Source organism: Zingiber officinale, chromosome 6B (genome assembly GCF_018446385.1).
Source record: "Zingiber officinale cultivar Zhangliang chromosome 6B, Zo_v1.1, whole genome shotgun sequence".
In the NCBI taxonomy this organism is placed as follows: domain Eukaryota; kingdom Viridiplantae; phylum Streptophyta; class Magnoliopsida; order Zingiberales; family Zingiberaceae; genus Zingiber; species Zingiber officinale.
In genome coordinates, this window is record NC_055996.1 from 8,300,990 (window position 1) to 8,372,412 (window position 71,423).

Below are 71,423 nucleotides of genomic sequence, written 5' to 3' on the forward strand. Positions count from 1 at the left end.
AACTTTACCTCCTTGTATGTTTTCCAACTGCATTTGATTATTTGTAAGAGCTCGTGGCCTCGTTCATGATTATTCTATTAGTTAATCGACCCCTCTAGTATTTAGAGTCCATGATTCTGTGATCTCTCGCTCGACCCTGGGAGTATTTTAAAGGATAGCGCCGAACGGTCGCTATATTCTGAAGACTTTGAGCTTTTGAGTAGCCCAAGTTCACGGTCGGCTATTCATCGACGCTCGCCCGCTCACTGAGCTTTCGAAGACTGCTCAACCCCAAACGGGGGAGACAAGGAATCTCGTACTGGTTCGAGACCAGGGAAGACCACTCGACCCCGAACGGAGGAAATAGATGCTCTGATAAGCTGGTCTGTGGCCAGTGAAGATCGCTCGACCTCAACCGGTCAGCACAAGAGTTTCTAATGCTGAGCCCGTGGCCCAAATACAACTCAAACCCGGTCAATCAGTACGGAAGTCTCTGACTCAAGGGTTTATAGTTGTCGCTCGACTTCTAGAGCCCGTGGCTCTAATATAACTCAAACCCAACTGATCGACACAGGAGTCTCTAACTCAAGGTTTTATAGTCGCCACTCAACTTCTAGTGCCCATAACTCTAATATAACTCAAACTCAGCCGATCGGCACGGGAGTCTCTAACTCAAGGGTTTATAGTCGTCGCTCGACTGTTGATGAAGACCTGGGTTTTAGGTCGCCGCTCGACCGTTGTTGAAGAATATGCAAAGACTCGAGTTTAAGGTCGCCGCTCGATCGTTGATGAAGACACGCATTTAACGCCGCTGCTCGATGATTTGATGTAGACCCGCATTTAACGTCGCCGCTCGATGATTTAATATAGACATCAACCATTGTAGACACGCGTTTAAGGTCGTCGCTCGATCGTCGATGGAGACAAGGGTTTAAGGTCGCCGCTCGACCATTGATGGAGACACACGTTTAAGGTCGTCGTTCGACCGTCGATGGAGACAAAGGTTTAAGGTCGTTGCTCGACCGTTAATGGAGACACGCGTTTAAGGTCGTCACTTGACCATCGATGGAGACAAGGGTTTAAGGTCGCCGCTCGACTATTGATGGAGACACGCTTTTAAGGTTGCCGCTCGACCGTTGATGGAGACACGTGTTTAATGTCCTCGCTCGAACGTCGATGGAGACAAGAGTTTAACGTCGTCACTCAACGATTTGAGAAAGATGTATTTCAAGAGGCCTTTGCTTTTTTATTCAACTTTTGCCCTGCGCTCGAGAGACATACAAGAAATACAATACATAGTATTCACTCGTGCACCTCTCATCCGACCCTGTAGGTTTGAAGATGGTTCGCGCTCCATGACCTCTCGAGCTGCCTTCCCTTTTCGTCCTCCAGATAGTAGGCGCCCGAACGAAGCTTCTGCACGACCTTGAACGGTCCTTCCCATGGTGCCTCGAGCTTGGTGATGTCGTCGACTGGCTTTACTTTCTTCCAGACGAGATCCCCGACCTGGAAGGACCTCGGGATCACTTACCGGTTGTAGTTCTGTTTCATTCGTTGTCGGTACGCCAGTTAGCTGCACTGCTGCTTTTGCCCATGTTTCGTCCACCAAGTCGAGCTCCATTAACCTCCGTTCGACGTTCCCTTCGTCGTAGAGATGCACCCGATCTGATTCTACTCCGACTTCCACGAGGATAACTGTCTCGCCGCCGTACACCAAATGGAATAGGGTTACGTCGGTTGTCTCCTTTGGAGTCGTGCGAAGAGCCCACAACACACTAGGGAGCTCGTCGACCCAGCTGCCTCGAATGTGGTCGAGCCGATCATGTAAGACTCTGAGGATCTCCCAATTGGCGACTTCAGCTTGTCCGTTGCCCTGAGAGTAGGCCACCGAGGTGAATGTTTGTTGGACGTCATAGCCTTCACACAATTCTCTAAGCTCCTGACCGGTGAACTGTCTTCTATTGTCGGATACGAGTCGGCGTGGGATGCCGAACCAGAAAATAATATTTTGTCAAATAAATTTGATGAACATCTGCTCGGTGATTCTTGCAAGCGGCTCGGCTCTACCCACTTCAAGAAGTAGTCCACCGCAATGAGTAGAAACTTTCACTGACCGGTCGCCATGGGGAAAGGCCCAACCACGTCCATGCCTCATTGGTCGAACGGGCATGATACCGTGGACGCTTTCATTTCCTCGGTCGGTTGGTGCGTTATGTTATGATACTTTTAGCAGAACAGGCAGGTGGTCACCGTCCGAACGGCATCCTCTTGGAGGGTCGGCAAAAAATATCCGGCCAGGACTATCTTTCAGACTAATGCGCGGTCTCTTGGATAACCGCCACAAGAGCCTTGGTGCACCTCCTTCAGGATGTACTCGACATCTTCCACTCGGACACACTTAAGAAGGGGTCTAGAGAAGAGTCTCTTGTAAAGTTGGTCCCCGATCAAGGTGAACCGCCCGACCCTCTTCTTCAATAAACGGACTTCCTTCGGATCGGTTGGTGCAGCTCTCGACCGCAAGAACTCTGTTAGGACCGTCCTCCAGTCGTTCGGGAAGGTTATTCCCTCCATCCGGTTGTTGTGCGCCATGAGTAAGATTTGCTCGATCGGATGATCTATGACGATCGACAACAATGAATTGGCTAGTTTCACTAACTCGTCCGCTGCCTAATTATCTGATCGGGGGATCTTCTGTATAATGACCTCCTGGAAGTTGGTCTTCAGCTTCTCGAAAACCTCTACAAAGAGCCTCAGTCGTGTGTTGCTTATCTCGAATGCCCCAGATAGCTATTGGGCGGCAAGCTGGTAGTCCGAGTGGATGAGGACTTTAACTGCTCCCACGTGCCAAGCTACCTGTAGGCCGGCTATTAACGCCTCATACTCTGCTTCATTATTAGTGGCTCGGTAGTCCAGTCGAACGGACAACTGCATCCGGTCCTCCCACGGTGAGATAAGTAATATGTAGATCCCACTACCCTGCCTAGTGGATGAGCCATCCACATATATCTTCCATGTTGCTGTCGGCTCGTCACTCTGGACTTCTATGATGAAATCTGCCAAGCCTTAAGCCTTGAGCCTTGATCGCCGCTCGGGGTTGATACTGAATGTCGAACTCGCTCAGCTCGGTTGTCCATTTGATTAGCCTTCCCGATGCCTCTGGGTTGAGAAGGACTTGTCCCAGGGCGCTGTTAGTCAGCACGATGATCGTGTGCACTAGGAAGTACAGACGAAGCCTCCAAGCGGCTATAATCAAAGTGTATGCTAGTTTTTCGAGACTGATGTAGCGAGATTCAGCATCCTTCAATATATGGCTCAGAAAATATACAGGCTACTAATCTTGGTCATTCTATCTAGCCAGAGCCGATCCAATGGCATGTTTGTTGAATGACAAATAAATCAACAGTGGCTCATCCACAACCGGCTTGGCTAATACAGGCAGTGAGTTCAGATATTCCTTCAGATCCTCCAGCACCGGTCGCACTCGGCGTCCCATTGGAATTTCATGGCCTGACGAAGCACCTTAAAGAATGACAGACTCCGATCGAGTGACATAGATATGAACCTAGATAACGCTGTGATCCGACCGGCCAACCTCTTAGCTTCCTTCAAGTTCCGAGGCGAGTGCATGTCTTGCAAAGCTTGGACCTTGCTCGGATTGGCTTCGATGCCATGCTCGGTGACTATGTAGCCCAGGATGCGACCACTCTTCGCGCTTAACAGACACTTGCTCGGGTTCAGCTTTATTTCATATGTCCTTAGTGTCCGGCAAGTCTTGTTGATATTTGTGCATAGGTCAGCAACTAGGAGGGATTTAATCAGTATGTCATCGACGTATACCTCTATATTACGACCGATTTATCGTTGGAACACTTTGTTCATTAGCCTCTGGTAGGTGGCTCCGGCATTCTTCAGTTCGAACGACATGACGTTGTAGTAGTATGTTCCATCGGCCGTAATGAAGCTGACCTTTTCCTGGTCCTCGCGGGCGAGCGACACTTGGTGGTACCCTTGATACACGTCGAGCATGCAGATCAGCTCGTAACCCACCGTCGAGTCCACCATTTGGCCTATCCTGGGCAGCGGATAGAAGTCCTTCGGGCATGCCTTATTTAGATCACGGAAGTCGATGCAGACTCATCATTTGTTGCTCAGCTTGGAGACTAGCACAACATTGGCTAGCTAGCTCGGGAATTGGACTTCCCTGATATGGCCGACCTCCAGTAGCTTCTCTATCTCCACCTGGATGATCACGTTCTGCTCCACGCTGAAATCCCTTTTCCTTTGCTTCACCGGTCGAGCGTCCGGTCGGACATGAAGCTCATGCTGAGCCATGCTCGGGGAGATGCCGGGAAGCTCATGGGTCAACCAGGCGAATATATTATGATTTTGTTTAAGGCAGGCAACCAGCTATGCCTTCTTCTCCTCCTCTAGGTTGGCGGCGATGAAGATTGTTGCCTCCACTCGACTGGGGTGGATCTGGACCTCCTCCTTTTCTTCGTATACCAAGATAGGGGGTTTTTCAGTGATCGTGTTTACCTCCAGTCGCGGGGCCTTCCGAGCAACTTTTGCCTCAGTCTTGACCATCTCCACATAGCAACGCCGAGCAACCAGTTGGTTGCCTTTGACCTTGCCCACTTGATCGTCCACTGAGAACTTTATCTTCTGGCAGTAAGTTGACACCACCGCTCACAACTCATTGAGGTCGTTCGGCCCAAGATGACGTTATAGGTCGATGGTGCATCTACCACTATGAAGTTGGTGGTCCGGATCCTCCTCAACGGCTCTTCTCCCAGCGAGATAGCTAACCTTGCTTGGCCGATCGGCAAAACTTCATTGTCTGTGAATCCGTAAAGTGGGGTCGCTATGGGCAGCAGCTCGCTTCGATCAATTTGCAGCTAATCGAATACCTTCTTGAAGATGATGTTCACCAAACTCCCCGTGTCGATGAAGGTCCGGTGAATGGTGTAGTTGGCGATCACCGCTCAGATGATAAGAGCATCATAATGAGGGATCTCTACTCTCTCCAAGTCTCTAGGGCCGAAGTTGATCTGGGGGTCTTCGGCCTTCTCCTTGCTACATCCCACAGTGTGGATCTCAAACCGTCAAGCGTGTGACTTCCTGGCTCGGTTGGAGTCACCGTCGGTCGACCCTCCGATGATCATGCCTATCTCTCCTTGGGAAGCGTTGTTCTTGTTTTCTTCTTCTCAAACGAATGGCCTATTTCGCTCGGCTGAGACTCGGGTGGGATCGGTGTCCCCCCTCCACTAATGTTGGAGATGGTGTTCGGACGCCCTTCTGTCATCCTCCCGTCGCTCAGCGAATCTGTGTCTCTGTCGCTAATCGGGAGAAGGTGATCAACGGTGGTATCCTCTTGGGACCGGTCGGCTGACGATTGGTATCAGTCCATGACAGTCCCGCGTGTTGTGTGTCGCTGACTGGTGGAATGAACAAAACATAAGCGTCTATACCTTGCCCTTTGACGCCTTAGGCCGGCCGGACGCCACATGTTGTACGGCATGCATCCTGGTCTCCTGGTGTGGCCATGCTCCTTTAGCCCTCCGCCCCTTGGGTGGCTGACGGCTGCTTGACAGTCGGCGCCAAATGCTTGGTCGGCGCCTCTTTTTTTTCTGACCGTTTGAGCTTCTTCCACATTGATATATTTGTTGGCCTTCTTGAGCATGTGGTCGAAGTCCCTGAGTGGCTTCCTGATGAGTGACCGGAAAAAATCTCTCTCAGCGAGCCCGAGCCCCTGGGTGAAGGTATTCATCATCATCTCAGACGAGACAGAGGGGATGTTCATGGCCACTTGATTGAAGTGTTAAATGTACGCTCGGAGCGCTTCCTTGGGCCCTTACTTCAGGGCAAAGTGTAGGATCGTTGCGGCCGGCTAGAAGGGGGGTTGGATAGCCTGCAAAAATAAGACAACCCTTTCTCGAACTCTCAACAGTACACTTGTATAAAATTAAAGCAGTAAATAAAAAGCAGAAAGAAAGAGGCAGAAGGTTTTTACTTGGTTACAATCAAGAAGGTTGTTAATCCAAGGAATGTAGTACTAGTATCTCCTTCAGACGGAGAAGCCTCTTACAGCAGTGAAAGCGTAAAATAGAGAAGTTAATCTAGAACAGTAGCGTACAAGTGTTGGAAATGGAATGCACTGAGTTGATCAAAAGCTTCTTGACCAAGGCTATATTTATAGCCTTGGTCGGGGCACCTGGAAGGGGTTCCGGGCACCCTGGGGGATAAAACTTTATCCCCAACGTTCAGATCACGTTTGACGCGATCTGGTCAACAAACCAGGTCCGGGCGCCCGGAAGGGTTTTGAGCGCCCCGGGCTGCTCCGGGCGCCCCAAACTGCTCCGGGCGCCCCGGAGCCTAAAGTCAACCGATGTTGACTTTGTCATCCGGGGACCACTGCTCCGGTTCAGTTCGCCTCGGTTCGGGTCTTCTACTCTGGATCCGTTCGCTTGGGTGATCTCTGCCATCCGGAAAAGGGCTCACCCGAACCCAACTTCCGGTCTTCCCGAGCGGGCTTCCCTCCGACTTCTCGTCCGCCGGCGTACACATCCGCAGTCTTCGTCCCTCGGACGCACCGCATGCCATCCTTCTCGCTAGCTGCGTCTCTTGCTCCCCGAGCAATCTTCTGCTCTGGCTTTCGTCCCTCGGAACCACCGCGCTTTTTTCTCGTTCGCCGGTGTACTCTTCCGCAGCGACTCGTCCCTCGGACGCACCACGTGCCGTCCTTCTCGCTGGTTGCATCTTCCGCTCGATTACCTGTGCTCCTAAGCTCCTGCACACTTAGACACTAGGTTAGAAACAAACATGATCTAACTTAACTTGTTGATCACACCAAAATAACCTTGGGGTTCCAACAATCTCCCCCTTTTTGGTGTGATCAACCCAAGTTAAGCTAGAGTTAAAATAAACATTAAATAAAATTAAGTAAATTAACTTAATTTGTAATTTAAGTGCAAAAAGATAGACAAAAAAAAATTAAATCTATCTACCCCCCCTAGACTTATACTTTCCCTTCTCCCCCTTTGATCACAAAAAAATGGGATTCCAAGAAAAACAATCTAAGGGTTAAAGACTTAGAAACAATATTTCTAAAAAAGTTCTAAGTTTTTAAGAAATTTAGAAAAATTTTCTAAGTAATTTAAGCTGAGATTTCTAGTTTCAGAAAAAAGTTTTTAACTTTTAGGAGAAAATGATTTTTGAGAATTTTTTTTAAGTAAAAAAAAATCCTAAGTAACAAAATTTTGAAATTAAAAATTTTTAACTTAAATCTTTGAGAATTTTTAAGCACATTTTTAAAAAAAGGCTTAGGCAAACAAAATTTCTAAGTAAGTAAATTTCTAAATTTAAATAAAATATTTTGAATAACCTTTTTAAAGCACTAATTAATTCTTGTATTAATGCTTCATTAGTAAGTTAATTAAACATTTATTTCAATATTTTGGCTTCCAGGTCGTGGCGAGGCACTAGGTCTTCTTGGTTATTGGAGCAACAACCACTTCCTTGACAAAGCCTCATAAAGAAATCTTTTGTTTAATTTTCTCACTTAAAGCGCTAATTTTAAAATTAGTTTAAGCATGATTTAGGAACCCAGTATAGGTTCCAACCCACTGGATTAATTAAAAAGTTTTTAGGGACATATTTTCTTGAAATGTTCCTAATTTATCCAGGGTGATATTTAAAGTACCAATTTAAATTATTAGATCTTCTAAAATTGGTTTTAGATGGACATGTATGGTTTTTTAAGTTTTCTACTTGAATTTTCAAATTTTGAATTTCTAACTTCAAATTTTCATTTTCTAGTTTTGATTTGTCTAACATTTATAACGGGCAAGATTCAGCTAATATTACTTTTAAATTTTTAATTTATTTTTCTAACTTGGAACAGTCTTTAGTTAGTAATTTAATAAATTTAAAAAGTTTATCGGGAGGAAGTGAACGTACCTACTTACCTTGATTTCGTTGTTCGTGTCTCCCCCTGAATTGCTGCTTTCTTCCGACGAAGCTCCCCCCTTCATCGATGCTTTTGATGCTCATCTCGGAGGAACTTGAATCGCAGTCGTCGTCTTGATGACTCGCCATCAGTGCGAGTCCGGAGAATGCTTCGACTTTCGATTTGAACGATGTATCATCCCACGTCGCTTTTAGGGTCTTGCGCTTTTGAACAGGCTTTTTACCTTTATCTTTATCCTTGTTCTTTAGCTTGGGGCAATTGTCCTTGACGTGCCCTTCTTAGTCGTAATGGTAGCAGCGGATCGTTCTTTTCTTTCTACCCTGTGGATAGTTATTTTTTCTAGAATTGTATAACTTCTTAAATCATCTTACCATCATTACCATTTCCTCCTCGTCGAGAGAAGATTCTGACTAAGGTTCGTCTCTCAAAGCTTTGAGGGTGATGTTATTCTTGGGCTCCTTCATCCCTGCACATCTTGACTCATGCACTTCAAATGTTGAAAAGAATTCGTCTAATGAAATTTTTTCTAGATCTTTCGAAATGTAAAAGGCATCTACTAGTAATACCCATTTTGAGTTTCTAGGAAAGGAATTTAAAGCGTACCTGAGCGAATCTCGATTACTTATCTCTTCTCCGAGATTCGAAAGTCCGGTGATGAGCTCCTGTATCCTCGAGTGTAGATGTGCAATTGTTTCACCTTCTTCAAGACGGAGGTTGGTGAGCTGGTTGCGAAGTAAGTCCCGTCTCGCAAGCTTGGCTTCGGATGTTCCTTCGTGTAGTTCAAGGAACTTCTCCCAAAGCTCCTTTGCCAAGTTGTAGGTGCCGACACGGTTGACTTCTTGTGGCGGAAGTACGCTTAGCAGATGGAATTCTACTTTCTTGTTTGCCACGTACTCGGCCTGCTCTTTCTTTGTCCATTGATTTTTCGCTTTGCCCTCGGGAGCTTCAAAACCGAGTTCCATTGTTAGTAATAAATCAAAATCGGTACCGAAAAATACCTCCATGTGCTTCTTCCAGCTTGCAAAGTCCCCCTCGAATTTTGGCGGGTGGATGTTAGATTCGGCCATCTCGTTGTTTCGTTCGACGGTTAGTCCTCTTGAAGCGTCTCGGCTCTGATACCACTTGTAGGATCGTTGCGGCCGGCTAGAAGGGGGGGTTGGATAGCATGCAAAAATAAGACAACCCTTTCTCGAACTCTCAACAGTACACTTGTATAAAAGTAAAGCAGAAAGAAAGAGGCAGAAGGTGTTTACTTGGTTACAACTAAGGAGATTGTTAATCCAAGGAATGTAGCACTAGTATCTCCTTCAGGCGGAGAAACATCTTACAGTAGTGAAAGCGTAAAATAGATAAGCTAATCTAGAACAGTAGCGTACAAGTGTTGGAAATGGAATGCACTGAGTTGATCAAAAGCTTCTGGACCAAGGCTATATTTATAGTCTTGGTCGGGGCGCCTGGAAGAGGTTCCAGGCGCCTTGGGGGGATAAAACTTTATCCCCAACGTTCAGAGCTCGTTTGACGTAATCTGGTCAACAAACCAGGTCCGGGCGCCCGGAAGGGTTCCGGGCGCCCCGGAGCCTAAAGTCAACCGATGTTGACTTTTTCATCCGGGGACCACTGCTCCGGTTCAGTTCGCCTCGGTCCGAGTCTTCTACTCCGGATCTATTCGCTTGGGTGATCTCTGCCATCCAGAAAAGGGCTCACCCGAACCCAACTTCCGGTCTTCCCGAGCGGGCTTCCCTCCGGCTTCTCGTCCCTCGGAATCGCCGCGTGTTCCCTTCTCATCCGCCAGCGTACTCATCCGCAGTCTTCGTCCCTCAGATGCACCGCGTGCCGTCCTTCTCGCTAGCTGCGTCTCTTGCTCCCCGAGCAATCTTCCGCTCCGGCTTTCGTCCCTCGGAACCACCGCGCACTTCCTTCTCGTCCGCCGGTGTACTCTTCCGCAGCGCCTCGTCCCTCGGACACAACGCGTGTCGTCCTTCTCGCTGGCTGCGTCTTCCGCTCGACTACCTGTGCTCCTAAGCTCCTACACACTTAGACACTAGGTTAGAAACAAACAGGACCTAACTTAACTTGTTGATCACACCAAAACAACCTTGGGGTTCCAACACAAAGAGGTTGACGCTTGTCTTCCGGTAGCGTCGGCTAATGGCGAAGTGATTCTGGAACATGACTCAGAAATCCTTGAAGCTTCGTATCGAGCTGTCCGGCAGTCTTCTGAACCAGCGCTGTACGGATTCGGAGAGAGCCGTGAGGAAGACAGGCACTTCACTCCGTCCGTATATTGATGCAGCGTCGCTTCGTTATCGAACTAATCTAGATGATCATCTAGGTCGGTCGACCCGTTGTACGTCCCGATCGCCAGCGGGGTGGTGTCGGGGCAGAAGGCCTTGTAAGATCTCTTAAGAAAATTGTCAGTTGATCCATTCGGGAGACGTGTTGCTTCGGGGCGCTTTGCCTTTCCGTGCATCCCGAACGGGAGCAACATCTGAAGATGATCCCTGCTCCTAATGCGCTTGGACTATCTCCGAGGGGATTTGGAACAAAACTCGATGGAAGGGGATCGGCGCGGGCGGCGCTTCCCCCTGTGTGTCGGTCAGCCTTCGATTATGTCCCCATACAAAGAGTTGTTCCGCTCGGTCTTCTAGCCCCGCTCGCCTATCGGCTGTCGATGTTGCAGGCTGCAGCGCTACCCGATCAGCTAATGCTTGTTGTTGTTGTTGCTCGATCATTTTTGTTGGTCGAGCTTGAACGAGCATCTCAAGCTCCTCCTGAGTGAGTGTCACGGTAGTTAGTCGTCTAGCGTTTTCCATCTTCTCGGCTCGGATGCTGGTGACATCCTCACAGATGGTGCCAAATATGATCCTGTCCGAAAGTCGATGAAATGAATGTTGGGGATGTGGCGCTCCCGCTGACCTCCTGTGGACTTCGCTCTAACCTGCAACACAACTGACGTCAGTGTCGAGCCAGGGAAGGGGTCCCCGGCGACGGCCCTCCGATGCTCAAGTCAGTCTCCAACGAAGAAGAAGAAGAAGAAGAAGCAGTAAGCGAAGCAACAAGAAAACTGTAGTGTAACAGTACATATCGCATACCTCTGCCGATGCTTGGACCCCCCCTTTATATAGAGCTCCTGTAGCGCACGTGCATGCTTCCCAAGGCGAGCACGCGTCTCAAAATTTCCCCTGAAAAGACTTGTCAGTAAAGTGCCCCTGACACAGTACCTCAATGGGCCAAGCATATCTCTGAAGTGACAGTGGAAGCTTCCGTCGTACGATCCTCTGTCTGATCATGTCGCATGTCAGCGGCACTAGCTCCCAAAAGGATGTCAAAAAATATCCTACTGTGTCTGTTGCTTGGCCGAGCGGAATAGCCGCTCGGCCAGAATTCCGACGTCCGCATGTTATCTATTGCTGGGCCGAGCGGGATAGCCACACAGCCGGAATTCCACTGTCTACGTGCTTTGTTGCTAGACCGAGCGGGATAGCTGTTCGGCCAGAAGTCCACTGTCCGCGTGCTCAGCTGATGTCGATTCTGCTGCTAAGCCGAGCGAGGTGGCCGCTCGGCCGAGTTAAATTCTGTTGATGCCAAGCCTCATTGTTTGGCCAAGCGGGGTAGCCGCTTGGCTCGGCTTCTACGCGTCGTTCTCCCTTGAGTGTTGGTTGTTTGAATGCTCCCTGTGTCGGAGTCGACGACGGGTCGGGACCTTCTCCCCGATCGGGGCCTATTTTGCCCGACTGCCTAATGTCTCTTACGTATTGAACGTCTTGACTTTGATCTCCTTTAATCTCTACCGTAATAACAGAATAGAACCCTCGTTATCACCACATTAATGAGTTAAAAAAAAAATGTGCTATCCAATTAATGTCGATTTAGATTCAAAAGCCGAGGAAGTTTATAGAAATATATTATTTTTAATTTAAAATAATTCAGAGTTTTTTTTAATCAAATAGATAATTATTTAGATATTATGAAAACTGAGTATGATTTATATAATATTATAATGTATTTCAGTGGTTTAGTAAAATGCAAGGAAAAAAAATGCGGGTGTAGATATATATGGCAAGAAATAAAAGAAAAAAAGAACACTCTTTGGTTAGGTGAGCGGAACAGCTAGGTGGCGGGTAGGTAGCTTGGTAGGTACGGTACACCCCGATACCTACCAGGCTCCTTTTATCTCTCTTTCTCTTTCCATCCCTGATCGCCGCTGGAGATCACGATCCATTGTCGCATTTGATGGAGGCCGCCTGCGCCGGCTTATTCTTGCCCCGATCTGCCCTCCCCGCCGCCTCCTGGAAGGAGGCGCGATTCCTCTGCCCGGCACGGACGAGGCAACGGAAGGCGGTGGCTATGGCGATGGAGAATAACGTCGCTGGAGGCGGAGGCTATGCCGGAGTGCCCAACACTAACTACGTGGTGTCTCTTGATGCTGTCCCTTATTCCCTCACGCGCCCCCTTAACGAGATCCTGAGGGACCTCCACAAGAGAGTGCCGGACAAGATCATCGATGCCGACCACAACTCGATCCCCTGGTGAGGCACTATTTGCTTCTTTCTACTATCCCGAATGAATGGAACTCTTCTAAGATTCAGATTCAAAGTGGAAGTGTCCAAATCTCAGTACCATGTTTTCCTTCAGCATCGTCTTTTTTTTGTGTGTCAGTTTATACTTTTCTTTGTTGAATTAACTACTATAGAATCTAGATATCTGATTCTTCCTTCGGTTGTTCTTGCTTTTGTAGGTACCATACGAACAGAATGCTGAGCTTTTATGCTCCAGGTAAAACTCTGTTTATTGATTTATGTAGGTACCCAAGGTCATGCATATATATCTGGAGTAGTCCAAATTCAAGTGACTGTATATTGATTCAAAGAAATGGTTGTTAATCTGGTTTGTTTTATTTCTTGATTGAAGAAGTTGTGGTTTATAACATAGGGAAAAGAGTATAAGATGATCACTGTAGCTTTAACCTAACATTTACATGGGATTCACTGTTTGTTTGTTGTTGTTTTTGTTGAATGACTTTCAAGTAATCTATCCGGCGAGCCACAGTTTTTATTCTTCTTATTTCTCCATTGAGCTCTATACTTTATAAATAGTTATATCACTAAAACTACTCAAATTAGTTAAATTATTTCTTACTTTGTAAGAGGAATTTTCCTTTGGTTTTCCTCTGTCCTTTACACCTATCTTAATAGATTCAACTTTTTTAACAATAAAAGCTAATGATTGCCACAATTCTTAATCTTCAATGACCTTGAATAAGAGAGTCATATGTTGATCTGATAATGGGTTAGGGTTGAAAATTCATTATTCTAAATTTTAGGCATGGCATTTCTGTCATTGCTTACTGATGCTACAAGCGAACGCGCAATATCTCTATTGATTACACAAATAGTTGTGTTGGACGCTTGAATCCACACTCATATTTGGATAATATTCAGGTCCAAGTAACATAGTTGATTGGTTTCCTGACATTTTGTGGCGGGCATCTGAATGCTGATGGTTTTCATTGTGCCTATTTTTTTCTGTTATCTAACTTTGTCCATTTGGTCATCAAATTTCAGCAGCAGCTAATTTTGTCCATGAAAATTCCAGCGTCTTTTGAGTCCAGGCATAATGTGTCTGTCATTTTGGTTGTTTGACTGGAGTCCTGATTCTTATCACTGAACTCATCTGTCTTAGAAGAGAATCTGTTTGAATATAAATTTCATTTGGATTTCAATGACTATGTTTTCTTTGAAAGACTATTGGAAAACTATTTTCATATAAGTTATGGAGAGCCTTTGTATGATTATAAAATATTTTTAATTTAGAATTGGCTATTTTTTCAAGTTTAAGTTAAATCATCAGCTTAGATATTTGTCAGATTGGCATGAACTCCAATTACTTCTTTTCTGATTCCTTATTGCACTACTTTCTGTAGGCTGGTGTGGTGAAGTACGCGATGTTGTATTCTCAGACAATGGAACTGTGACAGTAGTATACCGAGTTACCATAAGAGGATCAGACGGAGAGGTATCTGTTTGTGTCAAGTGCAATCTTATCTTTCTTCATGCTTTATTTTATTACACGACCACAGAAAAATCTCTTAAAACAAGTCATTGACCCTTTGTTTAACATCATATTTCTAGCCTATTGATAGCCAGCTCCAGCTAAATTGCAAATTTATCTTCTTTTCTTTTCTGACGTTTGATAACTAGATGAGCTACTCTATTTTTATGAACTTGACAACAATTAGCTTGCAGGCTCACCGTGAGTCGAGTGGAACAGTATCACTGAATGATGCCCAGTTCGAAGATCCTGTTGCAGCCGCTGAAGAATTGGCCTTCTGCAAAGCGTGTGCTAGGTTTGGTTTTGGTTTGTATTTATATCACGAGGATTAGTCTTGGTAGGATAAGGCCCATGCTACTTTTTGAGTGTTCCAAATAATCTTGCAGTGATTCCATTGTGAAATACATATGCATTTAATTCAGGATGTTGAGCTTAATCTTTTGTGGTCTTCTTAGTTGTTTGATCGGTAATCCATCCACAATTCATTGGGTTTTTAATTAAAAATACTGTCAATGCATTCAATTCGATCTTGACATGGTAACCTTTAGTTTTGCCACAACCAATTGTTATTTTTCTTCTCACTTTTTTACCTTTCAGCAAATTGATTTATGCACTCATTGTTTGTGGCTCATGAAAATAGTTATAACATTTAATATATTTGATATGAATTCCTATGAAATTTCTATTCATATGTTTGATTGCAGAATAGACAATAGAATATCTAGTGTTTTAAATTTATAAGGAATAATTATTTATTGCTTTATTTTAAGAATAATCAGTTTGTTGCATTGTCAATTCCTAGCAAAAATGATTTTCCACAACTAAATAATCAAAGCTTTACAATGAATTTCCTATTAATAGTTACTACACATCGATAGACCAAAAAAATAATAAGTTCTAAGAAATAATAACAAAGATGCTTTAGCATCTCTTTGATTGCCCAATAACCAAGGTTTTGGAAAGAATGATGAATTACCAGTCCAGTGTGATGTTTCTTGAAAGGAAGAGATTGTCGATATATTCAATGACCGGTCGGCTTGAGTCGATGTATTTTTCCATTTCCTTCTTCACGGAAGCATCTGCAGGGCCCATTCAGTGAAATGCAGAATTTAAGTGACATGCAGGAAACAAATCTATCAGAAAATAAGGGATGCTCGAAGTGGATCTTCTTTATGTGGTAAGATTTCATAGCATTAGTTATCCATCATATACGGTCCCAGGAATCTAAGACGTAGTGCAGATGGTGGACACATGACATCTCTAGTGTAATAATCAGAGATCGATTCTCAAACATTAACGACCTGAAATTTACCTTAACACCTATATATTTATATTTACCTTCTTTCATATCCATGAGGAACACTGGAAGGCGGTTAAGATAACAGATTTATTTATTTATTTTGTTACATCATATACTCACCGGTCTCATTTAGTCTCAACAGCAATTGATCCCTTGTTGGAAGAGCATACATCCCGGCGCCAACTGCCTTTCTGATTGTCCAGGCATGAAATGGTGCACACACTTGATCATAAGCAGTTGAGGCAGCTTCTTTTAATGAGCAATCACTGAAAATACTATCTAATTAGCTCAAACGACCACAATGTTTTTTTTTTTTAATATGAATGGATTTAGTAAACCGTCGAAATGAGAGAAATGATAAAAAGTTAAGGACTAAACTTATAGGAAACCAGTGATGTATGATTCTCGGCAGAAATGTGATGTTTCTTGAAAACGAGAGAAACATACCTTGATGAAAGATATTGCTCAAATAACGCTTTGATGAGGTCGAGACCGAGCCGGACTCTGCGAAGGTTACGGGAATGGCTACCTTGCTTCCTGACGCTGTCGTTTGCAATATCATGTTCGAGAATACTGCTCAAGGTATCATAGGTCTTTGATGCTTCTATCAAGTCATTTACCTGAGAATATCGACATGAACAAGGAATTAATATCTGAAGGAAAAAAAATTGATCTTTATTTACAATTTACTGATTCTGTAAGAGAGTAGAGACAACTTACAGTGCCTCAACTTCTGGAAATTAGGGTACGTTTGATTTGCACGTTTTTCATTTTTATTTTTTGAAAAATATATATTTCTGAAAAATAATGTTTGATTTGTATTTTTCAGGTCTATTTTCTAAAAAAATAGATAACATTTTCTAGAAAAATAGAAAATGATGAAAAGTCATTCTCTATTTTCTAGAAAACATCCGTTTTTTAGAAAATGAAAATGGAACATGCATAAATCAAATACACCCTAAGTTTTCAGGATTGTTTAGCTCAATTTGGAATTCAACGAGCAAAAAAACATGCAGAAGAATCTCTAGTTCATACTCACAATGAGTATGTTAGGACAAAAATAATTTATTGTTTAGCTCAATTTGGAATTCAACGAGCAAAAAAACATGCAGAAGAATCTCTAGTTCATACTCACAATGAGTATGTTAGGACAAAAATAATTTATAGAACTTCACAATAGTATGATATTATCTACTTTACACCTAAATTCTCATATATTTATTTTTAAACTCTATCTAAAAAATATTATATCAATGGTCATATTTTTTATCTTCTAAATGTATGATCTTTTTCGTATATTTCTAATGTGAAACTTTGATTGTATTCTTAATAATTATCTAAGACAACAATGCATTCCATCATTCTTGAGAGCTCCAGTGCTAAGATCTTTTTTAGGGCTCAGGAAAGTTGGGTAATGTGCTAAGGGAAATTTTAAGCAGAAAGATGTCGCAAGTTGATTCTCAAATCAATTTAGAAACCACTTTGCGCCAGATCTAAACGAAAATAAGTTGGAATAGAAACGAACTAACCTTGGAAGAGTACTCCAACTCGGCAAACTTGAAGGCGAAGCCAAGGCAGCCGAAGAGGACGGTGACGAGGGAGCAGGCGCTGGAGAAGGGAGCGAGGCGGAGGTCGCAGGGGCCCTCGCCATCGCCATCGATCATCCTAGATATATCCTCAAAGGCGGCGGCCACCACGGCGAGCGGCCTCGCGGCCGCAGCCCCCGCCTCCAACGCCGGATCCGAGGGCGTTTCCTCCCCCATGATCAACAATCAACGAATGCCAAAGAAACTCGTATCGGCCATCAACGATCCACAACGCACTGCGAAATCAACGGAGTCCTTCTTCCTTCCGTCCCTGAGAGGTGAGGGAGGTAAAAGGACGGTGAAGAAGGAGGAGAAGAAGCCGCAAAAGATTAGGAAACCCTAGAAAGCATCGGAGGAGCGGCGGAAGAGGAACCCGCGGGAAGCGGATGCCCTTCTGTTGTAAAGAAATAGAAATATGAGCTTTGTCCCCTTCTCTCGATTTAATAATTCCTAGGGACGTCTTTGTAAATATATTAATATTTAAATTAATAGCCAAATATAATTCATATAAACTCTCTATTCTTTCATATTTACATATGGGTCCTTTTTCCATGATGGACAAAAATGCCCATGTATGAAAAATCATTGAGATTGTCATTGACTAAACTTTGAAGAACAAATGATAAACAAGATCTATAGATTGAGTTTGAGTTCAAATCCATCGAAAACTACAATTGTATCGCCATCCTTCACATCGTGCCACATGAAAGATTTCTCTTCCTCCATAGCATTCTCCTTATGGATGAAAAAATATCCGTGTGGCGGCAAAACTATGTCTGTCTCGAGCTCCAACCTCCGGATTTCCCTCCTCAGTTCACTCACATTGTCTAGTGCATTCACCTCCACGGGAATTTTCTCCGTGCCATCGGCCCTCAGTCGCACCATCACCTTTAGCTTGTTGGAGCTCAGCATCGAAGACGCGTAGGGCCTCATCACGAGATTCACTATCGAGCTATCGGTGATCCCATACTCCTCCAATCTTCGATGTTCGTGTAACTCGTTGCCACCGTAGAACACCACGAATCTACTCGTTGGGATGGCTTCGAAGACACGGATGCGGTGCTTGAAGTTAGCCACTGTTTCATTAGCGTAGGCCTCGAAAGCGCTTTGTTGCTTCGATAACGGTTCGTTGACGATGACCTTGATTAGAGCATGGGTGTCATCCCCGGAGAGCATGAGGTAGATCAAGGAGTTTTGGAGGATCCCACATTGCTCGATGTTGCGGTCGTCGATCAACTCTTGGCCTCTGAAGTAGAGCTTTTGGTTGGAGATAGGGTAGCCATGATCCTTGTTTACCTTCTCTTTGATCTCAAGGACCGTGTCAAAGAAACCAACTTCAATGGAGAAGTATTTGCTTGTGGAAGTCTCAAAGATCAAATCCATGAGATGAAATGTTTGCCTTTGGCCTGTGAATAAATTTACTCCAATTTATACACAGATGAAATAGAGAAAATTGATATGAGAAAAAGGAAAGAAACAAGTTTTGGAAAGTGAAATAATGGAAATTAAATTCAGTGAATATAGAAAAAGGAGAAGAATAAAGTGTTTAATTGGAAAGAGAATAATAAAGAGATTTTCAAGAAAAAGGGAAAAAGAAAGATTTTCTTTCCCTTTCTCTTAAAAATTGATTTATTTATTCAAATTGCTGGAGGTCCAATTTAATTAAAAGAAAATTGGAATATACTTCTTCTCTTCTCCTCAATTTCTTAATAAATGTCTCAAATCTTAAATAGGAAATTGAAAAAATGGAAAGTAGAAGAAAAAACAGAGAGATGGAAAGTATCGACGTTTCTTAGAAAGGAAAGTCGAAGAGTGAAAGAATGGGACAGAAGGATTTTCATCCCTTCAAAGAATTAGAAAGATTTTTTTGTCAATATTTAGGGGTTCAAATGTGTAATATTATTTTGTAAAAAAATAGTTCATTTCAATTTTAAAAGCATTCTTCTCTCTCTATAATATTTAAAAAAAATCAGAAACTTCTTCATTAGCTTGATTTTCTTTCACTTGGATTATTTAATCTATATTATTTGTAAATGCTTCCAAATAAAACAAAAACAATTTGACTGCAATGCAATCTAAAATAATTATAACATTGTCAATGTAAATTTATTTTAACCTCCATACTGTTTTATATGAGAAAAGTTTACTTGTAGCAAATTAAGTATCAGTAAATTGCCCTAAAATTTTCGTACGAAGTTTTAAATTTACCATCGGTACCTATATCATAAAATATTTATTTCAACTCCTTCATCTATATCAATTTACTTAATTCATTACCTGAGCTTAATTTTATACAATTATACCTAATTAAACTACATATATACTTAATTTTAAATATTTTATACATAATAAAGTGGATTATGTGACAAAAAGGTGATTCGCTCACCCCCAACACCCCCGTCAATTCGTCCCTAGGTCAACATGGAGAAGATAAATCACGGATGATTACTAGTCATTATTGCAAGTGGCCAAGACATAAGAAAGACATGCTCGAACGCGCCGAGCTATATTATATAATTATATATACTACATATTCATATCTATTGATGATGTTGATCCTTATTATATATTGTGCTCAATTAGATAAAAAAATATACTATATTTTAGTTTAAATAATGTTGAATTTAATAAGAATTATACCTCATTATAGTCTTTTTTTACCTATATTTTACCACGCCCCTAAAAAATGTGTGCACGCAACCCCGGTCCTTCGACTGAAGAGGCCCTGGGCGAAATAATAAAATGAGACCCCAATTAAATTTCTAATAATACATAATTTATCTATAATAATTTCTTCTAGCATTTTTATTTGCAAAATCTTCTATAATATTATCAGTTTCAAGAATTTCTAAGATATCTTTCTCAATACATAAAATTGCCAATCGATTTAATCTTTCTTGAGACATTGATGATCTCATATATGTTTTTAATAATTTTAATTTTGAAAAACTCCTTTCAGCCGATGCTACTGTAACAGGCATAGTCAATAAAATTCTATAAGCAATTGGAACATTTGGATAACAATCTACACTTTGAACAAATTCAAGAATATCAATTGCAGACATTATCATATTTGGTAAAGTCGTTTGTAATATTTTTAATTCAGTAAATAAATCATTTAACTCAACATCTGATGAGTTGTCATGAGTTAGAGTAGATTTTAAATTGACACAATATTTTCTTAATTCATCATCATTCAAAGTTCTTAATGTTTTTGAATCAAAGAAAAAGCCAAATATATTTTCAAAGGTTTTTATTTGCTCGAATCTACATTTTAAAGAAGCAATTGTCATGTCCACAATAACAATAAAATAATCAATTCTAAAAGACTCTTCTAATGATAGTGAAACTTCATCATCTTCTCTTTCATTAAATTGTCTTTTTCTAAAAATACGGCGCTTTGTTGTAAATATTGGCTCTATATTCATATCTGATGCAAGACTCTTAGCAATAGTCAAACTTGCAGCATAACCATCATTCCTATACTTTTCAAAAAATGATATTACACCTTCTAATTGTTTCATGGCAGAGTCCATGCACATAGATTTTGATTGTAATTTCTTACTCACCATATTTATAGCAAATAAGATATCATACCAAATGACCATACCAAGTAAAAATTCAAATTTTTCGATTGAATTAGCTAAACTTTCAACTTCACTTATTGACTTTGCATCATCACAAATATTATTTAATTCAAGTTAAGCTGCTCTCATTTCCACAATTTGAAATCTAATAGCTTGAACACTTTTAATACGAATTTCCCAACGAGTATTCGACAAAGATTTGACGGTTAATCCTTTCATATTATTAAGTAAAATTTTCCATCTCTTAGGAGAACTTGAAAATAATGTATATATGCGCTGCACTATTCCAAAAAAAGAAACAGCTTTAACACAAGAATGTGTCATATCACTAAGAGTTAGATTAAGACTATGATAAGCACATGGCATATACAAGGCTCTTGGATTTATTTCAAGTAACCTCTTTTGAACTCCTTGGTGTTTTCCTTTCATATTGGAACCATTATCATAACCTTGACCTCTAATATTTTCAATACTAAGATCAAGTGATTTAACACATTTTGTAATTCGTTAAAAAGTCCTAAACCTGATGTATCATCTACTTTTAGAAATTCTAAAAAGTACTCATCTATTTTCACTTTATTACCTGACATATTAACACATCATACTATAAAAGTCATTTGTTCTTGATGACTTATATCTGGGGTACAATCAAGAATTATTGAAAAATATTTTGCTTCTTTAATTTTATTAATGATAACACTTTTAACATTATTAGCTAAAATAGAAATTAACTCATTCTGAATTTTATAACCTAGGTAATGATAATGAATTTCATTACTTTGAATACGTCTAATATGATCTTGCATCACATAATCAAATTCAGCAATCATTTCAATCAACCCCAAAAAATTTCTATTATTGTCTTGATAAAGTTTCTCATTAGATCCTCGAAAAGTCAAACAACGTTTAGAAAGACATTTTACAGTTGCTATTATTCTTGCTATAACTTGTCTCCAACGCTCTTTTTCTTTGGAAATTTCTCGTTGTAGGTCTTTATAAATTGTTAGATTTTTATCTAATCGCATTTTTAATTCATTCCAAGTGTTCATGTTAGTTATATGTTCAATAGTGTTTTCATGTTCTTTAAGTCATTCACTAAGATGTTTCCAATCACTAAATCCATCCTTTGCTAGTGAACTTCTATTATTTTCAGATTTAAACAACTTGCAACAAAAGTAATAAACTTTATCCACATATTTACTGTAAACCAACCACTTTCGGTCTCTTATTTCTCCATTGATTAAATGTCTAGAATAATGAGCACAAGAAAAATGTCTAGAAGTGTCGTCCAAAGGATATACAATATTCATTTCTCTCATAGGCTCTTTTTCAACTAAAATATCACGTGCATTGTTATCAAGATTATCCCAATTTTTTGGATCATATATATCAAGTGAAGAAATAAATTGTTCATCAATGTCAATATTCTCATTATCTACCCTATTTAAAACATTTTCATGCTCACTCAAATTTTCCCTTTCTTCGTTAACATCGTGAATCTCATGACACTCATCTACATCATTCACAGTCATAGTTGAATTTTGTGGATTTCCATGAGAACTTTTAATAAAGAATTTATTAATAGCACCTCTTTGTGATTCAGTCAATTGTTCTAGTTTTTTTCTTTTTTTCCTTTTCTCACATCCAGAAAGATGTTTTTTAGACAACATATTATAATGTATAAAACCACAACAATTACAAAAAAAAATAGATAATTCAAATTATTTCACTAGTAAAGGAATAATAGCACCTGGAATATGATAGTTTTCAATATTATTAGAAATGTCCTAGGTTGTTAAGTTAAGCACCTCATCAGACAACACCTGTTAAAAGAAAATTAAATCATTATCAAATTAAAACTAATTAGTGAAATTATGATACTTAAAGAAACAACAATATTAATTATACTTCAGTGGATGAAAGGCGAGTGGGCATTTCTATATTGCACATAAATAAAAAAAATCATGATTTAATTATTTTTCATAGCTGAATGTCAGAAATGGAACTACTAAAAAGACAAAATCAATAGAAATGACAAGTTTGGAGACAAATAATTGAGGTAGGGCTCAGCAAGCATGTGCCAACAACTCATTGCAAAAAGCAGCTAACATCTTTCTCCCATTGCACAAGATGATGGCCAATGACACATTCGCAGAAATCACTAAGCAATTCCCAAAAGCTAAGAGTTTAATGAATAAGCTACCAAATCTGTGTCTTAGAATCAACTCAAAACGTGGGAACTGATTTAAGGCTAGCTAAGTTGTACTACTCCAAGCTATGGTGGAGGCCAATTGTATTGAGATCATTAATAGCTCATATTAAAAACCTATTAGTACATATCATGTAGCAAAAAATGTAGCATTGAGCACAGGCGTATCACTCCAAGTTATGGTGGATTAATTTTTTTTTTCAGATTAGTAATAGTAGTAGCCCCCTATTAGTAACCTATTAGCACATGTTATGTAGCAAACAAGTTATTGATTCCAAACGTGAAAGAAAAAGTTCAAGATGAAGGGACTATACTTATGGAACTAAAGTAAACTGTTAGTTCTTCAAGTTACTATAGATGAGAATCATTTGGTGGAAGCAGGTCTTGAGGGGTTTTACGGGAAGATATCATCAAACCACACGCCAATGCCAACAGAAATTAGAAACCATTGAAAGTGAAACTAGGGCAAGTTAGCAATTTAGCATACCTAAACTATAAATTGAAACACCAGATGTTTCAGAGGGAAGCGAGCATTCAAGGATGTGGACAAGCGTTTTCCGGCGGCGACGCCAGCGAGGAACGGAGGAAGCACAGTGATCAATAGACAACCAAAGCTCAAATTCACAAATCACAATGAAACTTCTAATTCTATTCCAATTTCCATGGGTTGTATTTATCATCTCTCATCTCTGTGGATACAAAAGTAACGGTAAGAAATTCGTGAGAAGTGACAGAGATGAAAGATGCGAAAGTAGAAGAAGAATAGAAGAGATGCGACAACCGACAGGGAGGAGAAGACAGAGCTAACCGTTGAAGAGCGGAGCCGTGAGCAAGAAGAAGAGATGCGACATGGAGGAGAAGACATCTTGAGTCCTTCTCGTAGGCGGTAGGCCGTAGGTGCAGGTGCAGGCGGGAGGCGGCGTGACGGCGTCGCGGCGAGCGCTGCAGGCCTGTGACTTTTCCATCGGTAAGTTTTGCCCTAATTTTCATTCCTCCACTATTAAACATAATATTAAAAAAATAAAAATTTTGGGCCCCTTCAAAATCGAGGCCCAGGGCCATCGCCCAGGTTTGCCCTCCTCCAGGGTCGGGCCTGTGTGCACGGAATTATGCTGAATTTAGAAAAAATTATATCTCATTATGAATATTTTGTACCTATATTTCATCATGAACCTAAAAATTATATATAGATAGTTTAAATGGTACTAAATTTAGAAGGTATGATACTTCTTTTTGGACGAATGATACTTCTTTTTTAATCTTTTGTGCTTATATTTTGTAATAATCTCTCAAAATTTATGCACAAACAGTGAATTGATATGGATTAGAAAGATGAAACAAATATAATATCCACAAACAGTGAATTGATATGTGTTAGAAAGATGAAACGAATATTATCTATCATAGGGACTGACGATAAAATTGAAATTTTGCATGGAGATTTTAAGATAATTTAATATTCTAAAATAAATAAAATTTATATAAATAGACCTATTATATGATCGAAAAATGCTATACATATAGTAAGAAATATTAAAATGCGTAATTTTACCCATAGCTAGTTTTATAACGTGCAAAAAAAACTTGAGGGTCTCTCTAAGATGGCTCCCTACTTATGAAGGGAGCAACAACAATAACATATGTAAAGGAAGACAACCGAGTATTCCGCCCATCAGTTGAGAATCAATCCGACTTATCTAGGACAACACCACTATATAAACTAAACTATTTGGCCCAGCCATGAGGGCAAAGAAGCTAATGAAAAAATTTATCAAGCTGAAATTAAACTTTACCAGAGACAACTAGAAATATAATTAATTTTATAATTTAAACAGATTATTGATCCAAATAAAACTTATTAAGCTTAGATAATTTAACGTTTCAAAATGTATAAAATATCAAAAGTAAATAGATACAAATAGTATTATAAAAAATACACATGTTAAAATTAAAAGTTTCAATTAAAGTTTCGGAGAAATAAAATAAGAACATAATCAAGCATTAAATAAATTTGTAAACTTCACTCAACTGTGACAAACCCTACTTATGAAAACAATCCAATTAATATTCAAACTTATTTATCTGATATACTCAACCCTTTTATTGAGTAATCTAACTAATAATCTAATTTATAACCTTTAATCTGATAACTCATACATCCAGTGATGCAGGGACAAGGACAACATGCACAAAATCGAATGCATTAACATGAAAAATGTGACATGCATATTTTGGTATACATGGACGAACAAGGACTGAAATAAGCCAGAAGGCTTGTGATCTCATTTTCTTGCAAGGGTGCATAAATATGGTCCATTAAACCATTAGAGGGCCAGTCTTCACCCTTCTCACTCCCTTTTACAGGGCTCTATTCCCCCTTTGCATACCATGCGAGGAGGCAGAAGAAAGCATCATGCCTAGGTGGAGACATTATCGATCCAAGGGAATATCTGCGATATCTTGATGATAAATGACAATATCGTCGGACGGATATTCTCATTGGCAAAGCTATTCTGGTGGAGAACGAGTCATACAGAATCAAAAAAGGATTCTTTGCTACACTGATATCGTAGGCAGCCACTGCAGCAGCAGGATGGTGAAAGACACCATCCTGCAGTTTTTCCTGAGACTGTAATCTGGAAAAGGACAAGAATTAGAATCAGCAGGAAGAAATTTAAAAAAAAAAGAATTATAAAATATTTTTCTCTTACATTTACAAGATGTACATGAGAGATTAAGTATTTTTTTTTCTTTCAGAAAAATGTTTCGATCAAACAACATTCAAAAGGCCAACTTAAGTTTCAGGTTTGGTTCGAGGATCTTCCTTGAAACCCTTGCTGAGAATATCATAGTTGATTGATGCAAGCTGCGACAGATTCTAATCACCAAAGAGGAGATATCAGAATCAAGTTAACAGAAATGCAAAGGTCAAAAAGCATGTCTATGTAAGTTAAGCAACAATTCTTTGCGAAAGTATATAAATGTCGACTATTCTATCATCCACACAAAAACTTAATATCAAATTTCTGCAAACAAAGATAAAATCCAGATTAAAATGAAGGGTTAAGTTAAACATATTAACTACTTGTATGACAAATTCCACAAAGCACTAGTACTGGAGAATAGAGAAACAGCCTTGTATAAAGATAAGATCCAAGTAGTAGACATTGATACAGGATGAACTTTCTAATCATGGACAAAGCTTCTACATCCATTTTCTTAGGAAAAACGTCAGTCCTGGCTCTAATAATAGCACAGCCAACAAACCAACAAGATTCCTACTAAAAACATGATTGTTGTCTGAGCAAGACTGATTGATTATTGGCATGCTGTCAGCCAACACATTGGTCTAAAAAGCTGCAAATTAGCAGTAATTTTAGTTGACAAATTCTGGCAACTAAAGGGCTTGTACATCATGAAAATTTTCAGATGATTTTGGTCTTGGAGAAATAAAACATTCAGTTTGAATAGCAATGGTATACATCAATTCTTTGACCCATACAAGCCAAAGAAAAATCATAGAAAATGCCACCATTATGTTACTACAGAGTTTTACAGCAGTGTTGAGTCTATTGACCAATTCCAGCAAGATGGTAGAGGAAATAGTTTTGATGATATCAACAAAAGTGAAGGTATGTACTTGGGAAAAAATTATGACGAACATGTGAAAAATCAGGTTTTTGATGAAGTTCAAGTGTGCAAAATTCAAACCTAAATTGATCTGGAACTAATTCATAATTCATGGCATGAATGCCATGGCAAAATTTTCACATGCCAGTGGAAATATTGGACAGCATACCAAAACTGTTGAACCTTCCACATTTAAAAATACTTGATCAAAGGAATATAAAAAACCAATCACTGGACTGGCCTCAATTTATTTATAAAAAAATTACCTAGACCTGTTTTTTTTTTTTTCAAAACAAGCTTGCATGGCTTCATCACATTTGCAATTGAGCTGGATCAATATAGGTTAGGAAAAACTTCTTCAGCTAAACAGATGACAAAACCAATGGACCAAGAAAACACCACAGTATATTGGCCAGAAATACAAGTGAATTACAGTCAAGCCTTATCGATATAACTGCCTCTCTACTTAGCAAGCCATCTATGAAATCATGATTCCACTACAAAAAATGTGAAATTTCTTTTCAACCAACCAACCATGACCAAATTCCAGAGCCTCACATAACTAACATACTCAACATGCTAATTAAAATAAAATACCTATGGTGTAAGTTCTGTTAAATATGATACATGAAGCAATTTTTGCAATTGTATATGCCAGGAAAAAATTTCAGCCTCCAAACTGAGTTCAGTATATATAAATATATTATATTAGTATTTAATAAAATCAATCACATGCTAGCAGGAGGTTTGGAATTTCAGAAATAGTCACAAGCACTTAGACCAAAGGGAAAAGGTAGACATGCTTTAATTTGAAATTTATCTTTTAAAAAAATGGTTTTAGAATTACTGGTGTTCTCTCGCAGGAAAAAAATTATCCTATTATTACCTGATTAGTTTTACAACTGATGAAATAATCTTATTTATTATCCCAAATCAATAAGTTGGTTGAGCATTTTATTCTAGCAGCTTACCCACAAATGAAAGGCCCAGTGGTAGGTACGTAGGTTACTTTTCCCTTCGTGATGAACAATTAATGTGCTTGCCATGTAAATCCATGTACGGCATTGATGCATGTCAACTATTACTAGGATTGACATATAGGCTAACTAACATGTTGCAAGAGAAACTCCATTAAAGCTTACTGAATTCTAAATTTGATGCAAATAAATGCCAAATTCAAACTCATACACGAAGTGAAAGGTTAGAAAGTCACATATCCACTTGTAAAATTTAAAAGCTTTTCCAAGTGAAAAGGAAGATCAATAAAAAAAGATTGCTTATGATGGTCTACAACAACTTTTTCCTTGTACAGCAAGTGTTTGGGGATCCAGTGATAAGTTTGATTCTACATTTGCACTGAAGTTACTGAAGTTACTGATGTTAAAAGCTACTGTATCTTTGATCTTGTCTTTATTAACACTGATGCCAACAATCATCAATGATTAGCATATCATTTCGGAATAATGCAGGATAAAATCTTTACAATGTTGTCTCTGCTATTTTCCATTATCAATACTTTTTTAAGAAACCCCAAAGAATGCTCTTAGTACTTGCAACGCCATGAACTTTAAAAAATAAAAAGAGCCAACACAAGAAGAAAGCATATAATTATCTAAAATTACCTTGAAAGAGAAGTTACTAAATGAATAATTAACGGACGAGTTGGGATCAAATTCAGCAATTCCTCCACATTCATCGCCCTGATTAAGATAATTCACACATGAAGAAATCAACAGACAAACAAAATTGAATATTCTAATATAAACTATAAATTTATCAAAATGTCAATACAATTGAATGAGTGATTAGGGACTAGTGAGCAAGTATGAAATGTTACAAGTTCTATACCAGTTCATCATGATTGTTGCTTGTACAACTACTGTTTCCACTTATACTTCCATTATCACTAGACTCTTCAAATTCACTGGCTTCATATATCTGTTCATCTGAAGGATTCCAAGAATAACGACTAGTGAAATAGCTGGTATCTAGTGCATTATCAGATGAAGGAACAAATGCAGCCTGAAGAAAGTTGCAGCATTAGTGGATATATTAAATTATATAGTAAGGCAAACAGAATAACAGTAAGTGCATCACCTTCTGTCTCGCTAGTGTGTCCCAATTGATATCCTTAAAAAACATATGTTCCTTCACCTGGAAGAGTGCATTTTCACATAAAAATTAAGACCATCAAGCTCACCATATATGAGATGCGCCCATTGTTAGTGGCAATGTCAATACACTTACTTCTGATGCGCCTCTCGCTCCGAGTCTTTGATGAGGATCTTCAGTCAATAATCTGGAAATTTGACAGCAATCATGAATAATTGCGTCCTAAATATCTACTAAAGCCAATCCTTTAAGACCAAATAAATGAACAAGACACAAGATAACCTTTGTGGTAATTAAAGATAATGTTTCCTAATGAAATATGTAACAAGCAATTGAACTCTGTTGCTCACGAACAATTATCTAATTTACTGTTTTCTAGAAAAGAATCATTAGATAATTGAAAATAAAAAATCTAAAAAAGATTTTTTCATTAAATTTCTTATATAATGCTTGACCTTTTCGAAAAAGAAAAGCATTATTAAGAAAATTATTAGAAATGAAATTACAGAAATAAAAACACTAAAGTGTGGTGTGAACTGCTCCTGTAACCAAAACCAAACAAAGCCTTAGTGTTGTGGAGAAAAATTATATATTGCAATAGAATAGTCTTGAAAAAAAATACATTTGGAAATTTTAATTTCTATATTCAACAATCAAGTATGTTTTCTTATTTTATTTAGTGACACTATCCAATACATAAATAATAAATTTGAATAATATTATTAAAAGAAAATAATATGTATTCTTGAAAAAATATTGAATAACTAATATTAATTATATAAGTAACTTTTGTCGTATCCTTATTCATCCTATAATTAATTCTTACACCCAATAAATTTACAGAATTATTTCATGCCAAAGTTTCGGTCTCCGCTTAGAATGGCTCAATTTTAGTAATGTATCATCCTGATAGTTGACACACTTTGGCACATTTCAAAGTGTTCCAAGATCAATTTAAATGTTTAAAATCTTATAATCCTCTCCCATATGAAATGTTTGCCTCCAAATATATGCCTATAGTCATCCTTGTTGGAATCACAACAATTCACAAATCATATCCATGATATATTATGTTTGATATATAAAACAATACAATTCTTAATGAAATGAAAGAAAAAATAATGTATAGTTTGTACATTGTCATCAATGGAGATATAAAACTATTATAGAAAAAATAATTTTTTACATATATTTTTCTTAATTGATCCCATGAAATTCATGATTCAATATGATTCTCGTTTCAAAAATTCATCAAAGTGGTTCATAATAGAGAACCTCAAATTGACAATCTTTCAAATAGTAATTTTAGAAAGTCAATTGAAGCCAAAATCAAATATATGCCAATTGCTTGCTAGCTGTCAAATAATCTTGCTTAGGAAGCTGATCAGTATGGAGAATGGAGAAGCTAACTTCTACACTAATCAATTGTTGGTTCTTTCTTAATCTCAATTCCAATTAATTAGTATCCACTCAAGAACAAGCAATTCTAGTAAGAGACTGCATTGGAGGTCACAATAGCTTAAAGTGAAAGTCGGTGTAATTCAAAAGCTCAAGGTCTAGTGCTAAGGAAGAGGATAATTATAGAATTTTATCTTCTTTCATTCCTATTCTTTCCCTAACAAGTAATAAGCATACAATTCCTAATGTTTCCACTCAATTTCTTCTTGTCACTTCCACCATGGAATTTATTTCCACTTCCCTTCCCTCGGAACAGACAAAAAGAGCCATACAATAATAAGCTCATGGTCACAATAGCTTAAAGTGAAAGTCGGTGTAATTCAAAAGCTCAAGGTCTAGTGCTAAGGAAGAGGATGATTATAGAATTTTATATTTTTTTATCTTCTTTCGTTCCTATTCTTTCCCTAACAAGTAATAAGCATACAATTCCTAATGTTTCCACTCAATTTCTTCTTGTCACTTCCACCATGGAATTTATTTCACTTCCCTTCCCTCGGAACAGACAAAGAGCCATAAGGTGGTATGTCCACTAGAGTGGATGAAGAGGGGAAACAAAGGGAAAAAAAACTAGGGAGAGGAATAGCAGCTGGAAAGTAGAGAGAGGTTTTATCTGTTTTATCTACTTTAGAAGAGAGGAGGAAAGGCCAAACAGAGAAGATGGCAAAATTAGACCTACTTTTGTTTGTTCCCAAGACATGAAGTCAGATAGCCTTTTCACCACTTTGGAAAGCTTCTATGTTCCATCTATTTTTGGACAGAAACCAAAGGGAAAAGGAGCTCCAAACTGTTCCCTTCTCTCTTTACTTTTTTATTCTATGAACGTAGATAAAGGAACCTTGTTGCTTTCCCCTTTCTTTCCCTCTATTTGGGTTGCAGCCTATAAGGATCTTTGAGAGGTGGAGATGAGCCACCTATCCAATGGCTTTGATACCAATTGTCAACGGCAAAGAGAAGACTACACGAGGGAGGATAACTAGCACCATCAACATAGGAGAGAATGCAATCTCTCTTAAGAGAGGAAAACTCATATTTTCTTAGAAGAGAATATTGGACATTGAATTGCCCTTTATTCCCATCTGTACATATACAAAGCTTACGGTTAGTGATAGTGTCTTCAACACAATCAGATGGTAGAGGAAGACACTAAAAGGATAATAAAAGAACTAGAGATCACTATCGTCATCTCAATGACTATGTGAGGCGTGAAGCGCCCAAAAGCGCATAGGTGTTGTGGGATCTAAGGCGCTAGGCGCAAGGTGAGACACACGCCTTACCGAAGTAAGACATTTGGATATAAATTTTTACAATTCAAACATATATAGAGAATTTCTACCAAAATATTTCACTAACAAAATTCAAATATTTCACAAACTATTAAACAATAATGTAAATATAAAATTCACTAACGTTCAAATATTGAAGTAGTTTATCTTCATAATAAAAATCAAACTTCAAATTAAAAAAAAAAATCAAAATCAATGGGACAAAAATTCTAAACTAATTTACAATTTGAATTTGTGAGGAACAAAAAAACAAAATCATTAAAATGTAAATTCTGAACTAATTTACAATTTGATTATATGAGAGAGAAAAAACAAAACTGATAAGAAAGCATATAAACTTAAATATGTGAGGAAACAATATACCATTATGACAAAACAAAAGGATAAAAGCAAGAAAATGTAGCTAGAAGACCGATGTTGATGTTGTAGGCGAGAGAAGAATTCACGTTTGATAAGGGAGTGGAGAGGAGGGGGGGTTGATGCTATTTTTAAGGGGAAACGAAGAGTCATGCAAAAGAAATTTAATGAAATAAGTTTGCAAGGGCCTAAGGGAGGTTGATGTTCATTTTCTAGGGGAGTGGAAGAGTCGAGCAAGAAAAATGTATCGCATGCATGCAAGTTAATGCAACATAATTAATTTAAAGGGTAATTAAGGTATGAGTTTGATTTTTTTTTGAAAAAAAATAAATTTTCAATAAAACTAGGAAAATCATGCCTTGAATCTCTCAAAAAGGTGCGCGCTTAAGCTTGCTTCATTCAAGACTACACCTGGGTCAATGCCCAAGTGTAAATGCTGCGCCTAGCTGCGCCTTGTGCCTTGGCGCAGCCAGGCGTGAGCTTTTCACAACTATGGTCATCTCATAAGAAAATCAATATCCTTTGACGCTTGTGAGCTATGTAGCACGGACACCCCTCCAAAAAAAATTTTTGGGTGTGTCGGACACGGACACGACACGGGCACGGACACGACACGCAAATACGTGTGTCGGACACGGCAAAAACCGTGTCGTTGACTTTTCCCAAGTTTGACCAGCCAGACACGGCTAGGACACGGACAAGACACGTTTTCGGACACGTTTGGGCACAATTGTAACAAAATTAAAAATTTCGAAGGTAAAAATGAAAAATAATAAAATTATGAGGACTACTTATTAAAATCACAAAAAAACCCTAAACTACTCTTCCCACGCCCCCGATTCCTTTTCTCCATCGCGACAACTTCTTCGCCGCGTCGTCTGTTGCTGCTCGAAGAAGTCCGCCACAGCTCCACTGCTCGCAGAACCCAGCAGCAGTTCGTCGCTGCTCGCAGAAGCCCAGCGGCCAGCGTCGCCTCTCTGCTCAAGCCAGCATCGCCTCTCTTCTCAAGCCAGCGTCGCCGCCGCTGCTTGCAAAAGCCAGGCGTCGCGTCGTCGCCTGCTCAACGGCAGCCCTCACAGAAGCCAGCAGCAGCCCGGCGCTGCTCACCGTCTCCCGCCGCTGCTCGCAAGAGCTCTCCCGTCGCTGCCCTCTTTCTGCCCAGTGCCCTCTTTCTGGTAAAGTGGTAAGTTTAGTTTTTTGTTTTTTCTTGAGTTCACAAATTTGTTTTTGCTTTTGGTACGATTTCTGGTAAGTTTAACAATAGGCTCCCCAGTCCCCTGCGTTGCTTCTTATTTCTTAGTTCAGTTAGTTGTTATTTTCAGTTTACTTGCCATGGAAAGTTTTCAAAATGAGAGTGGCAGTGCACATGAGGATGTTGATGATTATTCTCCTTTGTGGAAATTTGTAACCAAGGTGGAAAAGCAGTTGGAGGAGGAAATGTTACTTGGTCATGCAATATATGTAATAAAGTGTGCAAAGGATAATATTCAAGGGTGAAAGCACACATGTTAAAACAAAAAGGTGCTGGAATTGCAGGTTGTACGGCTGTTACAATGGATCAAATGAAGCGTATGCAACAACTTATTGATGATGCTGCATTGAGAAAGAAGAATTCTAAACAAAAAGAAGTTCCGCTGCCTTCGTCATCTACATCATCAAATATGGCTTCAAAATCCTCATTTTGTACTAGTGGTATTTTGTAAAATGATGATCCAACAAAGAAGAGGAAAGGACCACTTGGCCCGCTTGAAAAATCTTTTAACTTGAATGCCAGAGATGAGCTCCACTCTGAAATTGCAAGGTTGTTTTACACTGGGGGATTATCTTTCAATATTGCTAGGAATCCTCATTATGTTCGTGCTTTCAGTTTGGCTAATCAACGAACAATTCCAGGTTATCTTTCACCTGGATACAATTTATTGAGAACTTCACTTCTTCAAAAAGAAAAAGCTCATATTGGAAAGCTTTTAGAGCCAACAAAAGCTGCTTGGAAACAAAAGGGAATTAGTATTTGTAGTGATGGGTGGTCGGATGTAGGGGTGCAAATGAGCCGAGCCGCTCGTGAGCCGCTCGCGAGCGGCTCGGTCAAAGCTCGACTCGAGCTCGAATTTGACTGAGCTCGAGCCGAGCTCGAGCCGGCTCGTTTAACGTTCGAGCCGAGCTTGAGCTTATTTAACATAGGCTCGAGGGCTCGTCGAGCCTATTCGAGCCAGGCTAAAATTCAATATTCTAATGTTTAAAACAATTATTACTTTCAAATAATCTAATAAGTTGAGGGGTGCTGGTGGTTAGAGTGTTTTATTGGGTTGTTAGAGGTTGAAGGTTCAAATCCCAGCTTCCGCAACTTATTTTTACATTACAATCCATTTTCGAGTCGAGCTCGAGCCGAGCTCGAGCCGATCATTAAATGGTCGAGCCGAGCTCGAGCTTAAATTCTGAAACTCGCTCGAGCTCGAGCTCGAGCCGAGCCTCTTCAATTTTCTCGAGCTCGAGCTCGAGCCGACCCAGGCTCGAGCTCGGCTCGGCTCATTTGCAGCCCTAGTCGGATGTGCAAAGAAGACCGCTAATTAATATCATGGCTGTCTGCGAAAGTGGTCCTATGTTTTTGAAGGCGATAAATTGTGAAGGTGAGTACAAGGATAAAGCTTTCATCTCTAAGTTGCTCATTAATACCATAAATGAAGTGGGACATCAGAATGTTGTCCAAGTGGTCACCGATAATGCTCCTGTTTACAAAGCTGGGCTACTCGTTGAGGCAAAGTACCCACACATATTTTGGACTCCTTGCGTTGTGCACACATTGAATCTTGCTTTGAAGAATATTTGTGCACCAACTGACTCTCTACAAAACAAAGAAGCCTTTGATGAATGCAAGTGGATAGCAGAAGTAGCAAATGATGCTTCAATGATCAAGAATTTTATCATGAATCACAATATGAGATTATCCATGTTCAACGATAACTCAAACTTGAAGATGCTATCACTTGCGGATACTCGATTTGCTTCTACGATCATTATGCTTAAAAGGTTCAGACAAATCAAGAAATGTCTTGAAAACATGGTGATTAGTGAAAGATGAGATTTGTACAAGGAGGATGATGTAGTGAAGGCCAGAGTAGTGAAGTACAAGATATTGGATGATCAATTTTGGGAACAAATTGATTATATACTTGCTTTCACAAGTCCAATTTATGAGATGCTAAGGAAAGCAGACACTGATCAACCTTGTCTTCATTTAGTTTATGAGTGGTGGGATGAAATGATAAAAAAAATTAGAGTTGCTATCTCAAAGGGGCCTCATAGTGGAGATTCAAAGTTTTATGATGTTGTTCATAATATTCTAGTGGAGCGATGGAATAAAAGCAATACACCTCTTCATTGTTTGGCGCATTCTTTGAATCCAAGGTAAATCTCTAAAAAAATTTAACTTTCTAAGTTTTAGCAAATTAGAAATATTAGTTTATGAATGATGTTAAACTATCAATCTTTTTATGTAGGTATTATAGCCATGAGTGGCTCCAAGAATCTCCCAATCGTCTTCCTCCTCATAGGGACATCGAAATTTCAAGGGAAAGGAAAAAGTGCATTGAAAGATACTACTCCAATTCATCCGAACGAAGAAGTGTTAATGAGGAGTTTGCCTCTTTTTCAGCTGCCATTGATGATTTTTCTGATAATGATTCAATGCGTGATCGAGGTTTGATGTCTCCAACTAAATGGTGGGTTATCCATGGTGCTTCTACACCAACTCTTCAAAGTTTAGCTTTAAAGCTACTTGGGCACCCATCTTCTTCTTCTTGTTGTGAGAGAAATTGGAGCACCTACAATTTCATACACTCATTGAAGAGGAACAAGATAACACCACAAAGAGCGGAAGATTTGGTATATGTTCACTATAACCTTCGTCTTTTATCTAGGAGGAGTCCACATTATAATGAAGGAGAAAGTAAGATGTGGGATGTTGGAGCAGATGGGTTTGATTCCATGGACATGGAGGGTGCTGCTATCCTTGAAATTGCCAATTTGTCTCTTGATGAACCTGAATTGGAGTCGGTCTTATTTACTGACGAAGGCGGTGTTGGCGATGAGACCGATATGGATGTTTGATTTTTTTTACAGTTTTACTTGTTTATTTAAGATGAATTTGGTGTGTTGCATTTTGTTATGTTTACTTTTTGTTTGTAATGGATATTATGGTTGATCTAATATGAACATGGTTTTCTATTATAGGATTTTTAATTTTTAATACGATATATATATATATATATATATATATATATATATATATATATATATATATATATATATATTATTTTTTATTTTTTAATAATCGTCGTATCCTAGCCGTATCATGTCCTATATTTTTAAAATTTTTCGTATCCCCGTATCCGTGTCGTATCCAATACGATACCCGTATCCGTATCCGTGCAACACAGCTTGTGAGTGAGCCTTTGAAAAAGTTGCATATACACACATGATTGGCTATGTTGATAGCCTCCATGTCATCAACTCCGATAACAGGGTAATGGGAGAGTATATCACTTAATTCAATGAGTGACCAGGTCAAGAAATCTATGCATAGTAAAATGAGTTGAGAAGAGTTATCAACTTGGTATTCCTTCCCATAGGTCATGGTTGTATGAAATATATCCTTTTAATAGATACACTAATCTAAGACCTAAGTGTATGTCATCATATAAAATGATAAAAAATTGAACTGCATGGTAACTATGTGAAAGAACTTTTGTGGAACTAGCTACTTCCTACCTTTGAAGTAATCGTACTCGGATTTTTAGTTTGCATCGGATATCTAGCTTACTCCGACTAATCCTGAGGGTAATCGACCCGGCCCTACAGGAATTTCCCACGGCTACTAGGGTGAATCGGAAGCGCTTGCAACGGATGGCCCATCAACCAGTGTTCTTAGGTCAACGACCCATTAAGGAAAAATTATCCGTTAATTCGCTGAAGCTAGGACTTGATATCATGCTAGAGGTCAATTAAGACTAATGCACCTGAATTGATGCAAAGGAGTTTGATTATTTATGTGCACTATCAACATCTCTAGGAGTTTGATTATTTATGTGCACTATCAACATCTCTAGGAGTTAACAAAGTGACTTAGCTCTTGATATAAAATTTATGTAGCTCAAGGGAGGAAAAATGCATAATTAAGAGTTAATTGTCCTAATTAATTAATTAGAGTTAATCATTCTAATTAAATTGGAATAATTAAGGGTGAACTTATTCAATTAAATTATAAATCTTACTTGTAAAATTAAGAGTCAATTTATGCAATTGAATTTGAGGGGCGGACTAATCGAGTTAATTAAATTTCAATTTGGAATTTTAAAAAACTAAAATTAATTTATAGAAAAACCAATTTTGAAAATTGTTTCCCAAGAGTTCTAAAATTTAATTTCTCTAATCTTTTAATTAGTTAGATATGAATTGATGGTCTGCATTAAAGGAAGGGTGGGAACCATCTTTATAAATGAGATCTAAAGACAATTCTAATCATATGACTTACTCGCACCCCTCTCTCTCTCTCTCTCTCTCTCTCTCTCGTGTATCAACGTTGTGCCAAGCACCTTCAGTTTACGACAAGAGATCCAATGATATAGATAAATAAAGATGGGACAATCTTTATGCAACTTCAATAAAATGGTATACCCTTTATATTGAAACTATCGCGATTGGTTTGCATTTCGATTTGATCTAACATCATAGGAAAAACATGCTTGCAATAGATATTTTCAAAACTTGGTTTACATTATTTCTTGTACCATGCATTATGAAGTAAGCCATTACATATACCTTGGTTCATGACGCCCAATATAAACAATTTCAATTAAAAGCAATAACAATCATAAAAGAAAAATGTAAAACAGATCAATGCAATGGGTATTGGGTAAGAATAGGCAGTAAGATTACACTTTCACTACTGAGTTGGAGCACAAACGGGTTGGTGACATAAAATAGATTTGAACATGGATTCAAGAGAATTCAACCATGGAGCAGTTTGAAGTGCTCTGCACTATATGGAACTCTTTTTGGCATCCATTCTAGAGAACTTAAGCTCATTTTGTAAGTTTTAGAAACAGTAATAGGACTTGAACTCACAATTCAACATATCCCAACCATTAATCTATGAGTGTAAAAGGAAAAAAAACAAAAAGCATGTAGTAGAGAAGTAAATAAAGGCTAAATTGAAAAAAAAAAAATTAGTCAATATGCTTTTAAAGAAAAAAAATAGGAATCGAAAAATTAAAAGCTTTCTCCATATATGGATAATTTTCCCCATTCAAGTGTGGCAACAAACAAACCAAAACAACGATGATAGGGAGGGGCAAAGATCACAGTGCAGCTAATAGTATACGAGTTTACTAAAAGAAATCCTTATCAAAATAGCAGATTAAATAATTAAAAGTGTACATTGTGCAAATCTTACTTGTCAATAAGATCATATGCTTCACAACTCATCTCTTCAGGTACTCGGGGCCAAGGTATTTTACGATTCAAAATATTGTCAAAAATTTTCTGCAAGCGTCAAGAAACCAAGAGAATATTTGGTAATTCTCACTAAATAAACATGAGAAAATGAAGCAGACAACCTAATATTTTGAGATTATTTTTGAGCAACTGTTCGAGTCATCCAAACTATTACATAGCACAAAAAAATTCATTATTACACACCAGTTCACTTAAACAAATAAATAAGCAGTCATCTGAAGGTACATTGTCATTGTCACATGTTGAAGATATTGGACAAGATGAAATCATGAAAACCAATCATAACTTATGCCAGTTAAGAAGATGAATTGTTTATTTATGATATCTGATACCAATTTAAACAACCATTTGCAGTTACTAAAAGTTCATGTATAAGATTAAGTTTGATTAGAGAAAACTAGATCATTAGTTGGGCGGAACAAAGTAGCGTAACATAAATAAGTGGACTTGCTAGCTTGTTCAATAATGAAAGAGGTAGGGTACTACCCACGGTTTAAAATCTCATGTCGTTTCATCCGATACATTTAGTTCCGCCTGCCGATCGAAACCGGCATTGGCATGCATCTGGTGCCAACACACCCTAAGGAGCCGCTAAGGCTTCTCGTGAACTCTACGGCGGCCACAGAGGCACCACGCGGGCCCTTCAACGACAACGGATTCATCGCGTGAGCCCCGCTGCAGCAGCAAACTCGTCGCAACATGCACGACCCCGCGCAAAACAACTTTAACTTAGGTTAATTAAATAACTTTGGGATAATAATCTCAATCAATTCTCAGCTATAGTAGAGATAACTTCAATCAACTCCCACACGGATATTAATTATATAGAGAGAGAGACATACTAGCCTGCACACTTGACCGTGCGCGACAGGCGATCCAAGAACCTAAAATAAGTGCACTTCTGGTCGCCCCACGCACTCAGTCACCCATGCTCATCGTGGACAAGCGGGTGTGCAAGTTAGCAAATTCATATATAGATTTAGATTTAAAATTTATATTTTTAATTAATATATTTTATATTAAAAAAATATGGAAACCATATTGGTATAGCACGATATGGTACTAAAACTGTATTGTTCCGATTCGGGACCAAAACTTCGACACGGGTCAAGATTTTAAACTATGGTACTACCTACAATTTTTAACAATAATTGTGAAAATAATATAGTTACAACTTTTCACGTTTCAAACCTTATATGATCCACATTCATAGAAGTACATAAGTATCATGTTTTAACTGGCTCCGAAATTTAATGCATAGACAACTTGCAAGCCGAAGAAACTGACACGTGTAAGCAAAGGATATTAGTAGTAATGCTATCTACATTTAATCTATAAAAAAAACCAGGTGAACCAACTAGCATGATGAAGTTTGCTAAATTCTGCACATTCAGAATAAAAATCTATAAAAATGCCAGATGAAGTACACTATCACAATGACAAGAATTAAGTTCTGCACATTAAGGATGAAAACGTTACACAAGCAACCAATATTTCGAATTTCCATATTACAGTAAAAGCAGAGTTCAAATGAATCAATTTTCAACTGCTAAAAAATTCTTTCTGGCAGTGATAAGTCAGTCGAGCAAGGGAAATTGACTGTATGTAACAGAGCATATAATCAGCTTTGCTGTCTCATGGTTCATTGCCATTAGTTATCTATCTTACACTTGTTTTAACATGTAAATTTAAGGACCTTTTCAGGCACTAGTCTAATAAATAATGTGAGGAAGAAGAACATAGTCCTACTTTCCAAGTCATTATACAAATCAGACTAGCAATAAAAAAAAAATGTCATACTTGAACACTACTAAAAGATGTTCCAACAACTCATTGGAGTCATAGGGTTGCAACTGCATTAATTCTGTACCATCATTCAACATGTGTTTTAGAATTTAGATACATATCCAAAAGGTTTTTGACATAATTCAGCATGCATTCCTATTCTACATCCTTTTATCCAAGATTAGGGACAACATGTTGATGCTATTACGTGATGAAAGCTCATGATGACAATTTCATGTTGTCAACACCATGTTTGTGCTTACCTCGTAAAAACTCATAGTAAAGATCTCATTCCACCACTCATATTTATCCATTTTCTCAAAACACACCTCCCCAATATCTACTCCTCCACCCCCACCCCCTCTAAAAAAAACAACTTTATATTATTATTATTATTATTATTATCAGCCCAGTGTTCTTCGGTCAACCATTCATTAAGAGAAATTCATCCGTTAATTCGTTAAAGTTAGGACTCGATCCTTACATGCCCCGGAAACTAAGAAGGCGCAACATCGTGACTATTTGAAATGCAGAGTTTTAATCATTATAATTTGGTATTCCATCAAAGCAACATCATGTGTCATTGACAATTGGCTAGCCTGAAAAGGTTGAGCATGGAGCCAAACTGAAATGAAATTAGAAAATTAAAAGTGATATTTTTGAAAGTCTAAAGGTAATGCATTGTGCCAAAAAAATAAGTGCAGACGAACATGAAATTTTACCAAATTCATGGTATAAATATTATCTAATAACCCAATTAATTAATCATAAAAACAACATGAGCTAAGTGTCCAGCTAGAGACAAACTTACTGAACATTATAAAAATGATTAGTAAAATATATAATTGGACAAAAATCTAAATATATTTGAAGCCATAGCAGATATGGTGAAGCATGTAAATGACCAACAGGAAACATAAAGGAAATAGTTTTAATGAGTTTTCTGGTGGAGAATAGATTTGGAGGACAGTGACGGAGGAGATTGGCGAACAGCAATTAACACTTGTTGGTATGGTTATGATGGAAGTTCTTATTCATGAGCCTTTAAGATCAAAATTCTTCCATGATAGGATTATTATAATTTTGCTAGCATCATGTCTTAAAGAGCTTTAATACTGCAAGGATCTTGAATTTAAAAACCTGTGGATGCGCTGCATTGAATGGTGGAATTCCAACAATAAGCTCAAAGAGAATGGCACCAACAGACCACCAATCTGCACTAGCACCTGCAGAGATAATACTATTATTAAGTGATGTGAAATAACATGATTTAAGATTAAAAAAAAATTAGATAGGATATACAAACCGTGTCCTGTTCCTAGAAGTATTTCTGGTGCTAAATAGTCAGGTGTGCCAACAGCAGACCGTTTCTTGCGAGAATCACGCTGGTTCAATTGCTCAGACACAGAAACCTGGGGTTCATCTTCACCATATAATGATGTCCCACTAACAGCAGGCCCAGATAGATCATCCGTGCTGTTAATAAGACCAACCTTGGAAAGACCAAAGTCGGTCAACTGTGAAGACATAGAATAATCAGAAAAATAGTAGAAATATCAAAGAGAATGAAACATGAAATGTTCAATCATGTGATAAAATAAAGAAACAGAAATGAATATAGAAATAATTATGTCAAATGGTATTTAGGTGTTTATTTAACTTTGGGGCAAAATATTTATCCTTTCAAAATTATACAATTGCATATTTTAATTATAAAATTTAATATTCCAGGTTTGAACAAAAGTCAGCACGAGTAGAACATAACAGGTAAAAGGCATGGTTTGGGACTGATACATTCTACCTCTTTGATGTTCTCTCACCGAACTTGTTTACTTCCAAACACAAAAATATAACAATTTTGGAGTCAATTATAAATTTCAGAGAAACGACTCAAAACTATAACAAACACAGACTAATGTCTTACCGTTAAGTAAAAGTATATATCAATGTTTGAAATCTCAAGTTATGCTGGAGTTTCAGTGTTTGACAGAAATGTCAATGACGAATTGGAGTTGGAGGTAGAGAAAGATGATGAAAAAGTTGGGAAAAAAAAAGAAAAAGAGAAGACAACTACATATTTGGGGAGAAGGCTTAAAATATTATTCTATGTCGTAGTTTTAGTTTGTCAACAATGTTATATTTTTGACAACATGGTGTGCTGCCACTAAGCACGCCGTAGCATGCATTGAAGCGTATGCGGAGATGAATTTAGATGAATTTTATTTCCTTTTTACCTATTCCACTTAAGTTATTTACTTATAAAAATAAGTATAGAAATTAAATAATTAAACTAAATTTTAACGTATTATACCATCTCAATATTTAACATGTTTCAGTGCACATTAAAGCATACCAAGCTGAAATCAAATAGTTTTTACTCATAATTTTCCTTTGCTTAGATTCTCTACTTTTAATAATCATATCAATTACTAATTGTATTAAAAATAATTTTATTTACTCCAGTCATGCCGGCCCCAAACCCGAATAAAGGAGGAGGTGGCGTTAGATTGTCAGCCAGCATTAAACTATGGCAAATGTTCAATGAATTGATCTATTAAACTATTGTGCTAATGCCAGGTTGTTCCCCGGAAAGAACGCATTGCAGGTCCGACTATAACATCTCGGCAAAAACTGTTACATCTCCAAAACTTGGGTATAGTGATAAATATGCAAGAACCGAGTTTGTAAGTTTCTGCATGTAATTTCCGCTTGTCTAAATTCCCCTATGTAATCTCATATTATTTTTACTACTATCTAATTTTCCAATATAGCAAGGCTTGTAATATTTGTCCCTATCTATGTTTAATATAAACCATTTAAGTATGAAGAACTAAACTTTTTACTAGGTCCAAGAAGGCTCTGCCTTGTTCTAAACTACCGCCTGCTCTCATAAAACTTCCTTAGTCCTTTTTTAAGTAAGGACTAGCAAAATTATTGGTCGAATAAGTCCTGTGTAGGCTAAGTAAGGAAGGCACACTACCAGAATTCCTGAAGAATAGCCGAGGCAAAGGTTCAATACAGGTGAGACTCCTTGAAAAAAAAAATAGATCAAGACTTAGGGCAAATAAACAGGTAACCTATCTGACCTAGTCTCTCTCCAACAATCCTTAAATTTTGGTGGAGATGTGGGGACAACCAGAGAGCTTCGTTAACGTTATCTAACGGATAAAAGTTACAACCACATCAGCACCTATCAAGGAGCCTCCAGGCGATCAGGCAAATGCTATAAAAAGAGAGCTTCGAGGTAGAGCTTTGAAATCACTCATCTACACAGAATTCACTCTTGTTCTCATGCTACTAGTGTTTTTCCATCTTCTATATTGCGACACGTTGTAACTTGTGCTTCATTTCTGATCGACAACACTTAACATTTTCATTTTGTTTGTGTTTGCCATATCTTTGTATTTGTGTTTAACTTCTTAGATTCTTTTCTGTAAGGCTTTTCCACCTTTAGAGACTTTCTGGAAAGGAAAAAAATAGAAATAAGTATCACATTTTTATAACTTTTGCGTGTGTCTACATTTCTATTTTGATTAATCCATTGCTTGCATGCTTAATTGTTAGCTAAATCCAGTGTATGCTTACGTTATTTTGTCTTACTTGATTGAATTAAGCTAAGTAATCTTTATTTTCACTGTGCTACTATATTGATTCAATTGTTTTTATTTATTATCTGCTCATTAAATTTGTATCATTATTCACCCCACCCACCCCCCACCCCCTCTAGCATCGAGTTCGATCATACATCAACAAACCCCACTAGGTGGGGTCGGCTGAGTTTGATCTTACAAGAAAGATATAAATAATTGACAAAGAATAGATCTTCACAGAGATAGAATATTTGTTCGGGTAATCGGTCATCATTCTTTTAGCCTATCCCATCTTTTTGGCTTGCTAACCCGATTATAATTCTTATATTCGATTTGTAAGACAGATATAAGTAATTGACAAAGAATAAATCGACACACGGATAAAATATCGCTTCGAATAATTGATTATAGCCTGTCCCATCCTTTTGTCCCGCTCACCTGATTCATCGATCCACCTAATCAACTCGACATTCGGTCAATCACACCACCCAATTTACTCGAAACACTAGACTAGGGATGTAAACGAATCAAGTCCGTTCACGAGCTTTTGAAGTTGGCTAGAAAAATATTTGATTTGTATTCGAAATTATCGAATTCAAGCCGAACTCGAACATATTCAATAATTTTTTCAAGCCAAACTCGAATCGAACTCTGATTATTTTTACATAATTTAAATTTAAATTTGCTCAAATTAAGATTTGAATAATTCAAACCAAACTCGAATTTAAGTCATTTTGAATTATAATTCGAATATGCTCGAATTAAAGTTAGCTCGAACTCAAATATCAATATTTTCATATTATTTAGCTCGATTCGGTTCGCACCCATACACTAGACCATTTAAATCACTAAGTATATATGGAAAGAATAAAGAGTGTTGTTAGCCTACCATATCCACCTAGCTTCCCTAACATGTTTAAACCAACATGCTTATTTAAAATATATTTTTCCTGGAGAATTGAATAGAATATAAATAAATATTATCTGGAGAATAGAGTAGGAACATTTGTTCCTTGTAGTGGAATACAAAATAGTTAAGAAGCATACCAATTTCATAGAAATTTATAGGGGAGAATAGTTTTTCCAAGAACAATCAATTCTTATAGTGATTTCATGATCAATGGACACATAGAACTTCTATACCTTAATATGGCCATCACGAGCAATCAATAGATTATCTGGCTTCAGATCACGATGCACCACATGTAATGAGTGCAAGTATTCCAATGCAAGCACCTGCAGAATTGTACCCCAATTAGATAAGGATAGAAAACAAAGTAAGAAATATTGTGAGAAGAAATGTCAAACACATACTACTTCTGCTATGTAAACACGAGCAACGTCATCATCCAAGCAACCTAAATTTCTCAATAACGAGTATAGATCTCCACCATTCAAGTATTCCATCACAAGATACAAATTCTCCCGAGAGGTGAAAGAATAGAAGAATCGAACCTAGGATAACAAGCAATCCAATCACAGAAAGCTATTAAATGTTCCACTTATGAACAGGAAAATTTAAAAAAAAAATAGCTTACCACAAAAGGATTGCGAACTGAAATTAGAATGTTCCGTTCAGCCAATATACTCTCAACAGCATTTTTGCGTATCATATCTGCTTTTTTTAAGACCTGAAAAAGGCCATATGAAAAACAACTACCAAGTCATCATCCATCAAAACAAGTTTGACCCAACCATTTGGAGTTGGATAAAAACACCATAAAAACAAGGTTTCCACTTAATATTGTGCAAGGCAAGGGGGTCAATCTGAGAAATGTAGCCAAAATCAGGGAAGATTAGTATGGAGCTGTACTGAAGCAGGTGAAATTCTCATGCCTAGTCACAAATTTGAATCCTATGTCGCCAACCAATTATGTCCTTGTTTACTCATCCAAATGGCCGCTCAGTTATTCTTTCATAATTGTTTAGCTGTCTTGGGTTGGTTTGTGCAAAACAGTTTATATCATGCGATATGAGGACCATGAGACATGACACAGAAACATTATATATATATGTGAAGGACTGAAGGTGCATATTTTATCATCATACATCACAACCACCCTACAAATTATGCTAGTTTTAAACAACATTAACCAGCACGTGAATTATAACATTTGGAGAGAAAAAAAGAAGACAAGAAACACTTTGATATGACTACCTACATGAACAGTGTCCCAACAAATTTATTGGCATGGACCATCGGTACTCAATTTGACTGGCTGCCTAAAGGTGCATGTGATTGATGGATCTAATGACACATTCCTAACTGATAAAATATTAAAGCTGGAAAATATTTAATAAGGAGGTCAAAATAAGGATATGGAATGCTGATAATGATAGAACAAATTCTCCAGAGCAACAAACAAGTCCAAACATCTAAAAACACTAGCAAAGCTCAAGAAATGTGGCATATTTAAGAATCAACAATAGTAAGTACCTTTATTGCAAAGAGATCTCCTGTAGTTCTTTTCTTGGACAAGAAAACCCGGCCATAAGCTCCACGACTGATGGGCTTGATGATTTCAAAATCATCAATAGAAGTTCTATCCTTGCTGGCATGATGATGAACAGGACTTGCTCGTAAACTCCGAACTACATCATCTTCCTCATCCATCACAGTACTTAACACATCAGCCTTTTCCATATCAAGTGAAGCTACTGAATCGCAAAGCTGTAAGCACTTCTCACTGTAGGACAGCACATAGATGAAAATAGTCATATGATCGCAGGACATGGAAAAGTAACAGGCGAGAAGTAAGCTAGTGGAATTAACTCCAAAATTTCAAGTTCTAAGAACCAACATATAAACTAAAATGTGAGGGCATGGCTGATAGTGTGATGCAAAGATCCACTTACCGATGGAGCTTCTCAATACGTGTTCCAAAAGTTTGCACAGTAAGTGCCTCAAGCTTACGCCGATTCATAACTTCTTGTAGGTCTTCTAAACAAGAAACTAAATAATTCAAGGACCCTTCTCCATCTGCTGAAGCATTCGCTATGCAGCGAGCAATATCAGCAAGTTCATTCATCTACACCAATTTAGGAAAATTCAGCATCCACGATAAATGAGATGATTAACAATAAACAACATTTTAGTAATAATGACATGCAATTGGCGAAACTATGAATAGGAAACATTTAAAGAATTTTGTAGGAGTTACAAAGATCTACTTTTGAAATTTGTAGTAATCAATCCTTGCCCAATAAGTATTTTAACAAAGTTTATAGAAAAATTTGTCAATCCTTCAAACATAATTCCCCATCAACAACAATTAATCTTATTTTGCAAAACTATTCAAATAGAGATACAATATTTTACTTTAATTATATGAGGATAAATTGCATGCCCAAAGCAGCAGTAACTTGCAAATGGAATATAAAATTCCTAGGAACTGAAAGCAGCATAAAATTAAACAAATAATCAACAGGTGGCATCTAAATTCTACATTAAGCATCAACACGGTGAGACATTAAGATAACACCTTTTCCTAAAATGACTTTGTCATGCAAGTAGATTCACAAACGTAAACAAATAACTAGCAATTAAATCTCGTTGTAATAATAATTAATGCATGACTTCCATGCAAAAATCGGCATAGCAAGAATTCAAAAAGGTTAAGGACAAAAAAACCCACTTAAACACCAAATATGAAGCAGTCAACTGTGTATTTGTTTGTTCATGTGTTTATCAATTTCAAAAACCATGGGCATACAAAAGGAGATTTCATAAATTAGTTAATCACTAATAGAAAGAACTCAAGAGTGGCTGCTGACGTGCAGAAACCAGAGCCTATACATTCAATCAAGCAATAACCACCTGTGGAAGATCATCACCCTCAGAAACAGCATTCTTCCCAGTCAAAAGCATGTCTATATGAGTAGCCCTCGGTGTCATTAAAGGGGATCGTGGGGTCATGCTGCCAGCTGATGAAGTAGCCATTCCCTGATCAGATTTTGCACTAGGACGGGTCTTGCAAGTCATTGATGGGAGATTTTTCAGGTCATCAAATAGAAGAGGATTCTCAGACTCATGAAGACAATCAAACATATCAGCTGAACCTAACCGTGACCAATCACATAGTTTTGGAGAAGGAATATCAGATTCTTCAGTTACACTTGAATTAGAAACTTTTGCAACATCTGGGCTCCCATTGATATTATGTACATCTTTTAGACCATAAGAGTCTATCATCTTCTCTAATGTTTCAGCTATTCTAATGAGACGCTCATCAACACTCAAGCCTTTCTGGTCACATCTATCAGCAACAGTACATACCTTTGAGTGTTCTTCCACATATAAAGTAGGAACATACTCCTCACAAATGCGACACATAATTGATCCCTCTTCAGAAATACTCTGCTGATCAGCCCAGCCCCATGAAACTGGGTGTTGATGCTTGGAAGAATTAGATTTAGGCCTGGGCACATCAACAGGGATTACTGTATCTGGCTCAGGTGTGCTAGACATGATCAACCTTTCATCTAAAGACCTTTCTGAATTTAAGGAGTCAGTTTTAGCATTGAGTGATTTCTCAACCATTGGGTTAAACTCTTTCTGGTTCTTTGTTGCCGGTGAAGGTAGAGGCTTCCAAGAAGATATTCGCTCCCTGGTAGAAAATGGATCGTCCTTTGCTATATCTTCTGAGAAGAAATCAACAGGCTTTATCTCTTGGCTTCTTTTCCATTTTAAATTATGTTGCTCTTGACTATGGGACTTCCTTGAAACAGCTGCCTCTGCAGAGTTCTTTTCAGACCTGTTATATTTACCATCTTTGGGAGGGACAGATGCTACTTCAGCAGAATGCATGATTTTCGATCCTGGATCCATAATCATCCCATCCTCAGGAAACCCATGTTCCTTGTGAAATTGTAGCAACCTTGTGCATCTAGTAAGGATAAAAAGTATGTGCGTATGTAGTTTCTTAAGCATTCCTGAGGTAAGCTCTTGGCGACGGTCATCCAAATCCTGAACTATGCCTTCACATTGAAGCCAGAATTCACCAGGTGTCATAACACAACAGCTCCGAGCAAGTATCAACAAATCCTCCAAAATTTCTTTCCACTCAGGATGATTTTCTAGATTTTTCTCCATTATACTAACCAAATCACCAGCAAAAATTGCCAGATCTGAGTTCACTTCCTCCTTTGCTTTCTCAAATTTCACCTGAATAACTTTCAAAACTTCCTGTAAGGGACAGAAATCACAAGGCAAAATAGTCAATTATCGTATCCAAAAACTCAAAATTCATAAGAGAAAACCATTGCCACAATAAGCCTGAAAAGGAATTCAAGTACAGTGTTCACCTTTAAGTTGTATGTACTTCGAGGCTTCCAAAATGGAAATGGGCGTACTCCTTTGGAGCTTAGCTCATGGGAAAAACTTTTCACATCTCCAGGCTTCTTTCTTGGTGCACTGGTAGCCTGCATTATTTCTTTAAAGCGAGGAGATTCTGATTCCTTTGGCGTTTCACAAGCATCATATCGGGACTGTATGGGCAGGTGATAGAAATTATTATTGGCTCCTTAATAAGAAATTGTCAAAAGATACATGGCAATAAAATATGATCCTATTTCTTTAAATTGAATAACTGTCTCCAGATTAAATACTACATGCAACTGTGATGTCTACCTCCACTTCTGAGGCAAATGTAGCATTGCTTTTCAAATCATCGTATTTACCCCGTGATACATTAACTTCGCCTACAAAGAAAAAATTATGTAAGTTTATTAATATAGTAGAAATCTACTGCTACCTCAGTAGACAGTCTTGCAAGTTTCCTAAGGTTCATAAATATATAAATATTAGGCTAGTAAACTTGAGCAAGCAGCACAGTGTTAGATGAAAACCAGCTCATGTAGCAGCATTTGGTGGGCATAGTATGGTTTGATTTTCTTGGAAGGATAAAAATTAATACATTTACATATTTCTAGTTCCTGTTTTCTGAATTTAAAAGGATCATGTGAAATAACTCGTGTATACATCACAACCTGATAGGCGTCCACAAATATCAAGTATCAACATAATCGCTGCTATACCCACAATAACAAACTCTGAGAAAAAGATAACAAACATAATTTTTTTTGCATAAGCTAGAAAAAAATTCCACAGCTGCAGTATAATTGGTACAACAAATTCTTGAGACCATCTATATGTATTACAATATCATAGTACGTGTTTATATAGACACAGTTTGGTTTGATTTTTTTTTAGTTCAGAAGACTCAATAAACAAAAAGCAAAAGAACTTGAACTGATATACAATTTCCAAATGACCAAATCAAAAAAAAAAATTATATGGTCCAAATTGATCTCTCAGTTTTTGGTTCCAGTACCCACTTTTAATCAGAAAATAAAGATTATATCAGCGAGTTAGCATTCAACAAAAAGTAGGAATAAAAAATCTCCAAAGAAAATCGCTGAAATAGAACACCAAAAGCAACAAGGTAAAGCAGACAACAGCCAATATTTAAAAATCTAAAAGTTTCACAAACACTAAAAAGTAGATAGTACAATAGACAGAAACAAGGTACTGTTTATATGAAACTATAGCATAAATACAGCTGGCTAACTACAATTTGTCCCTAACAATTGAAGAGAATAAAGAATCTCTGACCATGCTTGTCAGACCATAGTGAAAATGACTGATCATCAAAAGAAATTAAGTTGATAGCAATTCATATGCCAACCAACAACATTTGCATCCTGTTAAGACTAAGAAGAAAAATATCACTTAAAAAGTGAAGAAAATAAAACATATAACAAAGGAATAAAGAACGAATTGTTGTTCAAGAATACACAAAGCAAGTGATAAATAAAAGAAAATCTTAGAACGAATCCCTTTTTGACTCTCATAATAAACATTATATACAAAATAGTGAATCAATTTGTATTTTTTACTAATAATTTAATGAGTACATTAGCTACTTATTCTCTAAACAAGAAAATATTTCTCTTAAGGTGCTCTGGTCACAGATTCATTACTTTTCAATGTACTAGATGATTTTAGGCTGAATGGAAATAGGATCTCTTCAATTCCCGAGCAGATGGCAAAAGAGAAAGCATAGAGCCATACTAATGTGGTACTCAACCAGAGAAGTCACAAAATCTAAAGGAAAGAAGCCTATATACGGGCTTTAAGATAAGATATAATGCTGATTAATTTGATCCAAGTGGCTAACAGCTAAATCATGCATTAATTTTGGATATACTTTTTGTTGAAGAAAACATTATGCATATCTTTTTGGCTTAACAAAATCCCTTTAATTCACGACAAACTTAATTTTTGTGATTTAGGATATTTCATAAGGAAATTACATTCAGTTTATGTGATACCCTTCTTGTTTACAAAAAAAGAAAGTAGTATCGGGTGTCTAAACATTGAAGATGCATTGGCAAATGTATAAAATTGAATTTTAGCCAAGGTTCATTTATTGGTTAATTCCATGCAATTAGAATAAAGAAAATGAAACTAACAAATTCACGACTTAATTTACCATCCACGACAAGAAATGTTTCATATCAACAACCAATGTGCACGCTACATACACACTAATGAGAGCAGCAAAAAGTTACCAATGTTACTCTGCCGCTCAAACGAAGCATCTGCACTGACTGTTGACCAATGATTCATCCCGCTTGCGTTACGATCAGCCCAAGAGCTAGTAGACGACTCGGCGACCTTGCCTAAGGTCCTTCCATCCTTCTTCGACCTGCTACTACTATCGCCAATGTTCTTTCCTCCAGGAATCGAACTAAACCCAGCGCCTCTGGACAAGTTGCTGCTCCCGATGCCAGAAATCCTATGCTCTCCACGGAAGCCCTCCTGCGGCAACGGCCCGGATCTAGTCTTGATCCGGTTAAGTCCAAGCGAGGAAGCCAGGATCGGGGAGAAGGATGCGACAGGCGGCGTTCCGGTTGCGTCCTTGGCCTCCACGGCCACCGTCGCCTGCATTCGGCGGAGCTTGGTTGGGGCGGAGGTGGCAGTCGGAGGGGAAGGTTTTGGTGAGAGGGAATCGGCAACCTCCTTCCCCTTGGACAACTTGCCATCCTTATCCTCCTTCTTGTGCAGCTGCTGCTGCAGGTGGTGCTTCTCGACGGCGTCGCGGATGAGGGTATGGGAGGGGACCGTGGAGGGGGATTTAGATTTCTTCTTATCGGATCTGGCGGAGGAGGGGGAGTTGAAGGCGGAGCCACCGGGGCTGTTGGATCCGTCGGGGCTGGAGGAAGAATCGGACTTCTTTGACGAGAAGAAGCGCGCCTTGAACACCATCGCCCAGTCACGTCGCCTCGCCTCGTCTCACTGCTGCGAGAGCGAGGAGGGCGTCGGCAATGGAGAAGGAGAAGGAGGATGAAGAAGAAGGGGATGAACTAGTTGGGAATGGGAGACTTGGGGAATTAGGTTAGAGTTGGACTAAGACGAGGTGGACTGTTACGACCAGGCCATTTTGTTCCGCCATCGACAACGGGCGGTACACGTGTCCAGGTGGGGGGAGTTTCCCTATCGTGGAATTTTTGAATTTTCAGCGCTCGCTTTCTAAAGAACTATATAACTTGAATCACAAGGGATTTTGTCTGGATTTTATCCTTGTTCGCTGTTTACTCCGAAAGGGGGAAAGAATTGACGGTCGAAAAAATGTTGAGAGAAAAGAAAATCCTAAACAAAAAAAGAATTGATTTACAGATGGATTCCCATCTAATAAAAAATAATAATAATTCATCTTTTATTACCAAGTAAATAGGAAAAACAATTCCGCCATATAAATTTTTTCAATAATTTTTACTTCTATCCTCTCAAATATCGAAGAAAGTCTATTAATTATAGATGTTTTATTACGCTTTAAAATATTAATTTCATAAGTTTATGAAGATGCAAATCCTCATGGATGGTCTCATTTGATACGTGGACGACACTACGACTCATTTAACATAATCCAATCGATAAGCTTCTTGACTTAAAAGGGTGATATTGAACTAATTAATCTCTCATTTATTAATTGAGATTAACCACAAAGATATCCCTAATTTTTTTAATCAAAAATCACTCTTTTTCCTCATATTAATCAAAGTGCATAAACAATTTTTTGGTCACAAATTAAAAACTTTCTCACATTTTATGCATCCAATTATCCAAATTATTAGCATTTTTAAGTTGTTGAATGAAATGATAGAAAGACATTTTCATAAAGGGTGGGTGCGAGAGAGAAAACTTATCCGTCATTCTCTTCTCTTATGGAAAAAAAAATTTCTAAGGACGTAAAAAAATAAACAAATAAATAAATGAGACCTCCCGTGAGAATTTTATTTTAAAAATATCTCTTGATCCAGCATTTTTCTAAGTACTAGAGTATATAAAAGTTATTTAATAGTTATTATAATATATTTAGAATAAATTTAAAATTTAAAATTTACGCCATATAAAAACTGCTCAATAACTAACGTGTAAAAATTACCAATAACTTATAATGTATAGAAACTAATCCAATAACTACTCCAACTTATTTAGCATAAGTTAAGAGTTTAAGATTATAGCAGTTACGTTAATAACTTTACAACTGTCTTAAAATAATTTTGATGATGTTTAAATAATTTTAATCAAATTAGTAAATAATATTTTGATATAACGGATATCATAAATCACAAATCCTAAATTCATCTAAACATGTTATAGAATATACTAAATAGCTTCTATACATTGTAACAATTACTGGTAACTTCCTTTTGCACAATGTAAAATTTAAAATTTACACTATATAAAAATTAACCAATAACTATTATAACGTGTAAAAATTATCAATAGCTTATAATGTATAGAAATTAATTCAATAACTACTACAACGTATTTAGCATAAGTTAAGAGTTTAGGATTGTAGTAGCTTATAACTTTACAACTATCTTAAAGTAATTTTGATGATGTTTAAATAATTTAGACCAAATTGATAAATAATATTTTGATATAATAATATTCGGATATCATAAATCACAAATCCAAAACTCGCCTAAACATGTTATAAAATATACTAAATAGTTTCTATACGTTATAACAACTACTGGTAACTTCCTTCTGCACGATGCAAACCTTATACTATATAACTTATGTACGTTGTAATAGCTACCGAATAGTTATTGGATAACTTCTACACATTATAACAATTATTGGATAATTTTTATACGTTGTATCAACTACCGATTGATGCCACAATATTACTAGATAAGAAATATTTTCAAGATAAAATCATTTAAGAAGGGTCCATTGGACTTTAATTGGAAATGAGATGCTCATATCATTGTGGTGAAAGATGAATACGCTCGCCCCCAGTACCCCCGCCAATCCGTCCCAAAACCAACACGAAGGAGGTAAATCATGAGCGGATGAAATGTTCATATCATTGTGGCAAAAGACGAATATGCTCGCCCCCAGCGCTCCCGTCAATCCGTCTCAGGACCAACACGGAGGAGGTAAATTACGGACGACTATTAATTTTTAGAATAATGACTAACACATAAGGAAAGTATTTAAATGATGAGTGCTCATTTAATCATTTTGCAAATCATCCTTTCGGATTTTATATTTTAGCTATGCTCAATAAATTAACTTAAAAATAAAGATTAATTAAAAAGTTAAACTAATAACAAAAGGGGAAAAAAAGGATATCGTTAAATAGTAATATAATATATAATGTATATTTTAATGCATGCGAATTGAGGCTCAAAGTCAAATCCCTACGCTTACAAAAAAAAAAAAAAGATATGGATCATATTATAATAATTTTAATTAAAATGGCTCACATATTGATAAAGCCAAAATTATTTTAATATTAATCAAAATCACTTTAATATTTATCAAAAATACTTTAATATTATTAAAACTACTTCGATCAGAATTGTTCTAATATTGATAAAAACTATCAAATGTTAGTTAAAGTTGTTCCAACTAAATCAAAACAACTCTAATATTATTATACCAATTTTGATCAAAATCTAATACAACATTAAGCAATTTTTAATCAAATTACTCTAAACAATTTTATTTAAAACTATTCCAATCTTAATGAAAATTATGTTAATACAAGTCAAAATATTTCAACAACTTAATTAGCTAATTAAACTAAAAAGAGCTAATTAATTATGTTAAAAAAATAGAACTAGCTAATCGACTGTAAATATTTAGCTGGCAGGACTGGTAAAAGCAGCTAATTAAGAGAACAGTCAAAGAGACCAGATAGGATGCGAAGAGAAGATGACATTACCATGCATCGCGGTCACCAAGTGCGACAGCTGCACCTGCAACTGCAGGATGCCCGCTGCCGGTCAGGCTTCCACTTGAGCACCTCGTACTTGCCGGCGAGCACATCCGCCACAAATCCAGCACCGACGCCGACGGCCAAGTCAATGGTGTAGTGACCGCGCGAGGCCAGTAGGCGCACACTCTGGAGCAGGTTGAGGGCGTCGAAGGCCCACGCCATCTTGTGCCGCTGTGTGCGCCTCATGTCAAGTGACGCGATCACGGCGCCGGCAACATGACCAGAGAAGAAGAGGAAGAAGGAGACATTGCCTACGGGGAAGTCCACACCGGAGCCCACAAAGCCCTGCAGCGTTTACATAATTCAATGCGTAATTAGCTAGAAATTGAAGAATTAACACTCCACCAAAATGATACTTTGATTTTGATTTCTTGTTAGATTTCTATGACTGAAAATCAAGAGATAGGAATAAGAAATTTGAAGAATAAATCATTTCTGTAAAAAAAAAAAAAATGATGGTACTTGTGTTTATGTGTTTATATTGAAAATTCACTATAAGAGCAACAATAAACACTAATCAATAGCAAATAGCCCACTCCACAAAACTCTCGTTAATGCAAAGTCCTGGGAAAAGGATCTGTTGTACGTAATCTTACTCTATATATGTGACCTCTAGGTCACTCAGAGGATGAAGAATCAGAATTAAAATTATGATTCTTAAAAAACTTACTAATTAATATTGAATTAAGATTTTGTTCCATTAAGTTTGACTCAAATACGAAGAACAAACCGTATTGTAAGATGCCTCAGGATTGAATTGAAAAATTAGAACCCTCCATTTTTGTTAGTTTCTATTATTTTTGGCTCATTTATTGTACATTACTGCTTTACTTTATAGAAAATGCACCTAGCAATCATTCCCTTTTTTTGTTCAGGTGTGTAGACTTGCTCACCCAACTAATCATGGAGGTAGACGGCTTTCCCTCTAGTTCGCCTATCAAATAAATCTGAAACACAACTTATGCAAACTCAGAGGTTGACCTTCAGAGTATTCGTTCCTAGTGGGATTAGAACTCCAATCCCTCTAATTTGTTTTCCTAAGTGTTTTATCATTGCACCACACCCGTCGAGACACCTAACAATTATTTTCTGTTTGTTGACTTAATGTTGGATTTATATATTTCAACTGTAATACCGCAGCCGCCTTGATGGGGCGACGTTTTATGTTGGTGACCTCTACCACTAGATATCTAACTCAACACTAACAACAAAAACAGAATTCATGTTTCCTATTCTATTCTTCCAACTGTTTTCTTGATCGGTTCCATTGTTAAATGAGAAATCCACTAAGGAGGAAATATCCACAAACAGTCAGAGATGGTAACTTTTCTAACTGGTAGTAATGCTTATCACAATGATCCAATTCAAGATTTTACTAGTAAATTGGTAGGAAAATGATCAATAGGAAAAAGCTTAGAACTCTTGTGAAAGTAAGCTTCTATAGATGCCCTTCCTCAAATTTTGGGTTGTGATATAGCAATGTGCAATGTACCTGAGGGAGTGGTAACTGGGTGGAGCAGCCTAGGATTCCCCTGCATGGGAACATAAAGAGAGCTGCAATGATAGGGCGTGGCCTTCCCTCCACCAGGAATGTCCATAATATGTAGAAAGTTTGCATGCCCACGAACACCTGAAAAAGGCAGAAATTGCAAAATCAAATTTGTCAGATAGCAACATACTGGCTTGGTTGCACATCTTTGAACAAAGAAACCTATTCCTAGCTACTACAACCTTCTCATTTCTCAGTAGAAATGATTATGGGAATGAATGCAATGAAAATTCTTGTGATACTATTTCACATTACCATGATACTTGTTCAATGTATAGTGAGTGAACTATGAAAGCAACTAATCATAATCAATGCTGGAGCAGCTATGTTCTTTATAGTAGTTTCACCAAGTCATCAGTTAATTATGAACTGAGAGAAAGCTAAAAGTTGTGGGATTGTGACTCAAACTTGGAGTTTTTGAATCAATATAGCTTTCTAATTTCCAGCACTCAGAATTCCTAGCGAATGCCTCCAATCCTAAAATTAAGCTTCTTGTGCACTTCTTAGGTAAGCAAGCATAAGACGTTTTGGAGCTGTAACTTTACTATTTAGGTTGAGAATCAGCACCTTTCCAGCCAATGGAGGAAGATTGAGAAAGAATTTGAACCAAAAGAAAACCGATGTTTATGACTATGAGATAGCACGGAAGAGAAAATTCCAAAAACGGAGGGCATTTCAAGGATCTGCAACAAGGTGGACCTTGAAGCGCAAATTTTCTGCATACCCTAATGATGATTGGTTAAGATCTGGCCAATGAAAGTCAGCGCGCTACTTGTAAGGCGCAAGAAATGAGAGGAAAGGAGGAGAAAGCAGCATCAATCGCCTACTCACCGTATTGAGGGCGGCGAGCGCGGTGTTGAGGGCGGGCGCCGCGGCGAGCGCGGCATTGAGCGGCTTCGTGAGGGCGAACCCCAAATCCAGCGGCGGAGAAGCGGAAGGTACCATGGGAATAGTATACTCCACGCCCATGAAGACCAAGAGCAAGATCGCGAAGGAGCACGGCAAGAGATGGCGCCGCAAGGCGCCGGCCACACCGAGAACCGACCACCGGGCGAAAAACGGGCCGTGGGAGGGAAAGAGCGGCAGCGGCGAAGGCGCCTTGCGGTGGTGAGCGTTCTCATGGTGGGCGATGCCGAGGGTGACCCTAGCGGTGTTGGCGGTCCGCCTCCGGACGCGGAGCTGGGTGGTGCTGCGCACGCCGCTCTCGGCCGTCATGGTTGGGCCTCGCGCAGGCGATTGGTCGGCGGTGTTTACTTCTACAGAAGAAGCCGCGGAGGCTTTTAATTAGGGGTGGGCATAATTCGGTTCAAACCGGAAAAACCGACCGAACCGAAAAATTTCGGTTTTTTTTATTCGGTTTTTTCGATGTTTCGACCGGTTTCGGTTTAAGTTTTTTAAAATTCGGTTATTCGGTTCGGTTTCCGGTTTTGACTCCCAAAAAACCGAAAAAACCGAACCGGCCGTATTATACTTAAAATATTATTTTTATAGATATTTGATCATACAAGTGGATTAATTTCTAATTATTTATAATATAATAGCATAATCAAATTATATATTTATATTTACTTATTGTTACCGGATAACAAAATTTTAATATTACTTTAAATTCATAATTATTTTAATAAATTGATATTTTTTCTTTGTCTCTAAACTAATATTTGTAGTAGTACAAAATCAATTTAATTCATTGTATAAACCGTATATAACCGACCGTATAAATCGGACCGTATTACATAAAAACCGAACCGAACCGTAATAAAATGGTTTGGTTTTGGATCAAAAATCTTTAAAACCGAAACCGAAAAAATAAAACCGTAATAGGGTAAAACCGGACCAAACCGGCCGATGTCTACCCCTACTTTTAATACCGTGGCCCGGTGGGGACACGGTAAAAGGAGCTGGGGTAAGCGTGAGGCGGATGATTAGACCCCAGAGATGGACTGAGTGACGTTGCTCGGCCCGACAAAACGACAAGGACGTCTCCACTCTCCAACGATTTTACGCGTCACGGCGTCAGAGTGGCTTAGAAAATCAAAACCTCTTAAAAACTGCCGTTAAAGATGCCAGACATGTAGCTTTCTGAAAAGAGTCCAGCTCGCTGGCTGTCCAGATGAACCATTTAATGGCGTGCAACAGGAAACGGAAGCCTTCATCCGCTGGCCCCTACCAACAACCGGATTTAATAGGGATAAATGTATTGATGGACTATTTATAATTATAAATAAACTTAAAAAGAGATTATAATTAATTATCACCCGATTAAGATTACAATCCAATTATAATTATAAATAATTCATCGCTTAATTTATTAAAAATGGACTAAAAAACTAATCTCGATTTAATATATATATAGAAAAGAACTAATAAAAAATAATATTAAGCCAGCTAACATCTAAGGGCAGATCGGCCTGACCGGCTGACCCCACACAAGGAACGAGAGTGGCAGCTCTTATCACAACGCCAGAAGTTGCAAAACTCCTCGTCTTGACGTCGCAGAACATTTGAAAATAAAAATTCAATTAATCGAATGGCTTAAAAGCTAAGACATAAAAAATATAGATTTGCTTCCTGTTAATACGTTCAGAATTCAAATTGGTAGGTGCCAATTTGACAACCTACTCGGCAACTAGACAACAGAAGCATGCAAACACGTCAAAAAGACACCTCGCTCGATGCCCAATAATTTGACCATTTATTCATCACCGGAGGTTTCTGGGCGACCTTTAACCGTCCACTCCGAACAAAAATTATAACATGATGAAGACGATGAACCCAGGAAGGGATCGCAACAATTTACGGCCGGATCGTGATCGCGATCTGGCCGCAAATACGAGTGATATATCCCTTAGACCACAAAAAAATGGTTCAAAAGATCTGTGCTCCAAAAATACGTGATAGGGAAAATAATCAGCTGATACCACGTGCTCGAGGAAAAATTAATTATGAAGTGGTGGTTAAAGTTAACAGAAGACAATTTCTCAACTCCGTATCACTTCTGACTTTGGTTGGCTTCCGACTTAGCGTTTGACTTTGGTTTATCCCTGACTCCGTGCCACTCTCAGCTCCGAGTAATCTTTATATCCGTACCGTTCTTTACTTCACGGATGAGACATGGAGCCGTTGCTCATGAAAGATATCAATAGCATAGTCGCTTTCTTGAGAAAATGTGGAAAAACATATCCATTTATTCCAAGAAACGTAAGTAATATAAGCGAAAATCTCAGAATACGTAGAGAACGTCAAGGCACAACTACACCAATATAAAAGGTCGCATGCTCCTGTAGACACAAGTACGCATAGATACACCTAGACTTTCAGAAACCCTAATCATTGTTCTTCTTCTTCATTCTCCCTGCATTTCGATAGGAGGGTTGGGTACGGACGATGTTGATTGTTGGGGTTGTCCTTGTAATAATGTATGCATCATTGCACCGACAAACTTATTGAAATATTAATATTAATACATTGCACGGGATGTCTATGTTAATAAGAGGTCTGCGATGTACAATTTTTTTATAAAAATTACAAAAATCTTTACAGCAAGATAATTTAGGGATTCAAGCATTTGCTCTAGTATTCTTCTTGACTTAATGCTCAAAGATAAGTCACACAAAATTTCTAAGAACAATAAAGTTGCACAAAATTTTGCAAATTACTTGGAATCGTAAATTGAACTCATGAGACTCGCCAAATCGATAACCTTCTTGTACCTCGCATTGGCCTTGTCCACCAGGTTTGCTCAAAAAATCGAGTCTTAGAGGAACTCTAAGGAAATTATATCTCTAGTTTCAAGGAATGTGGAGTGAGAAAGGACCAAAAGCTCAAAAACGTAACCTTCACGAACCTCTCGGCGGTTCTAGTCTACGAGCCAAAGAACAAGGTCGCCTTCTTTTTCCCCAAATCAACATCTTTTGTATCCCTCACCATCTTCTTGGCCCGCTTATTCATCAGCGCTGACAGTGCCACCACCTGGCTCGGCTCATTACTGTCGTCATCGTTGGTGTTCAAGACAAAAGGAAAAACTCTCTTTTTATAAATTAAAAATGATATACACAATATAAAATTCTATAATCATTAATTGAAGTGCTTCCAACATTCATCCAATAACAGAAATATCTACATATCCATCATTAATTTGATAATAAAAAAAAAACAACAATTCCCATGAAAGTTACATAAAATAAAGTCTAAAGAATAACTCCTCACGATCTAGAGATAACTTCTATAATCCTTCTTAATCAGAATCTTGAACATAAAAAAAAAACTTTTCTTAGAGATAAAGATGATTTATAATATATATTGCTAAAAAAAATCAATAAATAAAACTTTTCAATAAGAAATATCATCATCTTATTGGTTGCTACTCGGAATATCGTACTGGTTCCCCTGTACAAAAATTTTGTACAAGTCCAGAACCTTTCCTAACAATCTATTGTGTTCTTTATAAATTAAATTGGGAATCGCAAACAGAGCTTAACATTATTGATTCCAAATTCAATTTATCTGTTCTTAGAGGTTTAAACTTGAATCGCAAACGATGTTTAACATTATTAATACAAATCCACCTATGTTACAAATTTGATTAAATATTTATTTCAGAGATCGACTTCCAGGTTAAATATGGCGAGACACAAGGCCTTCTTGGGTATGAGATCATCCACCACTTCTTAGACAAAGCCTTTCAATAAAATTCAATATTTAATCTCATTATAATAACCCTAGGTTTAACCATTAAGAACAATCGAATCACAAGATCGAAAAACAAAAGAAACACAAAGCCAAATCATAAATCTGAAACCTAGAATCGTTAGCCTCTTGTGTTTGGTAGTTTAAAATCCATACAAAGAAAACTAGTATGATGCGGAACGAGACAACTAGTTATACCTCTCTTTGTAGCTTATAAACCTCACGATCTTCTATCGTATTTCTCTTCTTATCTCGGACGTCGTGTGGACGACGATCTACCGAAATGAGAATCCACCCAAGCCTCCTTCTTCTCCTTGCAAGTTTCGACCACCAACAATCTCCTTGAGATGAAGAACTTTGGCCACCAACCAAGCTCCAAGGGATGCTAAGAAACAAAGCCTCCTTTCTCTACTTCTTCTCCAAGCTAAATCCTACCACCAAAATCTCCTTGAGAGTTGATGCTGCTGCCCACCAAAGAAGAAGAAAAGGAGAAGAGGAAGAAGATGAGGGTCGACCACCACCAAGGAATTGAGGAGAGAAGTAATAGAAGTCTTGTTATAAGGTGAGGCACCTCTATCCTCTCTTTTATATTCCTTGGTCTTGGCAAATAAGGAAAGTTTTAAAACATAATTAAAATTTCCTTATTTTCCTTGTCAATGTCTAAGAAGGAAAATTTAATAAAACCTTCCTTATAATTCTTTCAATGGCCGGTCACCTCAAATCCTCAAACAAGGAAAGTTTTAAACACAAAATTAAAACTTCCTAATTTGTTTCCGGAAATTTTTAAAATAAAAATTTCTCTTTTAAAAATTCCCTTCATGGTTTGTTATAAAAGGAAACTTTTATAAATTAAAATCTCTCTTTTAAAACATGTGGATGGTTACAAAGAAAGTTTTCTCCAAAATTAAAATCTTCCTTTTCAACTACAAATAAGGAAAGATATCAAATTTTTCTGTTAATCTTTTGTAGAAAGCTATAAAAGGAAAGATTTATAATTTTAAAACTCTCTTTTAAAACCATGAGGATGGTTATAAAAAGGAAAGTTTTATCAAAAATTAAAATCTTCTTTTTAACTACTGTTCCTGCCCTGAAGCTGAGTAGATGGCAACCGAGAAACAACGCTGAGGTGGCTCTTTGTCTTCGCTGATGTTCTATTGCTCCTCCTCGTCTTTGCTGATGCTCTACCGCTCCTGCAACCATAAGTCGTTAGTGTCAAACCGGGAGGGAGTTCCCGGCGACGGCCCTCCGATGCTCAAGTCACACACCGGCAAGCGAGGAGAACAAAGGAAGCAAAGAAGAAATGAATGGTGGTCTCTGAAGACGTGTGTGCCTTGAGCGTCGGAGGGTCGTCGCCGGGAACTCCCTCCCGACTTGGCACTAATGACTTATGGTTGCAAGAGCGGTAGAGCATCAGCAAAGACGAGGAGGAGCGGTAGAGCATCATCGAAGACAAAGAGTCACCTCAGCGTTGTTTCCCGATTGCCATCTACTCAGCTTCAAGGCAGGAACAAATTAGCGCCGTCTGTGGGAACTTCAACCTAAACCTGGAAGCAGAAGATGGAAGAAGCTGGACGACCTACGATCTTAATGCTGATGACAGAAGAATTTGAAAAGTTGATCCAAGCCGGAGTGGCAAGGGCGATGGAGCAGCAGCAACGAGTTTTGGCTGAGCGCCTAGCACAGGAGCCAGCCGTTTTAGGATCAGGCTAGCTTGGAGATCCGGGTCGCGAAGCTGAACCCGTGGCCGACCAGGAAATCCACAAAAAGTCAGACACATTCGGACCAGCGCCCATCGCACCAATCCCCTTTCACCGAGCATTGTTCCGAACACCCTCGGAGGAAGGAGGTCGAGCTCGCCAAGACCGGGGCTCCTCGTCAGATGAGGTGCCCGAAAGGGATGCTAGGAAGGGAAAAGCATCGCAAGACGAGGACTCGCCTGAAAGGATCAACGATTAATTCTCAAGAGGAATTATGGAGGATCCCCTACCCCGACATTACACTCCGTTGACGATCGGGGAGTACAACGGAAGCACCGATCCGGATGATCACTTGGCCAAATTCGACAATGCAGCTACACTGCACTAATACACCGATGGGGTTAAGTGCAGGGTCTTCTTGACAACCCTAGAGGGACCGGCGCAACGGTGATTCACACGACTGCCAACCGAGTCCATCCGCAGCTTCAAAGATTTTCGAGCGGTCTTCCTGCACCATTTTACGAGCAGCCGCCGACATCAGAAGACAAGTGTCAACTTGTTCTCGCTGAAGCAAGGTCCGCGAGAAATGCTCAGGGCATATATCCAGCGCTTTAACTAGGTAGCGATGGATATACCCGCAGTCTCTTCAGACATACTAGTGAATGCTTTCACCCAGGGACATGTGGAAGGTGAGTTCTTTAGGTCATTCATCCGTAGGCCACCACGAGATTTCGCCCATCTACAGAAGAAGGCCACGGAGTATATTAATGTGGAGGAAGCACAGGCGGCCCGCAGAAAAGAAGCGCCCGCCGAGCCCCACACGCCATCCGAACGGAGAGTACCTAGCAGCCATCAACCCCAAAGAGGGCCCCGAGTCGTAGGAGCGCCACAGTGCCCCAAGCCAAGGACGCACACACGTCTTTAGAGACCACCATTCATTTCTTCTTTGCTTCCTTTGTTCTCCTCGCTTGTCGGTGCGTGACTTGAGCTGGAGGGTCGTCGCCGGGAACTCCCTCCCGGCTTGGCACTAATGACTTGTGGTTGTAGGAACGGTAAAGCATCAGCAAAGATGAGGAGGAGCGATAGAGCATCAGCGAAGACAAAGAGACACTTCAGCGTTGTTTCCCGGTTGCCATCTACTCAGCTTCAGGGCAGGAACAACTACAAATAAGAAAAGATATCAAACCTTTCTCTTAATCCTTTGTAGAAAGCTATAAAAGGAAAGATTTATAATTTTTAAAACTCTCTTTTAAAACCATGGGGATGGTTACAAAAAGAAAAGTTTTATCAAAAATTAAAATCTTCCTTTTAACTACAAATAAGGAAAGATATCAAATCTTTCTCTTAATCCTTTGTAGAAAGCTATAAAAGGAAAGATTTATAATTTTTTAAAACCATGGCTTCCAAACAAGGAAAGATTTAAAATTTAAAACTCCTTTTAATCTAATGTGGTTAGCCACTCTACTTGGACTCCAAGCTAGGGTCGGCCACCACTTGAACCCATCTAGCCTTGGTTTGGTCGGCCCTAGCTTGGGCTCCAAGCTAGGCTTGGCTGGCCACCTTAAGGTGGGTAAGAAGTTGGGTTTGAATGGATATAAGACTTTATAAATAAGAGGCTACGACGGGGACCGAGAGGAGGAATTGGTTTTGGTCTCCCGATGAACTTGAGCTTCTCGTGTTCGCCCCGAACACCCAATTCGAGTTCATCAATAATAACTCATACCATTAAAGAGTTATTATTGAAATATCGCACCAATCTCATATTACTATATGGGCTCCTTCTTATCATGAGTGTGTTAATCTCACTGTGCTTAAGAAATCAAATGTCTACTAATTAAATGAGTTACTAACAACTCACTTAATTAATATCTAACTCTAATAGTAGTACCACTCAACCTTATTATCATGTCGGACTAAGTCCACCTGCAGGGTTTACATGACAATCCTTATGAGCTCCTCAAGGGGACATCATCAACCTAGATTACTATGACACAGTTTCATTCAATAATCAACAACACACCATATAAATAATATCATTTTCCAACTTATCGGGCATATTGATTTAATGAGCTAAATCGCACCCTTTGATAAATTAAAAAAATAAATATTAAGTATATGTACTTGTTATTATATCATGATTAAGAGTACACACTTCCATAATAACTGAGGTATTGTTCTATTATATAGTCAATATAAAAGGAAACTACCTCAAATGGTCCTGCTCAATACACTCATAGTGTACTAGTATAATTTATTAGTCAAGATAAACTAATACCTAATTACACTACAACCACTCCAATGGTTTGTCTCATTCCATCTTGGTTGTGAGCAACTGTTTATTATAAGGATCTGATAACATGAACTTCTGTGTGTCTCCTCACACCATGTTATTTACAATATAAATTAAATGGACAACTACACGTAGCATAACTGTAGATATTTGACCAATGTGATTCTTATTTCTAAATAAATATTTATACAAAAAGTTAGGCTTTTAGTATACATTCCAACACATCTAACACATAATCCTCTTTCTTGCAACTATATATATGTAACATAAACAACCCCAAGTTAAACAAACCTCTTCATCTTGTTGGTGCAATATTCCCTAGGTTAAGGTTGACCTGGTTGACTGAGCTTGAATTGGGTCAAGCTCGAGTCTTGATGCTTGGGTTTCGATGTTTGACAATACATGGAGATAAGACATGGAGATTGCAGGTGCAATTGTTCATGTGGTGAGATTGTGAAGAAGAGTCAAGTAGGTCAAGGTTGACTGGATACTTGACTGGAAATTCCTGGTGAGTGAAGCCAGGTGAAAGTCCTAACTGGGAGGTTAGGCAGACTAGAATAAAGTCCTGGTGAGTGAAGCCAGGCAGATGGAAATAGCTAGTGAGTGAAGCTAGGCAGTAGAAAATCCTGGTGAGTGAAGCCAGGTGAAAGACCCAGTGAGTGAAGCTAGGCAGAATAAAGTCTTGGTGAGTGAAGCCAGACAGATGGAAAGACCTAGTGAGTGAAGCTAGGCAGAAGAAAGTCCTGGTGAGTGAAGCCAGGCAGATGAGAAGTCCTAGTGAATGAAGCTAGGTAGAAGAAAGTCCTGGTGAGTGAAGACAGACAGATGAGAAGTCCTAGTGAGTGAAGCTAGGAAGAAAGGAAGTCCTGGTAAGTGAAGTCAGACACAAGGAAATTCATATGGGTCAAGGTTGACCAGACATCTGATGAAAGTCCAAGTGGGTCATGGAGGACCGGACACTTGGCACAAGGAGAAAAGTCCGGTCAAGGGTAGTCGGATGCTAGGCATGATGTACCAATAGGTCATGGTTGACCGGATGTTGGTTTAGGGGACTTTGGACTTGGTTTTGGGCAAAAACAAGGAGCTAGATCGATTAGCCGATCGATTGGCTAATGCCCAATCGATCGGTTGATCGATTAGGTGAGTCCCCGCGACAAAGGTTTCCCCAATCGATCAGGTGATCGATTGGGGAGAATTCCCGATCGCACAGAAAGCTTCCCAATCGATCGGCCGATCGATTGGGAGCCTCCAATCGATCGGCTGATCGATTGGGAGCTGCGATTTTGTGTGATAAGCCCTGGATCGATCAGCCGATTGATCTAGGCGATTCCCAGGAGCACAGAGGCACTCTGGATCAATCGACTGATCGATCTAAAGCCTCCCCAATCGATTGAGAGCAATCCAATTGATTGGGATTCGACCGTTGGCGTCGTATTTAGTTGTTGGCGAGCGTTTCTCTCGGTAGATCTCTCGGCTTTCTTCTCCAGCGACAACAGCGACCACAGAGCTTCTCCACAGTTACTCTCACGCCAGATCTTGAAGGTCCTTGGAGGTATTTCCAAGTCAAGAGGCGAATCTATAGCAAGAAGAAGAAGCTAGGGCTAGGGTTTGTTGTGTAAATCGTGTAAGCTTTCCTTTGTATTTGCTTCTCTTTATTTCTTGTTATATTGAGAGTGTTGTAGGGCTTCTCCGCCTTCGGTAGTTACCGAAAAGGAGTGTTTACATAGTGGAGGGTGCGTAAGTGTGTGGATCCTTGGATTAGTCACCTTTTCTTGAGGTGGATACCAAGTAAATCTCTAGTTTTAGCGTTGAGTGTTGGTTATTTGTATTTTCCGCTGCATTTCAGCACAAGAAACAAGCAACGAAGAGCATGAGATCGCGTCAAGCTATTCACCCCCCCCTCTAGCTACATTTTGGTCCCAACACATCTCGTAATAAGAAATGATAGTTTATGTGTTTGTCAATATCTTTGTACCTTTCAAGTTGTTGAACTTGTAAAATAAATTTATCTATACCTTAAAATATGTATAGTACTACATCACCAAAATTGTTAATAAAACTAAAAAAAATCTTATGAAAACAACTACTAATGTACCTGTTGGTTATCCAATCCTTGTTCATGTGAAATAACATTATCTGCAACCTAAATAAAAAATAATATTATCGCATGATTGCATGCTGAGCGATTGTCGGCTCCATTATTGTTGAGCACATCGTCAGTTACATGGATCTGCACACACAACCACTCATGGGTTAGTGGTTTTTATTCAGGCAGGGCGTGTTGCAGCAGGTTGCTCTGTCGGTGCTCTGCTGGTCCGCTCATGGGTAGTGTGACTGCAACGTGGTAGCAGGACAAGGATCTCTCCTCTGGATTGTCTCAGGGAGATGAGAGCATTGAGCTCCCCCACTTATGATTTGGGGTAGGAGGATAGGTGTACTCTGACAACATCCTGTCCACTCAATCACTCATCAGGAGCAGTGATGACAGAGTGCATAGTTGTCATAGCATACCCACTCGGTCTCACCATCGTGTGTGAGATGGTTGACTAGCGTCAGGGGTGACCAGGACATGTCATTGGCATCATATGCATGATTGCATTTATTGCTTGTGTTTGCTGCATTTTATTTGCTGTATATTGGATGGATGCATATGTTTGACATGTATACATGGATATGTTACCTTTGGTCTGATGACCTTATTATTTTGATAGGAGGTCCTGGTGAGTACAGTTTCTCCTTTTCTTACAATTTTGCATTTTTCATTACTTCAGGAGACTGTACACATATTTATTACTACTAGTTATTTCTTATTATGCATGCCAACTTGGTATCCGCTGAGTGTTGGACTCACCCCGTTGATATTTTCTTATTTCAGGTTGAGACTGTCAGGAGATTCCAGTTGCTAGTCCCCTGGTCACGAGAGTTTACGTATTAGTCTTGTGGTTTTCTGTTTGTTTCGAACTTATATTGGTTTTGCACTTTGATTGTATGATTTTGCTTAAGACATTATGATGGTCGGATTTTTGCTTGCTTAGTAGATTTTTATTTGGTGTGTTTTGCTACGCGCCTGCCGGTCGGCAGAAGAGGTAAGTTAGTTGTTGTTTTTATTTTCTTTTGTATTGTGGTGACAGCCAGAGCCTGTTTGGATATAAACTACGTAGTTTGTTAGTATTTTTATATTTATTGTTCCGGCCGTGTTGGCTGTGTATGAGTTGGTTGTAGTAAAATTTCATATTGTCACCCGTACAAGGGAGATACTGCCGAAATTTCTTCTAACAGGGACTACCTGGGGCGTGACAGCTGGACTTCGTGCCAACTATCCGGTCGACCAGTCGACATAGCTAGGCTTCGTGCAAGATATCCGGTCAGCCTGTCGACCTATCTGGACTTCTTGTCAGCTATCCGGTTAGCCCATCGACCTAGCTGTGCTTCGCACCAGCTATCCGATCGGCCTATCGACCTAGTTGGATTTCTCCTACACACTCAGTCAATGTGTTAAATCACAATAAAATTAACTTAACATACTTGTCATTCATCAAAACTTGAGTTATACCATTAGTGCTAACCACACTAATAATTTGTTGTTTGACAAGTTTGAATGAGATTGCAGGAAAGTCCTAAGTATTTTTAGGCAAAATTCCTAGCCGCGGTTAGACAAGCGAAAACGCCTAGGGGGTGTAACCCTAGGCGGAAAGTCTTGCGGGTCGAGCGCTTCGGGTAAAATCCTAGAGTCGAGGGCTGTAGGTTGAAATTCTGGTGTCGCGAACCGGGTGGAAGTATGGACGGGTCATCGAGCGAACATCTAGCATGAAGACTGGAAGCTTTAGACGCTGAACAAAAGTCCAGTTAGTCTAGAGGGTCAATCTGGCTACAGGTAAACTCTTATGAGAAGAGTAGGTGAGGATGCGTTTCTCGATGAGGGAACAGTAGGCGTCAGTTCGACCTAGGATTTCCAAGAAACTCGAAGTCAAAATCGGACAGTCTGAAGACTGTCAAATAATTTATTTTTCATCTCTATATTGTGCTAACTTTGTTTTACAAGGTATGGTTAATTTCTTGGACTAACGTATTTTGAAGGAAATGAATTGGGCATGTTTGGCTCGAATGAGCAGTGTCTGAGGCGCCTCCGGGGCTATCGGAGGCACCTCGGGCGCCTTGGCTGTAGTTGCGCAGGAAGTAGGGCAGAAGGCACCTTCCAAGTATGCTAAAGGCGCCTTGGACAACTGATGGAAGGCACCTTGCATAGAGCTTGAATGCGCCTTCGGGTGGATAAACAGCGCAAGCAGTGGGAGTTATCGACACCGATCGGCAGGGAATAAGAATCCGTGCTGGAGGCACCTTCCATAGAGGCTGAAGGCACCTTCAACAGGCTATTTAAGCTAGTCTCAAGTAGATGCACAGAGATAACATAAAATCGCGATCCTTCTTCTATGCGTTGCTCCAAAAACGATATGAAAAAGTCGTAACTCAACTCCGACAACCGGAAGCCTTAAATTCCCTCTTCTTACTTGTCGGTATACTTTTAATTATTACATTAAAATTGTACTTCAAGTTGTAATTTTCTGAAGCTATAGTGATTGCCCATGGAAAGCACTTTTACGTGCGGGCCTTGGAGTAAGAGTCGACGCAGGCTCCGAACCAAGTAAATTCTTGGTGTTTGCGATTGATTTATGTTTATTACGCTGCGTGTTTACTCGACTTTTTAAAATGAACGAATTAACCACGAGTGGTATTCAACCCCCCCTCTAGCGCTTTACGATCCTACAGTTAGCGTCTTAGCGACCATTGGTATATCCTATCTGTTGGTGCAACCTTAGGTCAAGGTTGACCTGGTTGGCCCGACTCGAGGTGACTTGACTCGAGTTGTATTTTGATGTTTGACTTGGGAAGATTGTCGGTGCAACCTTAGGTCAAGGTTGACCTAGTTGAGTTACATGTTGATGTTTGACACTCGTGGAAGAGTTGTATTCTTGATATGGGACAAGAATAGATGTTTAGGAAATTATTGGGGCAACCGTAGGTCAAGGTTGACCTGATTCGGGAAAAAGTACAAGTATGGAGACTTGTCAACCGAAAAGTCCAAGCAGGGAGCTTGGCACTAAGAAAAGTCCAAGTATGGAGACTTGGCACTGGAAAAGTCCAAGCAGGGAGCTTGGCACGCGAAAAGTCCAAGTATGGAGACTTGGCACGGGAAAAGTCCAAGTATGGAGACTTGACATGAAAAGTCCAAGTATGGAGACTTGGCACTAAAAAAGTCCTAAATGGGATGTTAGGCGGTGTGGAAAGTCCGGTGAGTGAAGCCGAGCGGTGGAAAAGTCTAACTGGGATGTTAGGCGGTTGGAAAGTCCAGTGAGTGAAGCCAGTGAGAAAGTCCTAACTGGATGTTAGGCGGTGGAAAGTCTTGGCAGCGGAGAAAGTCCTAACTGGATGTTAGGCGGTGTGGAAAGTCCCGTGAGTGAAGCCAGGCGGTGGGAAAGTCCTAACTGGGATGTTAGGCGGTTGGAAAGTCCGGTGAGTGAAGCCAGGTGGGAAATCCTGGTGAGTGAAGCCGGTGAAAGTCCGTGAGTGAAGGCAAGGGAAAATCCAGATGGATCGGGGATGATCGGACATCGGTGTGGAAAAGTCTAAGTGGGTCAAAGGGATTGACCGGACACTAGGCAGGAGTACCAGTAGGTCAAGGGCTAGGCATAATGTACCAACAGTCAAGGTTGACCGGATGTTGGTTTGGGAGACTTGGGACTTGGTTTGGACAAAACCAAGCTCGGATCGATCCGCAGACGATCGGTGATCGTTGTATATCGATCGATGCGGTGACCGATCGGATAACAAACAGAAGGTTCGGAGGATCCTGATCGGTGCAGGGACCGATCAGGATAGCTGATCGGTCTCCACGGCCGATCAGAGACGCAGCCGAGAGAGGTGGGATCGTCCGGGACCGATGGGGCCTGATCGGTCTCTCGGACCGATCAGGATAGCTCAGAGACGTGCATGCTGATCGGTCCAGCCCTAGCCGTTGAGAGACAACGGCTAGGCTATTTTTGGCTCCTGTGTTTCTGGCTTTTTGGCTTGCAGGTTCGCAGGTTATATAAGGATTCGAGCGACTCTACAGAACTTCTTCTTCGAACCTTCTTCTTCTTTCTGCTGCTGAGCTCTGCTGAGTTCTTGAAGCGTTGAAGCTTCGCGTGAGCTTCCTTTTGGCTGGGTCACCTGCTGTTGTAGGCGCTTGGAGCTGCTGCTTCTTCCAGTCGAAGAGAAGGCAAGCAAGAGCTTTCTTATTGTTGTAGTTCTTGCTGTCTTTCCTTGTATTTCTGTACTCTCCTTACTTGCTGTTGCAAGAGTGTGTTGTGGCGAGGTTTCTCCACTCAGAAGGAGATTGTATTAGCCGGTTCTCCGGGGACTCATCCACCGACGGATTGACTGGACTCGTCCACCTTACGGACACGCCGAGGAGTAGGAGCCCTAATCTCCGAACCTCGTTACATCGCTGTGTTA

The 71,423-nt window shown here is 38.9% G+C and overlaps 5 protein-coding genes across 5 annotated transcripts; 1 reads left to right on the plus strand and 4 right to left on the minus strand.

Annotated features, from left to right (window-relative positions):
• The first annotated feature begins 12,031 nt into the window (after positions 1–12,031).
• On the plus strand, positions 12,032–14,432 carry LOC121991865 (DNA repair RAD52-like protein 2, chloroplastic). The gene is made up of 4 exons (XM_042545929.1): positions 12,032–12,474; positions 12,684–12,721; positions 13,869–13,960; positions 14,191–14,432. The coding sequence occupies exons 1-4, from the start codon at positions 12,179–12,181 to the stop codon at positions 14,326–14,328; spliced, it is 564 nt and encodes a 187-aa protein (XP_042401863.1). The 5' UTR covers positions 12,032–12,178; the 3' UTR covers positions 14,329–14,432.
• Positions 14,433–14,818: 386 nt separating this feature from the next.
• On the minus strand, positions 14,819–17,277 carry LOC121991864 (ACD11 homolog protein-like). Its single transcript, XM_042545928.1, has 4 exons — positions 16,826–17,277; positions 15,744–15,916; positions 15,417–15,562; positions 14,819–15,075 (listed from the first exon to the last, which is right to left on the minus strand). The coding sequence occupies exons 1-4, from the start codon at positions 17,057–17,059 to the stop codon at positions 14,969–14,971; spliced, it is 660 nt and encodes a 219-aa protein (XP_042401862.1). The 5' UTR covers positions 17,060–17,277; the 3' UTR covers positions 14,819–14,968.
• A 238-nt stretch (positions 17,278–17,515) lies between these two features.
• LOC121990733 (ubiquitin domain-containing protein 7SL RNA1-like) lies at positions 17,516–18,265 on the minus strand. The gene has a single exon (XM_042544810.1). The coding sequence runs from the start codon at positions 18,263–18,265 to the stop codon at positions 17,516–17,518; it is 750 nt and encodes a 249-aa protein (XP_042400744.1).
• Positions 18,266–24,725: 6,460 nt separating this feature from the next.
• LOC121991866 (probable serine/threonine protein kinase IREH1) lies at positions 24,726–51,838 on the minus strand. The gene is made up of 18 exons (XM_042545931.1): positions 50,979–51,838; positions 49,036–49,106; positions 48,711–48,893; positions 47,224–48,591; positions 46,263–46,435; positions 45,844–46,093; positions 44,945–45,037; positions 44,721–44,861; positions 44,550–44,642; positions 41,123–41,333; positions 40,957–41,042; positions 37,970–38,058; positions 28,556–28,607; positions 28,406–28,462; positions 28,157–28,330; positions 27,931–28,008; positions 25,390–25,556; positions 24,726–25,314 (listed from the first exon to the last, which is right to left on the minus strand). Exons 1-17 carry the CDS (start codon positions 51,673–51,675, stop codon positions 25,473–25,475), a joined length of 3,900 nt encoding a protein of 1,299 aa, XP_042401865.1. The 5' UTR covers positions 51,676–51,838; the 3' UTR covers positions 24,726–25,314; positions 25,390–25,472.
• A 2,499-nt stretch (positions 51,839–54,337) lies between these two features.
• On the minus strand, positions 54,338–57,511 carry LOC121989911 (phosphatidylcholine:diacylglycerol cholinephosphotransferase 1-like). The gene is made up of 3 exons (XM_042544211.1): positions 57,087–57,511; positions 56,199–56,336; positions 54,338–54,991 (listed from the first exon to the last, which is right to left on the minus strand). Exons 1-3 carry the CDS (start codon positions 57,468–57,470, stop codon positions 54,665–54,667), a joined length of 849 nt encoding a protein of 282 aa, XP_042400145.1. The 5' UTR covers positions 57,471–57,511; the 3' UTR covers positions 54,338–54,664.
• Between the last annotated feature and the right edge of the window lie 13,912 nt (positions 57,512–71,423).

What these genes read in the sequence shown, in the direction of transcription:
- LOC121991865 (XM_042545929.1), top strand. Translation starts at nt 12,179, where the DNA reads ATGGAGGCCGCCTGCGCCGGCTTATTCTTGCCCCGATCTGCCCTCCCC. An exon ending in GCTGAGCTTTTATGCTCCAG is followed by an intron (nt 12,722 to 13,868) that starts GTAAAACTCTGT and finishes TACTTTCTGTAG; the next exon opens with GCTGGTGTGGTGAAGTACGC. An exon ending in TAAGAGGATCAGACGGAGAG is followed by an intron (nt 13,961 to 14,190) that starts GTATCTGTTTGT and finishes ATTAGCTTGCAG; the next exon opens with GCTCACCGTGAGTCGAGTGG.
- LOC121991864 (XM_042545928.1), bottom strand. Translation starts at nt 17,059, where the DNA reads ATGGGGGAGGAAACGCCCTCGGATCCGGCGTTGGAGGCGGGGGCTGCG. An exon ending in AGTTGGAGTACTCTTCCAAG is followed by an intron (nt 15,917 to 16,825) that starts GTTAGTTCGTTT and finishes CGATATTCTCAG; the next exon opens with GTAAATGACTTGATAGAAGC. An exon ending in GTTGAGACTAAATGAGACCG is followed by an intron (nt 15,076 to 15,416) that starts GTGAGTATATGA and finishes TGGGCCCTGCAG; the next exon opens with ATGCTTCCGTGAAGAAGGAA.
- LOC121990733 (XM_042544810.1), bottom strand. Translation starts at nt 18,265, where the DNA reads ATGGATTTGATCTTTGAGACTTCCACAAGCAAATACTTCTCCATTGAA.
- LOC121991866 (XM_042545931.1), bottom strand. Translation starts at nt 51,675, where the DNA reads ATGGTGTTCAAGGCGCGCTTCTTCTCGTCAAAGAAGTCCGATTCTTCC. An exon ending in GAGATCTCTTTGCAATAAAG is followed by an intron (nt 45,038 to 45,843) that starts GTACTTACTATT and finishes GGCCTTTTTCAG; the next exon opens with GTCTTAAAAAAAGCAGATAT. An exon ending in ACACACTAGCGAGACAGAAG is followed by an intron (nt 28,331 to 28,405) that starts GTGATGCACTTA and finishes AACTTTCTTCAG; the next exon opens with GCTGCATTTGTTCCTTCATC.
- LOC121989911 (XM_042544211.1), bottom strand. Translation starts at nt 57,470, where the DNA reads ATGACGGCCGAGAGCGGCGTGCGCAGCACCACCCAGCTCCGCGTCCGG. An exon ending in CGCTCGCCGCCCTCAATACG is followed by an intron (nt 56,337 to 57,086) that starts GTGAGTAGGCGA and finishes TGCCTTTTTCAG; the next exon opens with GTGTTCGTGGGCATGCAAAC. An exon ending in CCCAGTTACCACTCCCTCAG is followed by an intron (nt 54,992 to 56,198) that starts GTACATTGCACA and finishes TAAACGCTGCAG; the next exon opens with GGCTTTGTGGGCTCCGGTGT.